This window comes from Mesoplodon densirostris, chromosome X (assembly GCF_025265405.1).
Source record: "Mesoplodon densirostris isolate mMesDen1 chromosome X, mMesDen1 primary haplotype, whole genome shotgun sequence".
Lineage (NCBI taxonomy): Eukaryota > Metazoa > Chordata > Mammalia > Artiodactyla > Ziphiidae > Mesoplodon > Mesoplodon densirostris.
In genome coordinates, this window is record NC_082681.1 from 38,495,427 (window position 1) to 38,567,515 (window position 72,089).

Here is a 72,089-nt window from a genome sequence, read left to right on the forward strand (position 1 = left end):
GTGGCAGTGATTCTCAACTTGCTGTCCGTGGATAGTGCTGACTCACCACACTTCTAGTCCTAAAGAGAATGACTAACCCATCCAAGTTTGGAACTTTCCTAGTTTCATCCTTGACAATCCCACATCCTTCAGTCCCAAGTGAACTAGCATGGTTGGACATCCTCATTCTAAATGAAGTAAGGACAATGAGTTTTTCCTGAAGTTGAAAGTATTTAAATTCTGAAGGCCAATGATTTTTTCTAAAGCTAAACTTATTTTATTTAAAAGGAATTTTGTAATTCTGCCTTCCTACCTCTTGGCTTCGAAATGCCATTTTTTAAAAATGAAATTATGGTAACAGTGGTTGGCAGTCTTGTAGTTTTTTAAACATCCTGCTTTGCCACGGATGGTGATAACCTTATGTCAGAAGCCCTCCTCCTATTTTAGTATAGTTGTAGGTACCACTCACTGATATGGTCCCTTTCTCTGCCTTAAGCTCTCTGCCCTTCTACTGGCTGTCATACTGGTACTTCTGATCTCAAGGTGATGACATTTGTGGGGGACATATGGGGTTAGTTCTGACTACAAACTTGAAACAGTGAATACCCGGGTCCTAACGGTTCCATGCTGCTTAGAGAAAGTGGCCTTCCCCCTACCTTCCCTGTCCTTCCCCTCTAATTCTTTTGCCATCCTTAAACAGTTTTGGCATCATGGGTGGGAAACCATGGAGGCTTTTCATTGAAACAGTTTTGGGGTGATGAGGAAGAATATGGGGGAAAATTGCAGGTGAAGGAGAAGTGGGAAATTATGGCTCTGCCATTGTATCACTGTGTAACCTTGGGCAAGTCACTTAGCTTTCTGACCCTCAATTTGCTCATTTGTAAACTGGGGGTACTATTCATACCTTTCTTACCAACCTAAGAAGATTGTTGGGCAGAGCACATGAAATAATGGACTTGGAAGGGAATACGATGTTACAGCCAGCAGCTGTTTATCAGCTTGTTTCCTCTCATCCTCTGGCCTGGGCTTCTTCACCAAGAAGTAAGTTCATAAAAGAGGGCTGCTTGCATTTTCCATAATCTTACATGCTCTAATATAGCAAGCAGAGGCATTACCTCATTGCGTCCAAGCGTACCTGCTTTCTAACAGCAATTACTCAAAACTAGTTCCACTTCTCCTCCTGTTGGCTTTCAATCCCTCATCACATCTTTCTCTCATTCCCTCCACTCCCAGGCACAAAGCCTCATTCCCTGGGGCCCAGCTCAGGGCACTCTCTTCCCGAAGCCCTAACATTCCAAAGTAAGCACCTGCAATTTATGATCTCTGCTCCCTTCCTGCGCGAAACACATAGCACACAATACGTATGTATCAGGAGGGGAATTGTGGTGGAGTGAAAAAAGAGCATTATACTAAGAATCAAATAACTGGGCTCTAGTCCGGCCAGTGTACTTCACTAGTTCTTTACCCTTGGGTAAATCATTTCCTCTCCATATTTCCATCTGTAAAGTGGTAGGGCAGGGGGGTGATTAGCACTGTGTAGTACAAAAGTACTGACCTAGGAATCTGCAGATTGGGTTTCTTATTCAAGTGTGGCTGCTTGCTAACTTACTCTGTGACTTGGGGAAAATTATTTCCCCCTTTACAAGGCTGTACTCCCCCATATGTAAAACAAGAAGGTTGAATTAGGTGATTCATTAAGATCCCTGCCAGCCTGGAAATTGGATGTTTCTATAAAATGGGTTTCATTAAACAAATATGGATTGCAGTGCCAGCTCTGTGCCAGGTACTGTTTGATGATGGTTATGACAGAGCTCATGGCTGGGCAAGGTCCTTGAGACCCTGAGTACAACTGCTGCTTGCTCCTGACAATGTCCCAAACTGGCAATATAGCCAGTTCCTGTAATTCCCGTGCATTCAGTCCCCCACCGATGAACCCCTCTCCCACCACCTGTAACTTTAAGCAGTGGTGATGAATCATGGAGAAGTTTCTGAAACAAACTCCACCGTCTGCTTGCTGGAGATGTTCACAGTGCTGTCAGCAAGCTTCAGTGTGGTCTCTGGCTGCCCTCATTGAGAAACAGGCCAGAAAGCAATGGCAGATTAATGGAGTTGGGAGGGAAGTGGTTGATTTTTGACAGAGGGGTCTGTGAAAACCATCTGTGAGCTGGGCTGAGGAGATTAGATCTAAAAAGACTCTCACTGTTTTGAATCTGAGATGACTTGTTCCAAAAGGCACCTTGAAAGGCCCTTACAGCTATAGATCTATGTTCCTGCTGCCAGGCAGGGGGTACCTGATCCAATTCAGAGAGATGAGATGCTTTCTTAACTTTATTCAGCAAAGGACCAGACAGGTTTTCTTGGTAGACAGCCTAGTGTTAGACAACTGTCACTGGTTGGGAAGGTGCCTCCCATTTTGATTTTGGGAAAAAGTGACTGAACAGTGCTCACTCAGTGATAAGCAAAGGATATGAGACTAGGCACCCCTTATTTTATTTACCCATTTTAACCTAGCTGATGTAGTACTGTGAAAGCCCACATTAATGCTCTCCTGGACATCCTACCAAGGTCAAATGGGCACATCCTCTAACTCCATGGTGAGCTCTCCTTCCCTCTTCTCCCTTGGAGCAGAGGCAGGCCCTGTGAGTTATCTTCCTTCTTTCTTAACTCTCTGAAAACAACTTGGTTCCTGGCCCTCCTGAGATACTGCCTCGTTCCAGGCCTTCAGGTCAACAAGGCCATCCCACCAGAAGTTGGGGTCTCTCCAGAGAGCCTTGGTTTGATTCAGACTTCCGTCCTGTCACTTGTTCCATGCTGGATGTCAAGAGCTAAAAGCTGTCTGCTCAGGCTGCCTTGGAGTGGGCAGAACAGTCACTAATTCAGTTCTACACTTCTTCCATGGCAGCCTAGAGACCATAGAACTCTGAATCAGGCGGAAGGAAGGGAAGATGGGAAAAGTGCTGCAGAGCAGAATCCCATAGGGACCCAAGTGGTCCTTGAGACAATAATCTTATCCAGAAGTAAGGGCCAAGAAGCACATGACTGAGCCCCAGGACTGGCCAGGCAGATGAAAACTAGGCCAATGAAGCCTACATGATAACTTTCTACATTTGGTGCTGTGACCCAACTCATCTCCCCATCCCCGCAGAGAAACCTGGGACCATGCGGAGCAGCCTGACCCTGGCGGGGACCCTCTGGGCCTTCCTGTCCCTTGTTACCGCTGTGGCCAGTTCTACCAGTTACTTCCTGCCTTACTGGCTCTTTGGATCCCAGCTGGGGAAGCCAGTGTCATTCAGCACATTCCGGAGGTGCAACTACCCTGTGAGGGGAGAGGGGCAGAGTCTGATCATGGTGGAAGAGTGTGGGCGCTATGCCAGCTTCAGTGCCATCCCAAGCCTGGCCTGGCAGATGTGCACAGTGGTGACAGGTGCCGGCTGTGCTCTGCTGCTCCTGGTGGCAATGGCTGCTGTCCTAGGCTGCTGCATGGAGGAACTCATCTCCAGAATGATGGGACGTTGCATGGGAGCCGCACAGTTCATGGGAGGTAAGACGGTGTTGCTGGGATTGGGTAGGTTGGGGAGCTTTGCAGGGGTGTGGGTAGTGGGGATGTTGTCTCATGGGGAAATCCACTCTCAGCTTCTCCCCTTTGTCCATCTCTAGGGCTATGAATGGGGACTCGTTTGAAACACCTAGCCTGGGACTCCCCAAAGTGCAATCTACATCAGGGTTTTATTCTCAGCAAGATTGGCTAGTAGGCAGAGTTGATATCTGGTTTTTTAGCCCTGATTTTCATCACCTTCTTCTCCCTGCAGAGTACCCATTGAAGAATATTATCCAGGTCTGCTTTCCAGGGGCAGCAACTTATACTCTAGTATTACTGCTCCAAAATAAACTTGACCTCTAAGATCCCTGCTCTCTGGTAGTTATCTCAGAGGACAGTGATCTGATAAACACATACACACAGGTGTTAATTACTAATAAGAATTTAATGTACAGTCCTCACCAAAAAATACATCTCTAATAATGAAATGCTAGGTACCAGGCAGACTTCAGGTGACTGCTTATTTGACAACATCTAAGGCTAGCCCTGTCTAGTAGCCATTAGCAGACTATCCAGGTTTCCTATGGCCCTGATGCACCCTACTTAGCTTTTCCCTCATTCAGCCTCCCTCTAAATTTAGTGCAGGAGACCTGGATGCTGGCAGTGTGTGGATGGGCTAGGAAAGAGCAAAATGCAAAAATGGCAGACTGTGGGAAAGCAATAGGAGCAGTTTAATCTGAACGGAGAAGAAAAAGCAAGTTTAAGACAGACAGGCAGGGGCCTCCCTGGTGGCACAAGTGGTTGGGAGTCCGCCTGCCGACGCAGGGGATACGGGTTCGTGCCCCGGTCTGGGAGGATCCCATATGCCGCGGAGCGGCTGGGCCCGTGAGCCATGGCCGCTGAGCCTGCGCGTCCGGAGCCTGTGCTCCGCAACGGGGGAGGCCACAACAGTGAGAGGCCTGCATACCGCAAAAAAAAAAAAAAAAAAAAGACAGACAGGCAAATGTGTGCGTGAATACGCGATCTATTTTACACCTAGTTGGGGCAGTGGAAAAATGTGCTGGTAGAACCTATTGCTGAAGTTTGTTGCTGCTGTTCCTAAAGTTTTAGAATCATTATTCATTATCACTGTCATCTCCATTAGCAGTGCAATGTGGGTGCCTGGAGCCAGGAAACTTGGATCCCACTTCTGGCTTTCACTAAGTTGCCCTGTGGCTGTAAGCAAATGACAGTGACCTCTCTCTTGTTCACTTCCTTTCTTTCCTTAAATTTGTTCATTGGCAAGATAACCCAGATCCTAATTTTCTTTCTTCTCTCCAATGACTGCATTCATGCGGCCTTGGGGTGAGATGTTAGTGATGAGCTAAGACAGTGCCTCTCAACAGGGGCTGATTCCTTACATACATCATCCCCCACCAGGGGACATTTGGTAATGTCTTTGAGATGTTTTTGGTTATCACAAATTGGGGAGGGTGCTACTGACAATCAGTGGATAAAGGTGAGGGATGCTGTTAAATATCCCACAATGCACAAGAACAAGACAGCTGCCCACTCCCCAACACAAAGAAGTATCTGGTCCCAAATGTCAGTAGTGCCAAGGTTGAGAAACACTGAGCTAAGGTATCATAATTTCCTGGTCTTCTTAGGAAAAGCACCAGATTCTCTTTGTTGTGCCAGTTAAGGTGATGTTTTCTGTTTCCCTCTTTCCTTAGACTCATTGTGCAAAGTTTTTTTTTGTTTGTTTCTTTGTTTTTTACATCTTTATTGGAGTAAAATTGCTTTACAATGGTGTGTTAGTTTCTGCTTTATAACAAAGTGAATCAGTTATACATATACATATGTTCCCATATCTCTTCCCTCTTGCATCTTCCTCCCTCCCACCCTCCCTATCCCACCCCTCTAGGTGGTCACAAAGCACGGAGCTACTAATAAAATTGTATTTATTTAAAAAAAAATAAAAGCACTTAGGTGATCTCCCTGTGCTATGTGGCTGCTTCCCACTAGCTATCTATTTTACGTTTGGTAGTGTATATATGTCCATGTCTCTCTCTCGCTTTGTCACAGCTTACCCTTCCACCTCCCCATATCCACAAGTCCATTCTCTAGTAGGTCTGTGTCTTTATTCCTGTCTTACCCCTAGGTTCTTCATGACATTGTTTTTCTTAAATTCCATATATATGTGTTAGCATACGGTATTTGTCTTTCTCTTTCTGACTTACTTCACTCTGTATCACAGACGCTAGGTCTATCCACCTCATTACAAATAGCTTTATTTCATTTCTTTTTATGGCTGAGTAATATTCCATTGTATATATGTGCCACATCTTCTTTATCCATTCATCCGATGATGGACACTTAGGTTGTTTCCATCTCTGGGCTATTGTAAATAGAGCTGCAATGAACATTTTGGTACATGACTCTTTTTGAATTATGGTTTTCTCAGGGTATATGCCCAGTAGTCGGATTGCTGGGACATATGGTAGTTTTATTTGTAGTTTTTTAAGGAACCTCCATACTGTTCTCCATAGTGACTGTACCAATTCACATTCCCACCAGCAGTTCAAGAGTGTTCCCTTTTCTCCACACCCTCTCCAGCATTTATTGTTTGTAGATTTTTTGATGATGGCCATTCTGACTGGTGTGAGATGATATCTCATTGTAGTTTTGATTTGCATTTCTCTAATGATTAAAGATGTTGAGCATTCTTTCATGTGTTTGTTGGCAATCTGTATACCTTCTTTGGAGAAATGTCTATTTAGGTCTTCTGCCCATTTTTGGATTGGGTTGTTTGGTTTTTTGTTATTGAGCTGCATGAGCTGCTTGTATATTTTGGAGATTAATCCTTTGTCAGTTGCTTCATTTGCAAATATATTCTCCCATTCTGAGGGTTGCCTTTTGGTCTTGTTTATGGTTTCCTTTGCTGTGCAAAAGCTTTGAAGTTTCATTAGGTCCCATTTGTTTATTTTTGGTTTTATTTCCATTTCTCTAGGAGGTGGGTCAAAAAGGATCTTGCTGTGATTTATGTCATAGAGTGTTCTGCCTATGTTTTCCTCTAAGAGTTTGATAGTTTATGGCCTTACATTTAGGTCTTTAATCCATTTTGAGCTTATTTTTGTGTATGGTGTTAGGGAGTGTTCTAATCTCATACTTTTACATGTACTTGTCCAGTTTTCCCAGCACCACTTATTGAAGAGGCTGTCCTTACTCCACTGTACATTCCTGCCTCCTTTATCAAAGATAAGTTGACCATATGTGCGTGGGTTTATCTCTGGGCTTTCTATCCTGTTCCATTGCTCTACATTTCTGTTTTTGTGCCAGTACCATACTGTCTTGATTACTGTAGCTTTGTAGTATAGTCTGAATTCAGGGAGCCTGATTCCTCCAGCTCCGTTTTTTGTTCTCAAGATTGTTTTGGCTATTCAGGGTCTTTTGTGTTTCAATACAAATTGTGAAATTTTTTGTTCTAGTTCTGTGAAAAATGCCAGTGGTAGTTTGATAGGGATTACATTGAATCTGTAGATTGCTTTGGGTAGGAGAGTCATTTTCACAATGTTGATTGTTCCAATCCAAGAACATGATATATCTCTCCATCCATTTGTATCATCTTTAATTTCTTTCATCAGTGTCTTATAATTTTCTGCATACAGATCTTTTGTCTCCTTAGGTAGGTTTATTCCAAGATATTTTATTCTTTTTGTTGCAATGGTAAATGGGAGTGTTTTCTTAATTTCACTTTCAGATTTTTCATCATTAGTGTACAGGAATGCCAGGGATTTCTGTGCATTAATTTTGTATCCTGCTACTTTACCAAATTCATTGATTAGCTCTAGTAGTTTTCTGGTAGCATCCTTAGGATTCTCTATGTATAGTATCATGTCATCTGCAAACAGTGACAGCCTTACTTCTTCTTTTTCGATTTGGATTCCTTTTATTTCCTTTTCTTCTCTGATTGTTGCAACTAAAACTTCCAAAACTATGTTGAAGAAGAGTGGTGAGAGTGGGCAAACTTGTCTTGTTCCTGATGTTGGTGGAAATGGTTTGAGTTTTTCACCATTGAGGACGATGTTGGCTGTGGGTTTGTCATATATGGCCTTTATTATGTTGAGGAAAGTTCCCTCAATGCCTACTTTCTACAGGGTTTTTTATCATAAATGGGTGTTGAATTTTGTCAAAAGCTTTCTCTGCATCTATTGAGATGATCATATGGTTTTTCTCCTATTTGAATTCACATTCTAACCTCCCTTATCTCTGAATTTTCCCACTCTTTAGCTACTAATGATTTTCTGGCTACATTGGAAAGTCGTTGGGTTAATTTCTCTCTTCCGCTTCAAAACCATGGTACAGAACCAGTTATTAAGGCTGGTTTAAGCCTATGACTTTATCCCCCTTTGGGGGCTCCACAGATATTACAAATGAACCTTAAGTAGGCTCACCTTTCACCTGCATTCTTTGGGCTTACTATGGCTAGCTCGGTACTTCTATGGGCACATTCTTTCAGGAAGTGACACTTAGCTGGCAAGTGAAAGGGGTGCTCCTTACAACTCATATTTATAGCCCCAGAGCCCAGTTCAGTTCCTGGCACAGAGCAGGTATTCAGTAATGGTAGAAAGAATGAACGTATAGTTAAGGCAATGTTAGTGTATTTTGGGATAAGTTGGTCATGTGAAAGCTGGGTTCATTCACATCCTTTGCTTTTTTTCCAGGCTTCCATTCAAAGGTATTAGCACCCTGAGTTCTCTTCTCTTCTGACTTGAGAGTGATAACTTAGCTTCACTTGCTTTTCTAAGAATTTCCAGCAGAGGGTGAGGAGGGACTAACTGTTAGGAATTAGAACGTCAGTAGCAACAGCCTCCATCTGACTCCAAGCATTAACACTGGCTCCTACACCCACCTTGCCTCCTATCTTAGGCTTGAGTGAGACTTTCACAAAATGTTTATGGTTCTCCATATAACACATTTTGGTTGATCTCACCTTCTAGGTCCAGAAACTCAAAGGAAATTGTTGAAGGGAGATGTGGGTAGGTAATGGAGATTTAGACACTCATGGACTGAGTGGGGGGAGCTTTAATTGAGCAGCAGATATAATACAGGGGCAATAGAAACATCAGTATCATGTTAATCTCATATGATTCTGCTATTTTATATTCCCCATCGACCATTGCTCATAGGAACATAGTCACAGTGTTTACACTTAGATGGGGGTCTTTAAAGTTCAAGAATAAAATTCCATTTGACAGTACTCATGGAAAGAATCAAGATCCAAGGTGTGCTACAAGGGTTATCCCTGGGGATATTGGACAGATTGCTAAATTTCTACAACTTCCTCATCCATAATACCAGCCAACTAAGTGTCATTCTCATTTCCTTTTTAGAAACTGGTGCCTGTCAAAGTTGCATCAGATGTGAAGGAATGGTGAAGGCTGCTTGAATGTATCATATTTTCTAGGCACCCCTTGGCATACAATCATTATTCAAAGTTCTTCAGAGATCTTGGTGTCTCACTCCTCAGAGATGGGCTTTGCTTATGGCAGAAAGCCAAGCCTGAACAGCATTTTGAGCTCCATGGATAAAAGACATAAGAGAAAGAGCTGTGAGGGTTAAGTTTAAGCTTGTTGTTCAGCGGAGGGAAATTGATTTTGTTGCTCCAGGCCTGGCTGCTTCTCGGCAGCTAGTGCATTAACCAAAATACATCAGGGGGAGGAGCCATTTTTTTCAGGTCTGGTTTATCTCTGCCAGACCCCAAACCACTGAAGAGATGGAGAATCCATTAAGAACTACTCCCTCCCCCTGCCTGACTTTTGTTCCCCCGTTTGGCGGCTGCCCACAGAGATGAGCGGTGGGAAGTGGGAGAGACAGGAAGAAATAAAGAGCTGCTGGCCTGAGTCATACTTAGCAAGGTGACCTGATGGGACCCTTGGGTCCCATTTGCTCCACCTGCAGCTGATCCAGCTGGACAAGTGTAGGGTCCAGAGAGCCTTCCACTGGGACCTTCATGCCCTCCTCTAACCGGTGAAGGAAACATCTGGCCAGGAGATTATTTCAACCCTGGGGATGCTGAGGTTTCTAACCAGCTGGCCCCCAGTCCCTGAGAACAAGGTCATTATTTACATTCCCCTGTGTATACATATGCAAGATGCTTGTGAATTATCCTCTACCTTCAGTGAGAGCTAACCAAAGAAGAAATACATGAGAAGTAAATATAAGGAACTCTTGGCAAGAAAAAGTGTAAGATCTTGGATCAGGTTCCTTGAGGGAGGCCAAGAATCTTTCTAGATCAGGGAATGTATCAGAATCACATGGAGTGCTTAAAAAATGTGGACCCAACTCTCCAGTCCTCTTTCCCATACTGATACACACAGCAACAGGTGGAAGGCTGCATGTTTTGGAAAATCTCTCCAGTGAGTCTGATGTGTTCCCTTTCCCCAACCCAAGTGAGAACTACCACTCTGGATTTTTTTTTTTTTTTTTTTTTTTTGGTTAAGCAGATAGAATTCAACACACCCAGGCAGGCACTAATGTTTTTCTCTATGGAAGGTCCTAATGCTACATGCTTCAAGCTGAATGAAAGTTGCCACTGGAGACGGATCACTGAGAACTTGATTCAAGGAAAGAGTGCTGTTTTCTAAAAACCATTATCTTCTCTGGAAACCAAGCATTTCCTGGAAAGTCTTCCAAAGTTTCATCAGGCATAATTTAACTTATTCTTACCATGCTGAACAAGGATTATAAAAGTGGCTTTCTGTTTGGGAAATGGTATTTAAAGAAGTTAACCTACTAACAAAAACATGTAGCAAATTTGAAGCAGAGCAGAGACTGTGGTCCAGGGTTTCTGACTCTCAGCCCTGGGCTTTATGCACTGATGTCATTGATTTTTTCTTTTTCCGTTTGGAGAAGAAATTCTATCACAATGTTTTTCAGAGTGGTCCATGAAGCACTTGTATAAGAAATTTCCTGGGGTGCTTGTTAAATGCAGATACCTTAGTGCCTTTCTAAGCCTACCCAATCAGAACTGATGCCTGGCACTCTTCATTTTACACGGACTCTCATGCTGATTTATTTTTGAAAGTATAGCATGAAATATTTCAGATATGTGCACCATACAGCTTAAGAAATAGAATATTACCAATGTTGTTGAAATCTCCTTCATACCCTGATAGTATTCCCTTGTTCTCAAAGCAAAGTTAACTACTGTCTTGGATTTGTTATTTATCATTTTCCAACATGATTCCAGTACACACTAACATTTGAAAACCTCTGCTCAGTTTTGTTCATAGTGTTGCTTTTTTCTGAAATTCTGTTTTCTTCCATCTCTGCCTGTAAATATCTCTCTGTCAAAGGCCAGGTCAAATGCAGCCTCTCTGTGAAGCCTCTCCTGACGTACTTTAGAAATCTCTGGCAGAGGTGAACTGTCTTATAACTCTGAGAGAGAATATTCAGTGAAATGAATAGGAGAGTTGAGTGGGAGTGTTCCCTGGGAAGGGAAAGCTGAGCTATAGCTGGACGGCAGACATAAATTTTCCACTATGTTTGAGTTGAAGTTGCTACAAGAGCAATAAATTGAACAAATTAATAACAAATTAACCCATACTAGACTTCTGCTCAGGGTAGTAAATTCAAACTACCAAATAGCCATACTTGGACAGATATCTGGGAGTGGGGTGTGAAGTGTAACAAGATGGCTGCCCACCCAACAGTTGCACTTGTGAATGGGAGGTTATGGTGGACAAAGGGGGTTGATAACACTCAGCTGAGGAGGCTTTCCCCGCCCGGAGACAAAAACTAGGCATCTACCTAATTGAGAATGTGCAGCTGGGAGGGGATTATACAGCTGTTGCGATATGGGGAAGTAGTAATTCTGGCATCAGGGGAGGATTGAGGGCAGCTGGGATGTAGCAGCAGGGAGGGTTCTGAGGTCTGTCCGAGATTGTGCGCCCAAAGGTTTGTATTGGCGTTGAGGTTGCCACAAGGGCTGAAGACGAGCAAAGTGTCTAACTCTAGGCCTCTGTTTGGTCAGAGCAATGAATGAAAACTATAGCAACCGTGTTTCGGGAGGACACTTGGTATGTTTTGTGATAGGGGATTCTTGTGGAAGGAGCAGTTGAGGAAGGGATGGAAGATGGCAGCCCACTGGTCACCTGCACATGTTCAGTGGGGGAGTAAGGGTGGTAACACACTCTAAAGGGCTTTCCCTTTCTAGAGCCAGGTGCAGTTGGGACAGACTTCTCCAAGGGGCATGTGTGTCTGGAGGGACAGTAAAACCTGTAGTTACGAATGGCATGTAGAAAAATAGGAGCCAGGGCTACAGCTCATACATGGCAGGGCTGGGATTTAAACTAATTTTCTCTGCCACCGGAGCTCCTGCTTTTAATATTTTTAGTGGTGTTTTTCTTTTCTTTTTTTTTTTTTAAATTCAGTCTATTGAATTTTAATGAAGATACAGAGGCAATTCAATGGAGAAAGGACACTCTTTTGCACAAATGATCCTGGAAAAATTAGACATCCATATGCAAAAAAAAGTGAACCTTGAACTATATCTCACACCACATAGAAAATGAATTTAAAATGGACAATAGACCTAAGTGTAAGATGTAAAACTATAAAACTCTTGGAAGAAATTATAGGAGAAAATTTTCATGACTTTGGGTGGGGCAAAAATTTCTTAATACAAAACCGAAAGCCTAATCCACAGAAGAACAAATGTATAAATTAGACTTTGTTGAAACTTAAAACTTCTTCTCCTCAAAAGACATTAAGAGAATGAAAAGACAAGCCATGGGCTGGGAGAAAAGTTTACTAATCATACATCTGACACAGAACGTTTACCTAGAATAGGTAAAGAACTCTTAAAACTTGAAAAAAATACAATTTAAAAAAAGGGGGCAAAAGATTTCAACAGACACTTCACCAGAGGAGATATATGGATGGCAAAAAACCCATGATGAACCCATTAGTCATTATGGAAATGAAAATGAAAACCAAATGGGAAACTCTTGCACACCTATTAGAATGGCTAAAATAAAAAAATAATGACAATACCCAGTGCTGGTAAAGATCTATAGCAACTGGAACTCTCCTACATTGCTTTAAGAATGCAAAATGGAATAATCATCCTGGAAAACATGTTGATAGTTTCTAATAAAGTTAAACAAGTACCTATGTGACCCAGCAATCCTACTTCTATGTATTTAGTCTAGAGAAATGAAAACACATGTCCACACAAAAACTTGTACATAAAGGTTCATAGCAGTACTATTCATAACTGTCAAAAACTGAAAACAACCCCAAATGGCCTTCAACAAACGAATAGATAAATAACTGTGGTGTATTCATACAATAGAGTGCTACTCATCAGTAAAAAGGAAGAAGCTATTAATACACAAACAACATGGATGAATCTGAAATGCATTATGCTAAGTGGAAGAAGCCAGTCTCAAAATGTAACATAATGTATATTTACATTTATATGAAATTCAGGAAAAGATAAAACTGTAGTAATGGCAAACAGATCAATGGTTTCTGGGGATTAGGGGTGGGTTGAGAGACTGATTAAGGAGTGTTAGAATTGTTCTTTATCTTGCTTGTGGTGGTGGTTATAAGGGTCTCTGCATTATTAAAACTCATAAAGCAGTAAACCAAAAAATAAAAATAGAGTGAATTTGCTGTGTGTAAACTTTAAAATGATTAACAGATAAATAAGTTGAGATATATTAGTGAAACAGAGCAAGACCCTATGGTCCTTGCCCCACCCCCTGTCCTCAGCCTGTCTTTTGTCTGTGGAAAATCTTTAGCCAAAGAATAGGTTTGATCAGAGAAGTGAGGAAATGCAGAAACCAAGGAAAACAGTCAAAGGAGACCAAATAATAATAGTTTAATCATTAAGCACAGTCAAGGACCTTTAGTTCCTCCTTAAGGGCTATAGACAATATTCTGAGCCTTGTCCTGTGAGCTGTTTTGCAGATACTGAAGCCCCCACAAGGGGAGGAGGATGACTACATTATGACCAAATTGAAGTCATGACATAAGCTGCCACAGTTCTGAGAACTGGCCTCAAAGAAATGGGAACAAACCCTGGAACTAAAGATTAACTGTACTTAAAACAACCAAGGTGACACTGATCAGACCACCACATTACCAGTTTCAAGATGACTGTCAGAGCTGACTGTGATGTTCTGCTCCCTCCCTCTGCCTATACAGTCCTGAAACTCCCCTTTAAAAGCCCCTTCCCCTGAAGAGCAGTTGGGAGTTGGTTCTCGGACAGGAGCCCACCCTCTCCCCCGGTTGCCGGGCTCTGAAATAAAGCAACCTTTCCTTTCCTACCAACACTTGTCTCTCGAGAACTGGCTTTCAAGCGGCAAGCGGTTGGACGTGCGTTCAGTAACATGAGAGTTTAGACTCATCATCTTGGGTCAAACTGAAAGTCCACATAGCCTACAATTTTATGGCTGGTAGTGCAATAAAATCAGATAGTTGCTACTTATCCTCCCTGGACCCATATATGCCAGTATATTTTAATGGTTATCTGTCATTCTGTTAGGCATTACTGACTCATTCTTACTCTGAAAACACATTTATTTTACCTTTTAAGCCATTTACTAAGGGTCACAGTAACATGCAGTAACGTTTTTTATAAGTGGAAATTTTAAAAATCTAGAAGAATCAACTGAATAACTATTTGTACTAAAAAGACAGTTCAATAAAGGGGCAGAATATAAGATCAACATACACAAATTGATGTTTTTTCCTATATACCAGTTAAAAAAGTAAGAGAATAAAAGATCCCATTAACAATAGCAGGAAAGGGGGCTTCCCCTGTGGTGCAGTGGTTAAGAATCCGCCTGCCAGTGCAGGGGACACAGGTTCAATCCCTGGTCTGGGAAGACCCCACATGCTGCAGAGCAACTAAGCCTGTGCGCCACAACTACTGAGCCTGCGCTCTAGAGCCCGTGCACCACAACTACTGAGCCCGTGTGACACAACTACTGAAGCCCGCGCACCTAGAGGCCATGCTCCACAACAAAGAGAAGCCACTGCAATGAGAAGCCCGCGCACCACAACGAAGAGTGGCCCCTGCTCGCCGCAACTAGAGAAAACCCACGCGCAACAAAAAAGACCCAACGCAGCCATAAATAAATAAATAAATCTGTGACCGTTTTAAAAAAAAAACTGGACAAAATATGGAAAAAACGTCTTCAGACATTGGACAATAGGAAGCTCTGAACTGTGACCCCTGAAAGAAAACAAACAAGGTGAATCCTACCACACCTAAGCTTTCTTCTTGCAGACAATTTCTGGAATATGGCACACGGTAGGAACGACAATAACAACAACAAAGTGCAGGAAAATTGCTGAGTTAAAGAAAATAAACACAGTTCAAGAAATCTTGGATTTTTGCACAGAGTAACTGAGGAGGGAGACACACAGAGAAGAGTTACTGAAATATACATAATGCGCCCCATGAATCAATAGCTGAATATAAATCTGTGTATGGTAGGGTAAACCTCCATGAGGCTGGGAAAGAACAGATTCCAGGCAAAGCACAGTGACTAGGAAGAAGACAAATAATTCCTAGAGATCACACTGGGCTGGAGATCATTACAGCCAGAGTGGAAAAATGGAGAAATCTCACTGAGTATACAGGGCATCCAATAGAGACATCAAAAAGGCCATGCCGTAGAAGTGGGTCCAAGTGAGCACTTGAGCAAAGACTCCTATAGACTTGCCCTGAATGAATTTTAAAACAAGCCTCAAAAGAATCATACTGAACACAAGTAACTTAACTTCTGGGGAAAATAAAGTTCAACAATCTTTAAAAACAAAATTCAGTAACCAACAATGTATAATTCACAATGTCCAGCTACTAATAAAAAGTATTATACTGGGCTTCCCTGGTGGCGCAGTGGTTGGGAGTCTGCCTGCCGATGCAGGGGACGCGCGCTCGTGCCCCGGTCCAGGAGGATCCCACATGCCGTGGAGTGGCTGGGCCCACGAGCCATGGCCGCTGAGCCTGCACGTCCGGAGCCTGTGCTCCACAACGGGAGAAGCCACAACGGTGAGAGGCCCGCATAGGACTTCCCTGGCGGTCCAGTGTTTAGACTGTGAGCTTCCACTGCAGGGGGCACGGGTTCGATCCGTGGTCGGGGAACTTGATGCCAGCCAGTCTGAGAACTGTCTGCGAGCTGATCACGCCCTGCTCCTCGAACACTGTAAGACTCCTCACTACGCCCTCCAGGGTGGGTCACACAGTCTTGAGGGCATTAACCCACTGTGGCCCCCTCTGCCTGGCAAAGCAATAAAAGCGACTCTTTTCTACTTCACCCAAAACTCTGTCTCTGCATTTCTCTTCGGCACCGGTGAACAGAGGCCAAGTTTCGGCTACAGGATCCAGTCACAAATTTCTTTGGGGGAAAATTCCTAAAAGCCATTCTTGTGTTTCACCCTTTGAAAAGTAGTTCTTCACCCTCGCTCTTCAAGCAAACAGGTCATCTTCCTATCCCTTATTCTGGTCATCAACTTCTTTTTCAGAATCGTCATTTCTTGTATTCTCGGCTCGGTGGGCTCCCGAAGTGCTAGTGGTGTTTTTCTTAAGTGTTGGTACCAGAACCTGATGCATCAGCATCACTAGGGTGCTTTTGAAAGGCATATTCCTGGGCTACAATTACTGAATCAAATATCTGTGGGTGAAGTTCAAGAATCTACATTTTAAATAAGCCCCCGGTCTTCCAGAAGGTGGCAGAGCCTGTCACTGGAAAATGACTTCTATGTTGCTATTTGAAGCACATCTTCATATCCCAAATTCATTAGAACTGTTGGGGACAAATATAATTGAGTATAAATTATCCTATGATGTCATTTTAAAATAACACGTCTTCTAGGACATCTTTCTCCGTCTATGATCAAATGTAATGAATCTTCTGTCAGTTACCGGTCCAATGTCTCCATGAAGTATGTTTACAACCTACTGTGCTCACCTGTCTAAAAGGCAGGAGGGAGGATAGGGGATGGGAGGTGTGGTAGGGCAGGCTGGGCAGAGCATGGAGCCACATGCGCTGGGGCAAAACACATACCTGGGCAGAGATTCCTGGTCTCTGGCCTGGTGCCTGTGAAAAATTACAAGATAACAACTCCAAGCAGGCAGCTTTTAAATCAAGCCCTGTCTTCGTGGGGGGGCTGAAAAAGGTGAAAGGTTCCTCCTGCCGTGTCAGGAAAGGCACTTAGCCAGCACAAGCTCCTGCTTGAGAAGTCAGAGCTCATGCCAGTCCCAGGGATCTGAATGTGGAGGTTGGAATACAGAACTGCTGTTCTTTTATAAACTTGTGTTCTTTTCTTCCTAGTCTGTGTGGGAAAGCTCACTTTTTATTAACTCTTCTCTCAAAGGGTACACACTGAAAGCAGGAAAAGGCTGAGGTTTTGTTTCCAATTTTGTCCTTAACCCATTGTACATACTCTGGGCTTACATACTCTGGCTCATACATCCTCATATCCTATGATTTCAGTTTATCTGTGGTGAGAAAAAATAGGAGTGTTGTTCCATTGCCACTGGATAAATTCCAGAGCCTAGAAAAGTCTTTTGAGGGACCAGTTTCATTTCCTTTAAGACTATCAGACAGATAAGAGTGTCTTCTAATTTTAAGCATTCCACTGAAGGGAATTTCGAACCTTAGTTGGTCATTCTTTTAGTTTCTAAACCCTCTCTCACCGTCAGAAAGTTCTCTCTGTTTTCCTATTTAAACTTTTCTTGATTTTTCTTTAGGACCTTGTCTTTTCCTCTGGCCTCACTGACTATTGAGAACAGCTGGTTGTCATGTTGCTGACAAGCTTAGCGAGTACTTTGAGCTCTTCCAAAAGGCTGCAACTGAAGGCAAAGTGGGCTTATTAGCTTCTCAGAGTGTATATGGAGTCTTCCTCGGTGAGGAAAGAGAAACGAAGGTGAGGCTGGCAGTCCCTGGAGCAGCTTGTTTTTCACTGTCTGGAACCTTTCTGGAACCTCTAAATATGCCACCCAGTCATCATTAATCAAATACCTGCTTTGTGGAGGCTCTGTGTTATGTGTTAGGTTCTGCATCCACACTCAGGGTAGGTGACCTTCCTATGAACTTTGGTGTAGTACTCAAGTATAGCGTTCTTGTAGTTAGGCTCTCTTGGCTGTAAGCAGCAGAGACTTGCTTGAGTTCTCCAATGAAAAGGGGACTTATTATAACATAAGAAAAATGGAACTAGAAAGCCATTGGGAAGGACTAGATTCTCTAGCTCTTTCAGGAGCAGTATGGAGGTTTCCCTCATGATATATCTGCTTCCTGCCACTGTATTCTCTTCTTTTACCAATCAGTTTCCTCAGCTTACCCAGAATTGATGTCTATTCATAACTTTGGACTGAACTTGGCTTTAGCTTGACACACACTTGATTTTACTTCCTGGTGTTTTTTCCTAACTTCTGCTCCATCTGCTAACTAGCTCAGCTTCTCTATGTTTCTTTTCTTTTTAAAAAATATTTATTATTTATTTGGTTGCACTGGGTCTTAGTTGCAGCAGGCTGGCTCCTTAGTTGCAGCAGGCAGGCTCCTTAGTTGTGGCATGCTGATTCTTAGTTGTGGCATGCATGTGGGATATAGTTCCCTGATCAGGGATCAAACCTGAGCCCCCTGCATTGGGAGTATGGAGTCTTAACCACTGCGCCACCAGGGAAGTCCAGTATCTGTGTTTCTTGATTAAAATTTCCAGAAACAAAAATCTGGCCCGGCTCTTCAGAGCACGATATGGTGTCATCCATTACTGGCCAGCCAATGAATTTGATTGCTTTTGTGGCGGATGCCAATGCTTAGTTCAATCTATGGTTGCAAAGGCAAGGGAGAGGTGGTCATAGGTTATGAAATGTAAACCTAGGCAGTAAACAAGAGCTGTGGATGAGGCAGTTGTCCTTAAAAGACAGTGTCAGCAAGCAGACCCCGATTTGTATCTCTGGTCAGAAGAGTAAGGTTATCACTAAGATCACACAGATTTTCCCTGTAGTAACCAAATGACCTAAACAAAATGGAGGTGAAGGCAAGGGGCACAGTGGAAGGTTTTGGAAGCCAAAGAAAGCAGGAATGCTTAGCATGACGCTGGAATGGTTTCTCAGAAGAAGGAAGTGTTTCTGGAAGAGGGAGTCTGGTGCCCTGCTCACCGGGAGAAGCCCAGATAACGTGGATGCTTTCTGTAGATCCCAGTCTGGCAGCTGAATTCAAGCTACAGAAATCATGACCTACCTTCGACTAGTAAGGACTGACTTGACTCTTAGAAAACGATGAATTGTAGGAAAGAGTAGCAGCTCCTACCTTTTTATTCTTTGTAAATCAGACCAAGATAGAAGAGGAGTCTGGTTGGAGAGGCCAATTCAGCTTTGTAAGTCATTGGCAGAAACATTTTGGCTGTGAAAAGCATACTGGCCTGTCTCAATCCCCAATACTGTCCTTTCTTTGTGAGTTGTCCCCTCTACTGTCTACTGCAACTCACCACCTATGGCACAGCAAAGAAATCCTGTTGAGTTGGTAGTGTCATAGACATTTAGGGTAAAAGGGGAATGGTAAGCTCTGAGTGGAGGAGGGAGAATTAGAGCTGAGCTAATCCAGAGGGAATGTTGGGGTGATAGAAGACCAGTTATATTTTTTCTACCTGTGTGTATGCTTTTTTTTTTTTCCAGGACTGCTGATAAGCTCAGGCTGTGCATTATACCCCTTAGGATGGAATAGCCCGGAGATAATGCAAACATGTGGGAATGTCTCCAATCAATTTCAGTTAGGTAAGGTGGCCTGTGCAGGATGGCGGTGATGGCTCAGTGGGAATCTGTTTTTCAAAGTGCTCTTGGAGGGGCCTGTGCTGGCTCGTGGTGCTTGCCTGAGTCTCTCACTATGTGAGCTTGTGGGAAGTGGTGGCTTGGTCAGACTTATGTGGCCTTGCTAATTTACAAGGGTTGAACATAAATTCTACTTCTTTAACCATGTCTCTCCACACCCTTTATGGAATTTTACCCAGAGTCCTGTGACCGATTTGGGACAACCCTATCTATAGAGGGATTCCAAATGCTTGGAGACTGCTAATCCGTCATCCTCTGAATAAATCCTAGTCCCTGTTGTATATCCTTCTAGGCACTATTTTCCAAATACAAATCAATAGTATCTCTTCTTGCTCCCCACTGAGGTTATAACAAGAGGTAATTTGTTTTACATCATGCATTAGGAACCTGGGTTAAACACTGGGAACTGTTACTGGCATTTTTACATTGTTACTGGCATGTTAATGACAAGAGGTGTTAAATATTAAAATGGGTGACAGAAGTAGCTCTGGGCTCTTCTATGGTGACCAACTTCACTGAGAATGGCTTAAGTTCATTATTGTGAATTGGGAATAGATTGGACTCTCCCTGGAAGATTTCAAAATATTTGTCCAACCTACCATGGTGGAAGAGAATAGGAGGAGAAATGTCCAGGTCTCCTTGAGTATTCTCAGTTGTAGGAGAGGATTTTGAAACAATGAGGCCACCCATTCCCCATAGCTTATGCTCCAATACTTCCCTTTTTTCTCTGTGGCCTTAGATTGTTTTTTGAGTCTCACCTGACTCATTTTTGGAGGAAGGAGCTGTTTACTGTACAAACATAACATAACGGAAGGGCTATATAGAAGACATGACAAATGTAGACCCCTGCATGTTCAGTGTTCCTGGCTCAGGGCAGGGCTGACTGGTAAATATAATAATTCTGCCATAGATGAAGGAATGAATAAATACTTGGGGGCAGGTGCTGGGTTGTTAGTCCTATAATTCTACTTTTCTAAAATAACAGCTTTATTGATATATAATTCACATGCCATAAAATTTGCCATTTTAAAGTGTACAATTAGTGGGTTTTAGTATATTCACAAGGTTGTGCAATCATCACCACTATCCAATTCCAGAATATTTTCATCACCCCAAAATGAAACCCCTTACCCATTAGCAGCCACTCCCCATTCCTCCCTGTACCCAGCCCCCAGAAACCACCATCAATTTAGATTTGCCTGTTCTGGACATTTCAGATAAATGCAATCATATTATAATATGTGGCTTTTTGTGTCTGCCTCCTTTTACTTAGCATGATGTTTTCAAAGTTCATCCATGTTGTAGCTTGTATCAGTACTTCTGCCTTTCATGGCTGAATAATTTTCCATTGTATAGATATAACATATTTTATCCACTCATCAGTTGATGGATACTTGGGTTTTTCTACTTTGGGGATATTATGAATAATACTGCTATAAAAATTTGTGTATACATTTTTGTATGAAAATATATTTTTATTTCTCTTGGGTATGTATCTAGGTAGGTGTGGAATTGCTGGGACAAATGGTGACTCTATATTTAAGACTTCTGAGGACCCTTCAGGCTGTTTTCCAAAATGAAAACATCACTTTGGAAACTGCATCATTTTACATTTCCATCAGCAATGTATAAGGGTTCCAATTTTCCAATATCTTCACCAATACTTATTTTACATTTATTAAATTATAGCCATCCCAATGTGTGTGAAATGATATCTCACTGTGATTTTAATTTATCTTTCCCTGATGATCGATTTTGTTGAGCATCTTTTCATTTACTTATTGGCCATTTCTATATATTCTTTGAAGAAATATCTATTCATATCTTTTGCTGATTTTTAACTGGATTATTTGCCCTTTTTGTTGAGTTATAAGAGTTCTTAATGTATTCTGGACACTAGACCCCTTTCAGTTCTGTGGGTTGTATTTTCACTTTCTTGATGACATCCTTTGAAATGCAAAATTATTTAATTTTGATGAAATCCACTTTTATCTAATTTTTCTCTTGTTGCTTGTGCTTTTGGTATCAGATCTAGGAATACAGTATTGTCAAATCTAAAGTCATGAAGACTGTTTTGGCTACTCTGGGTCCCTTGCATTTACATGTGGATTTTAGGTTCAGCTTGTCAATTTCTGCAAAAAAATCAGTTGGGATTTTGATAGAGGTTGGATCAGTTTGGAGTGTATTGCCTCTTTAGCAATATTAAGTTTTCCAGCCCATGAACACAAGATGATGTTCCAGTGAGTTAGGTTATCTTTAACCTCGTTTGATGATATTTTGTAGTTTTCATTATATAAGCCTTGCGATTTGTTGGGTGACATATATCCCTAAGTATTTTATTGTTTTGATTATATTGTAAATGGAATTGCTTTCTTAATTTTATTTTTGGATCACTCATTGTTAGCATATAGAAATACAAATAATTTTTCTGTATTGACCTTATATCCTGCAAACTTGCTGAACTCCTTTACTAATTCTAATGAACTTTTAGTAGATTACTTAGGATTTATTATATACAGGATCACATGATCTGAGAAGAGAGATAGTTTTACGTCTTCCTTTCCAATCTTTTCCTTGTGTAATTGCCCCGGCTAGAACCTCTAGGACAATGTTGAATAGAACTTGTCAGAGTTCTATTCAACATCCTTGTCTTATCCCTGATCTTAGGGGTAAAGCATCCAGTTCTTCACCACTAAGTAAGAAGTTGGCTAGGCTATTTTCATACATGGCTTTTATTAGGTTTGAGAAAGTTCCTTTCTATCTATTCCTAGTGTAAGTGTATTCATCATGAAAAGGTGCTGGATTTTGTCAAATGCTTTTTCTACACCTACTGAGATGATCATATGTATTTTATTGATTTTCATATGTTAAACCAACCTTGAATTTTTTGGATAAATCACAGTTGTCATGGTGTATAATCCATTTTATATGTTGCTGGATTCAGTTTGCCATATTTTGTTGAAAATTTTTGCATCTATATTTATTAGGAATATTAGTCTGTAGATTTCTTTCTTGTGATGTGTTGGTTGGATTTTGGTATGAGGATAATATTTTTCTAATAAAATGAGTTGCTACTTTGATTAATGTAAAATACCAGAGTGAAAAACTGCAGATGTCATTTGCATGTAGTCGTTTGGCAGTTTTCTGCACCAATCACCACCTCTAAGGACCTAGTTCCCAAATGGGCAATTTTGTGTTTGGCTGCCTCTGTCCCAAGTTGATGGGCTTCAGTTGTGTTTACCACAGGATCATTACTTTTCTCTTCCTTCATTTACTCAGGTTTTTTTTCCCTTTGGTTACTGTTTCCCTCTCCACTGCATTCTTCTCCTTTATTTACCCTTCTCTCCTACACCATATATTTGCCTAAGGGCTCTAGCTCCCCTCTCTTTAGTTCACTGGACACTGTGTTGTTCTGTGAATCTGTAGAGGTGAAGGAATTGAAGAATCCTGCTTGAGTAAAGCCCTCCTAGTTCCTTTTTTGAATCACTGTCACATCCTTCCAACTCCCTGTGTCTCTTATTCCTCTGAAGGAATTTGCTGCCCACATTCTCCAATTGCATGCCTGTATATTAGCACCTTTCTGGTTAGTACTGAAAAAATGAGATAACCTGTGCCATTCCTGATCCATTTCTAGTCAGCTGCCCAAACATACATGACAATGACAACTCTATTAACAGTTGTTCCCTTTCAATATAGAGGTGCTAGGAGCAGCAGTAAAACTTGTAGTAGAATTAAAAAGAAATCTTTTATGATGTGATGGGAATGCCAAGCTTGTGAATACCAAGATTTGGGGATGCCAATGCTAGAAGTACAGCCTTTCTCCTTAGACTTTTCTTTAATACCCTGGAGGTTCTGGCAGTGTGGAAGCATCCTCACACACCTTAGATATTAATAGGATATATGAATGAAATAGGAGAAAAGTACTGAGTGTCCAGTGTATAGGCCTTTGTTCCCTTTTCCTTGAGAGGCAGCATGGTATACTGAAAGATCATAGTTTGGAGTCAAAGATCTCGGTTGGTATCCAGGCTCTGCCATCTTTGTAGTTGTATGGGGTAAAGTCACTTGATATCTATGTCTCAGTTTCCTTCTCTGTAAAATGGGGGATACTAATAATACCCATATCAGTGCTGTTGTTACGGTGAAATAAGAAAAAGTATATTGAAGTAGCTAACACAGGGTTTGACTTAAAATAGATGATGGGCTTCCTTAATAGACAGTAGAGTAGAATGTGCTGGGGAGTAGACTGTCAAATGATGGCATTACTTTGATTCTGCTGTAGGCTCTGTACCCTACTATATGCTCTGTATTTTGGGAAGGGAGAGACACAGAGCCAAGAAAGACATGGACCCTACCTGAGCTTCTTACCTGGAGTGGCTTGAGAGGGGTGAAGGGGATAGGGAGGACAATAGAAGAAGGCATTGCCAGTCAGGGAAGTTGATTCTTAGAGTAAGTAGATTTCTCACTCTGATACTTTGAATGGCCTCCTGCAGCCTCCAGTATGAAAGGGTTACACTCGTGTCTTCAACTCCTCTTTCCCTAGGTTTCCCAGTCAAGTTATCCTAAACTATCCACAGTTATGATTTTTAGTCCTAGCCTGAATTATCAAAGATATGACTTGTATTAAGACAGCAATCTTGATATCTGTGTTGCATTAGAGATAGCCACAAATGCTTTGATACTCTTCCCATATAGAAGCCAAGTCAATCTCTACCCTCTATCCTCCGAATCTGGGCTGGCCTACCTACAACTGCTTTAAACAATACAGTATGGCAGAAGTAACATCAAGTTTATTCTAGGCCTAACATCTAAAGAACCTGTAGTTTCCATGTTGGTTTCTTGGAGCTCTGAGCCGTCATATAAAAAAATCTGACTACTCTGCTGGACACCACATGGAAAGTCCTAGAGATAATTGGAGACAGAGAGGCCCAGTTGAGTCCAAACTTCCAGCCAAGGCACCAGACATATGAGTGAAGCAGTCCTGGACCCTCCACACTAACCATATGAATACCACTGAATGACCCTTTTTGATGCCAATTGCACTAGAAGTATTGCTCAGCTGAGCCCTGACCAAATTGTGACTGACAGATTTATGAAATATAATAAAATGATTGTTGTTTTCAGCTGCTATGTTCTGGGAGTGGTTTGTTATACAATAATAGACAACCAGAAAAATGCCAATTCATATACATACAAATTTAAGTTTTTTTTTTTTTTTTTTGCAGTAGGCAGGCCTCTCACTGTTGCGGCCTCTCTCATTGCGGAGCAAGGCTCCGGACGTGCAGGCTCAGCAGCCATGGCTCATGGGCCCAGCCGCTCCGTGGCACGTGGGATCCTCCCAGACGGGGGCATGAACTCGTGTCCCCTGCATCGGCAGGCGGACTCTCAACCACTTGCGCCACCAGGGAGGCCCGGGACTGATTTTTTAATTTAATTTTATTAATCTAAATTTTAATAAATATTAATGTATTTAAGTTTATGAATGTAATTTATTTTATTTTATTAATTTAAATGTCATAGTCACAATGTGACCAGTGGCTACCATTTTGGACAGCAGGGCTTGAAAGTCTGTGCTCTTAGCCACTATGCTCTTCTGTAGAGAAGAGCCTATTGAGGAGACTCAAAAGGAGTAGCCAGAGGGATGTAAAGAAAATGAAGAGTGTGGTGTCACAAAAGCCAAGAGAAAGAGAGTATGTCAAAAAAAGAAAGAGGCATGGTCATTTGTGTTTAATGCTGCTGCAAGTTGCTGGATGAGGATAGAGAAGTGGCCACTGGAGTCAGCCAGACGAAGGGACCCAGAGGAGCAGTTTGGGATTTATAGATATTAGAGGTATTGTGAGATGAGGAAATGAATTCAGTACGTGATGACAATTCTTTCAAAAAGTTTTGCTATGAAGGAGAGCAGAGAAACTGTGTAGTAACTGAAGGAGAATGTGGGATGAAGAGAGGCTTTTACTAAGTTGACCAAATAGTTGAATGATGATGGTAATGATCCTATAGTGGAGAGAGATTGATGTAGAATAGCAAGGTCCTTGACAAAGTGAAGGTGCAATGAGCAGGACCCGTGAACAGAGATTTCAGTTGATTTCAACTGATTTCCTACACACATATTTCAGCTTTGCTGTGATTTTCAAAATTCTCTTAGATCTATAAAACTATTAGGGCATTCCTTCATATCCAAAGGCCTATAAGCATCGGACACACAAATGAGCCCCACTGAGAATTTAGAGAAGCTAAATACTTCTAATGGCACATAGCTGTTTTCAAGCAAGCTTATAAAACCATTGTGTTATCAGGAGCACATAATTCTAAGGTAAGGTCTCTACCTTATCAATGGATCACATTAGCAACCTGTTCTCATGAATATGATCTAATCTGATCCTTGAAAGTACATGCATAGCAGATGGTAGTGTGCCCATTTTATAATGAGGAAACCCTGAAATATGGAGAGGTACAGTGATTTGTGTAAGGTCACACAGCAAGTTAAAGGCAGAACTGTGAGTAGAGCCTTATCTCCTAATTCACTGCCGTGTGTGTGCTACAATGACTTTCTTCCTCTCTATTGGTGATGGTGTATCTTGAGTCATTTGAGAATTTTTTTCCTTAAGATATGCTTTAGCTCTATTGTTTTCAGAAACAAATGTCTGAAACATCATGGAAAGTACCCAGTATTGCATCCTGTCTCCCCCCTCCCTCACCACCTGCGCTCAGCCTGAGTTCCCTGTCAATCTTTTAGTATAATCAGAATACAAATAAATAAGGCAGTGGCTGGACGTGATGGGATTCTCAAAGAGTTCCTCAGTGGAATGAATATGTGTGGGAAATTTTAAAGTGCCTCTAGATTTGACTTGCACTAATAAAGACACCTAAATTGCCCAGCAAAATTTGATCATAGAAGAAAAATATAAAGATGTGTAGAAAAGTTTTTGTGTTCCACGTTCTAAGATCATATGCAGTCTACCTAGGACCTCTCTCTGGTCTTCTGGGATATCTACTCCTTATGTGTGTCTTATCTCAGTCTCTCTTCCTGAGAGAAGGAGACTGTGTGTGTTTTTTGGGGGGAGTGTCAGATAAACAATCTGAAGGGGATGGGGAAGATACAGATCTCAAAACAAAAACTTACAGTTATGAAAGGAATCTCAAACCCCTTGCCCTCCAAAAGTTTGAACTCTTTCTTTCCAATGCCTCTCCTGTTTCTAGGATCTCGTCTCCTGTCTCTCAGTCCATCTTCCAGGTTCCCTGCCATCCCAGTCCTCCCCCAGTGCCTGCTCTACATCCGCCCACCCCAGAAATTCACTTACCTGGCTCTTACCCACAAGAGTCATCAGTTAAGTTTAGGTAATTGACTCTCTTTCTTCTTTTTCTTCAGTTAAAGAAGAAATTAACTTGGATGGAACCACAAAATGCCCCAAATAACTAAAGTAATCTTGGGAATGAAGAACAAAGCCAGAGGCATCACACTTCCTGATTTCAAACCATATTACAAAGTTATAGTAGTCAAAACAGTATAGTATTGGGCTTAAAAACAGACACATAGATCAGTGGAAGAGAATACAGAGCTCAGAAATAAACCCACACAAATATGGTCAATTAATCTATGACAAAGGAAACAAGAATATACAATGGGAAAATGATAGTCTCTTCAATAAATGGTATTGGGGAAACTTGACGGCCACATGCAAAAGAATGAAACTGGACCACTATCTTACACCATACACAAAAATTAAAATGGGTTAAAGACTTTAACATAAAACCTGAAACCATAAACCTCCTAGCAGAAAACATAGGCAATAAGCTCCCTGACATGAATCTTGGCAATGATTTTTTTGGATTTTAAACCAAAAACCAAGGCAACATATGCAAAAATAAACAAGTGGAGCTACATCAAACTAAACAGCTTTTGCATAGCAAAGGAAACCATCAACAAAATGAAAAGGCAACCTACCAAATGGAAGAAAAGATATGCAAATCATATATCTGATAAGGTGCTAATATCCAAAATATATACAGAAGTCATATAAATCCATAGCAAAAAATCAAACAATCTGATTTAAAAATGGTGACAGGATCCAAATAGACATTTTTTCCAAAAAAAGGCATACAGATGACAGATGTCCAACAGGTACATGAAAAGGTGCTCAACATCACTAAGTATCAAAGAAATGCAAATGAAAACCATAGTGAGATATCACCTCACACCTGTCAGAATGGCCATCATCAAAAAGACTACAAACGATAAATGCTGGAGAGGATGTGGAGAAAAGGGAACCCTCTTGCACTGTTGGTGGGAATGTAAATTGATACAGCCACTATGGAGAACAGTATGGAGGTTCCTTAAAAAACTAAAAATAGAACTACCATACGACCCAGCAATCCCACTACTGGGCATATACCCTGAGAAAACCATAATTCAAAAAGAGTCATGTACCAAAATGTTCATTGCAGCTCTATTTACAAGAGCCAGGACATGGAAGCAACCTAAGTGTCCATCAACAGATGAATGGATAAAGAAGACGTGGCACATATATACAATGGAATATTACTCAGCCATAAAAAGAAACGAAATTGAGTTATTTGTAGTGAGGTGGATGGACCTAGAGTCGGTCATACAGAGTGAAGTAAGTCAGAAAGAGAAAAACAAATACTGTATGCTAACACATATATATGGAATATATATATTAAAAAAAGCTCATGAAGAACCTAGGGGCAAGACGGGAATAAAGACACAGACCTACTAGAGAATGGACTTGAGGATACAGGGAGGGGGAAGGGTAAGCTGGGACAAAGTGAGAGAGTGGCATGGACATATATACATTACCAAACGTAAAATAGATAGCTAGTGGGAAGCAGCCGCATAGCACAGAGAGATCAGCTCGGTGCTTTGTGACCACATAGAGGGGTTGGATAGGGAGGGTGGGAGGGAGGGAGATGCAAGAGGGGAGAGATATGGGGACATATGTATATGTATAAGTGATTCACTTTGTTATAAAGCAGAAACTAAAACACCATTGTAAAGCAATTATACTCCAATAAAGATGTTTAAATATATATATATATATATATGTAAGGAATAAGAAGTGTTGGCAAGGATGTGGAGAAAAGGGAACACTTGTGCACTGCTCGTGGGAACGTAAATTGGTGCAGCCACTATGGAAAACAGTATGGAGGTTCCTCAAAAAATTAAAAATAGAACTACCAGATGATCTAGCAATTCCACTTCTGGGTATTTATCCAAAGAAAACAAAAGCATTAACTCGAAAAGATATATGCACCCCTATATTCATTGCAGAATTATTTGCAGTAGCCAAGACATAGAAACAACCTACATGTCCATTGATGAATGAATGGATAAAGAAACTGTGGATATATAGACAATGGAACATTATTCTTCCACAGAAAACAAGGAAATATTGCCATTTGCAGCAACATGGATGGACCTTGAGGGCATTATGCTAAGTGAAATAAGTCAGACAGACAAAGACAAATACTGTATGATCTGAAAAAAACAACCAACAGCAAAAGAAAAAAACAAACTCACAGATACAGAGAATAGGTTGGTGGTTGCCAGAGGCAGAGAGTGGGGATTAAGTGAAATGGGTAAAAGGCGTCAAAAGGCACAAACTTCTGGTTATAATATATATAAGTACTGGGGATGTAATGTACAGCATGGTGACTATAGTTAATAATACTGTATTGTATATTTGAAAGTTGCTAAAAGAGTAGATCTTAAAAGCTCTCATCGTAAGAAAAAAAATGTATAACTATGTGTGGTGATGGATATTAACTAGATTTATTTTCATGATCATTTCACAATATATGCATATAGTGAATCATTACATATTGTACACCTGAAATTAATATATGTCATATGTCAATTATATCTCAATAAAAATAAGAAATTAACAAATATTTTAAAGAGAAAAATAAACAATAATCATGAACTTGAACTGAAACCTACAATGGGAGGGATGTTGTAGTTCAATCAGTGGTCTCATTTATAGCTACTGAGACCCAATAAGCACAGTGACTATCTCAATTCCCCACTAGGGACTTGGGCCTAGCTCACTGACTCTCACGCACACTGAGATGTTGCTCAATGGCAATCCAATATCTGTTTGTTGAATGAATCACCTATTCAGTAACAAGGGGAAAGTCAGACAAAGGCTCCCAGCAATAGCCTAGTGCCAACTTTCCCACACTTTAATTTGATTAAGTAAATGAAAGATTTAAGCTGAGAAAGTTGTTTTGATGGTTGTTATTTGAACTCTAGACATCAAATGAAGATTTCATGGACTTGATCCCACACAAATGAATCTATCTCGGTTCAACATTAAACTGATGCATTTAACTCCACGTTCTAGTTACTTCACCAAGCCTTTAATTGGCCTCACCAAGAATGGGAAGAACCCATGGGAGGATTGCCTAGTGGTAAGAGTGGGCTTTATCATAGCTACACCCTTAGTTCTGTGACCTTGGGCAAGTTTTTCAGCATTTGGAGCTTATTGCTACTTCCTGGGGTGGTTGTGTGGATCAAATGACATCACACATGCAAAACCCCCAGTACAGTGTTTGGTATATAGTAACCAGTCAACATTTGTTGTCTGGTATCATCATCATTATAATGATACCGATTGTTGAAATGAAAAGGTCCCCAGTACTTTAGTTTTCAGAAAAAAGCAAGGAGCCACTTGTACATAGCATGATGAATAACAACACAGGCTAATAGTAGAAAGACCTGGGTTCAAATGTGAGCCCAGCCACTTACTATTTGTGCATCTTTGGGCACACTACTCAACCTCTCTGCATTTCCATTAATGGGGTGGATAAAATTATTTTTCTCCCTAAGGTTACTGAGAAGATTAAGTGAAGTAAAACACACCTAAAAATATTTAGCACACTAGGTTGCACTAAATGTAACCTGTTGTTAGTAGGTAATGAGCCCAGTTCTCAAGAGCCTCTTTGGAGAGTATGCCCCAGGCTTGACTTCTGGGAGGGAGGGAGGGAGGGACCCACTCAACTTGACAAAGGCCCACAACAGAGGCTACCTAAAGGCCTTGTGTATGTGCCCTGTGTTTCCTCTCTCAGAGGCCCATTTCCTTTTTTCTCCCATCATTTCCTTTCATTCTTGCCAGTTCAAAGCCTTTTATGGTGACTCGGGGTTTGGCCTTTATGGGTTCAGTTTACAGGCGTTTCCTGTTACCTTTCCTCTCTGTCAGTTTCCTTCTTTATGGACAACGTTTTCTTGTGCTCACCAGAGCATAATAAAACAGCTTAATACATTCTCATGTCCACAGAGGGGCAGCAGAGTGTGGTAGAAACAGCCCTCTCCTGGGTATCAGAACAGCTGGGTTTTAATTTTCCTAAGCTTGCTTGGGCATGTCACTTTCCCACTCTGAACCTTGGTTTCCCTGTTTTTACATAGAGAGCATTGGACTAGACTGATGAACAACTAGAGGCCACAGATACCTACCTAACTCCCTGTCGTGAGCTACCTACCTTTGTGGTGAGGCCCTGGATCTAATTTCATATTTATTTTGTTCTTAAAAACCAGAAGGATAGTGAAGAAATAAACCAGTCTTCTTAAGGCAACCCTCCTAGAGGAGAGGAGCCTTTTAGTATCACTCACCCATGGGGTGGGGCTAGGGATTGGCCAAAGGGCTTGCCAGAAGCAACTCATTCATTGGGCAACATCAGCTAGAAAGCCCTGAGCAGCCAATCCTTCTGGAAAACTTATGGCTCAGGTGTTGCTTAAGGTTTTCAGTTGCCCTCCTAGCCTAAACAGAGAGAAGTCTCCACCCAGAGGAGAAGCTGGGCTAAGCTGGAGGAGGGAATCAGTGAGTGAGAGAGTAACTTAATTCAACTGCAGATCCCTGGTGCCGGGCACACTTTTGGCACTCTCTAAATGTTGCATTGAGTGGAATGAACAAATTGTAGGGTGGCTCTGTTGCCATCTTACTGTGTGACCATAGACAAGTCATTTCAGTTCTTTATTTTTTGTGTGTTTTAATTGAAATACATTTGGTATATAACATTGTATAAATATAAGCTCTACAACATGTTAGTTTGATACATTTATATATTGTAATATGATTGCCATTGTAGTGATCATTAGCACCTATATTACATTACGTAATTATAATTTCTTTGTAGTGGTTGGAATAATTATGTTCTAGTCTCTTAGCAAGTTTGGTGATTATCATATAATATTGTTTTCTGTATTTACTGTACTGTGCATTAGATCTCTAGGGCTTATCTAGTACTTGTTGCAATGTTTGTATCCTTAAACATCTATTCTCTCACCCCCAGCCCCTGATAACCACCATTTTATTCTCTGTTTTTTACAAGTTTGGCTTTTGTAGATTCTACATACAGATTTCAGCTCTTTAGACATATTTCCCCATGACTAAAGTGAGGATGATTTTATCTACCTTCAGAGATTGTTTTGGCCATGAAATGACAAAGTTTACATGAATGTGCTTGATGAAAAAAATGCCCAATAGGTGTAAGGGGTAAAAAATGAGAAAGCTGATCTACCATTAACTTCCTCCTCCCTGTCATTTCAGTAGCTAAAATTCAGTGCTAGTTTTCTCACTGACCATCTCCTTTTAAAAAGAGAGAAGAACTTAGGGTTTCCCTGGTGGCGCAGTGGTTGCGAGTCTGCCTGCCCATGCAGGGGACGTGGGTTCGTGCCCCGGTCCGTGATAGATCCCACATGCCGCGGAGCAGCTGGGCCCGTGAGCCATGGCCGCTGAGCCTGCGCGTCCGGAGCCTGTGCTCCACAGTGGGAGAGGCCGCGACAGTGAGAGGCCCACGTACCGCAAAAAAAAAAAAAAAAAAAAGAGAGAACTTAAAGTAATGAGACTCTATACATCACATGGAATGCTAAACTATTTTTATTTTGAATAGAAAAAATAATGGTGCTTATAAACATTTCAGTCTTTCCTGAAATTCCCCATATGAGAGGAGGGTGCATACCCCTGGAGTAGTGGATCCCTAAGGTGACTTCCAGCTTGGTGACTCCAGAGGGAGGCAAGGCTCTAAAAAGGCCTCAAGGGCAGGTCCTCAGCTTTACTTGGCCTTATTTTCCCACCCAGTGTCCCACAGAGGGTCTAGTGGGTTCACTGACTGAAACAGTGAAGGCAGAATTGTGAACCAGTGGTTTATACATCAGACCACCACGCGATGGCAGTAAAGTCAGGCGGATTCATTCTGTTCTGTTTCTTTCTCGATCCTGCCTGGTCCTCAGGTCAAAGAACATGATTCACGCTTAATTTCCTTGCTTCCATTTCCTCCACACAATTTCCTTCTATAAACTTCATCACCAGCTTTCTTTGTTCCCCTCACCTTTAGTGAGTGAGTGTCTTTCCCTGTCTATTCTGGGATGATACTATCTCCTAAGCCTCTGTTTTAAAATCAGAAATCATTTTTTATTAATTTATTTTTTAAAATTTTTGCTGTGTTGGGTCTTCGTTTCTGTGCGAGGGCTTTCTCTAGTTGTGGCAAGCGGGGGCCACTCTTCATCACGGTGCACGGGCCTCTCACTATCACGGCCTCTCTTGTTGCGGAGCACAGGCTCCAGATGCACAGGCTCAGTGGTTGTGGCTCACGGGCCCAGTTGCTCCGCGGCATGTGGGATCCTCCCAGACCAGGGCTCGAACCCGTGTCCCCTGCATTAGCAGGCAGGTTCTCAACCACTGTGCCACCAGGGAAGCCCAGAAATCATTTTTTAATTGGAGGTGTTAATACTGCAGCAACCATTTCACAGGGCTCTTGTGAGGATAAAATGAAATTATATATACCTAAAACATTTAGTACAGGGTCTGTACTCAATAAATGTTAACAATAACTGCTATTATAATTACTGTTATTATTTTTATAGTTTAGACTGACCCAGAAGTTTCTTTTTTTAAGTAAAACGAAATGGGTTTCAAAGTCAGGAGCCAGAAAGAAAACCAGGAACAACTCCTTCACATCCTAGGAGCAATTCTCTGGCTAAATTAATGTTACAGGGGTGAAAATATATGTCTCTGTGTTGTTTCATATGACTTTTTCAAATCATCTTCACCAAGCACCACCCAGTTGAATTGAGAAAAATTGCATCAGACATACCTTTCAAGCACTGCATTGAGCTAGGTAGGTCCCAATAAATGTTGATTCCCTTCTACTTTTCATCTAAAAGCTAGACCAGTTTGGGCTCATGATACGGTCTGATTCAGGTGGTTCCCCACTGTGCTCTGCATCAAAATCATTTGGGCCCCCTCCTCAGAGATAGTGATTCTGTAGATATGGAGTAGGGCCTAGGAATCCGAATTGTAAAGTTCTCCCCAGACATTTTTGGGAACTTGTGGACTAGTTGAAAAGTGTTTAGCTGAGAGAAAAAGGAGCTGAGAAGTACTGATCATTCTAGGTGCCATGCTAAGTGCTTTATATGTGTCATCTCATTTGATCTTCACAGCTACCCTGAGAGGTAGGTGGTGTCACTTCTATTTTACCCATGGGGGACCTGAAACTCAGAAAGGTTAAATGACTTGCCTAGAGCTTTAGTCTATAAATGACAGAGCATGGTTTCAAACGCAGTTCCTTATAACCCTCATCCCAGGCCCTTCTCCCTGCACCACATGACTTACCGAGCACACATGTGCCTGGTCCTGTCTCTACCCTCTGACTAAGTGGGAACCTTGGTCAAACACTTCATCTGGCTGCTCATTTGCTTCCTAATAACAATATTTCTGTCTCTGGCTGGGAGGTGATAAATGAATAAAATAACTGAAAAAGGACTAAATGAAATAATGGATGGAAAAATTACCTTGTAAAATAGTAAAGTGCTACACACATATTGTATTATTTGTGGCATTGGTTATTGTTCAGGGAACTTGGGTCCCAGGAAAGTCTCTATGATCTAAACACGTGTTGACCAATGGAGCATGGATAGAAACAGCTGATGTTCAAGGCTGGCATTGCTGATACGGGGTAAAGTCAATGGCTGGAATGAGGGGTCAGGTCTGGCCTTTTAACACTCGTAAGTTTTTGAATAGTATGTCAAAAATAGATAACAGTCACTCAATAAGCATATTCTGGACACTTACTATATACAAGATGCTAAATGGACAACTGTACATAATTCATAGAATTCAAGAATACAGTCTTCAAGGAGCTTGTAGTTTATTTGAGGAGACATGATATATATATACATATACATACATATATATATATATATATATATGTATATATATATAAAACAATGGACATCTAACAAATACAACCATAATGTCAGTCATCAGAAGGAATAAATACTGCCAGCAAAGGCATACAATGAGAACTGTATAATCTGTCTTCTTTCCCTTAGTATCAGTTATCTGGATAACAGAAAACAGTTCCTGACTCTCTCTCTCTCTCTCTGTTCCTCAAGTTACTGCACACTGCTGCCTTGCTCTGTGGCCTAAGTGGCTTTTCAAAAGGGCAAATCTGATGTCACTCTCATTTTTTAGCAATGGTTCCCCATGGCCTTCAGGATAAACTCCAGACTCCTTAGCATGGTCTATGGGGACCCTGGCCATCATTTCCATCACCACTCAAGCTTGTCTTGCCCAGTCACCCTGAAAATACCATGTTCCTTCAAACTTTGCAACCTTGCATGTGTTCTTCCCTTATTAGAAATACCCTTCTCCCCTTCCTCACCTACCTAACTTTTTACTTTTTCTTGAAAACTCCCTGCTCCCTTGAAAGGGTTTGATGTCCCTCATCTGTATCCTTATATCACTCTATGCTATAACACTTGTCACACTAATACTCTGTTTAGTTGTTCCACGTCTGTCTCTGGTGCCCTTTCACTCATCTGGTTTGTTGATCTTACATATCTGAGAACAACATGTTTAAAGTACTTAACACAGTGCCTGGCACATAGATGCATTTGACCAATATTGGCTATTTCTATTCCAGTTACAGACTTAATTAGCTGAGAAAGTTCAAGTGGATGCAAGAAGAGGTCTATTGAGCAGATGTTAGAAAAGAGGGGCCAGTTTTCTGGTTTTTTCTTTTTTCTTTTTTGCGGTACGTGGGCCTCTCACCGTTGTGACCTCTCCCGTTGCGGAGCACAGGCTCCGGATGCACAGCCTCAGCGGCCATGGCTCACGGGCCCAGACACTCCGCGGCATGTGGGATCTTCCCAGACCGGGGCACGAACCCGTGTCCTCTGCATCGGCAGGCGGGCTCTCAACCACTGCGCCACCAGGGAAGCCCTATAGGCCAGTTTTTTAGAGGTCTAGTATCCTAGAGAGCTCATGCTGAGTCAGAGAGGTCCAATATTTGATTAGATTTTTTTTTAAACCTGTCTCTTTGGGGAGAGTATGTGACAGTCTGTTTGGGCTCCTATAGAGACACCAAAGACTGGGTAGCTTATAAACAACAGAATGTTTATCTCACAGTTCTGGATGCTGGGCAGTCCGAGATCAATGTGTCAGCAGATTCAGTGTCTGGTGAGGAAATGCTTCCTGATTTCATACAGGGCCATCTTCTCTCTGTGTCTTCACACAGCAGAAGGGGGCAAGGGAGCTCTCTGAGGTCTCTTTTATAAGGGAACTAATCCCATTCATTAAGGCTCTGCCCTCATGACCTAATCACCTCCCAAAGCCTCCACCTCCAAATACTGTCACACTGGGCATTAGCATTTCACATATGAATTGGGGGGGGACACGGACTTTTAGTCTATGGCAGTTCCCAAAGCTCTTCTGAAAAGCTGCTCCAAGTGTAGTTGATGGGCAGTATGAAGGACAAAACAGAGTGACATGGAGGTTTTTTTCAGGGGCAAGTAGGAGTCAATCTTGGAAAGACCCAGTAGCATAATTTCAATTGGCCGGAGACATAATTCCTCCCCCTCACCCCCAGTGGAATAAAAAGATGAGCAGAGTAGCTAAACCTCAGGCTAGTTATGCAAGAAATGATATAAGTAGGAAAGGCAGGCTGGCAAAGTATGAAGTTAAGTCAGAAACAAATGCTCAGTAGTGGTGAGGAAGAGTTCAGTCAAAGGATTCAATTTGTTTAGCAGAAGTTTGTGTAAGAGAGAGAACAAAATCGACCAAATTAGGGCATCTCTGTCACCATGAGGATTTGACACTTTACTGAGTGCTACCCTGACTTTCTAGCAAGTGCCCTGGTCTGCCCTTACCCTTTAGAACATTGGGTTTGACCAAGACAGAGTTGGCAACTCACAATGTCCTACCTCCCTAGCAGACCCGACTGAACCAGTGGTTACCTGAACCACTGAAGTTTTCAGAGGATTTTGTTTGTTTGGTTGGTTGGTTTGTGGTTTGTTTGTTTGTTACCTTCTTCTCTGGCAAGGGAGCCTGATAGGCTCCTGGAATCTTCAGTAGGCTCTGCGCCTCCAATCTGGGCTCTTCCTGACACTCATATCCAGCCTAGAGAGTGAGAAGAGACCCCATTCTCATGGTTTTGGCTATCTTTTTACTGGGGTCTGTGGTGGGTGTGGAGGGAAGGGTATTTGGCAATTACCTTTGAATTCATTGGCTTTGCTTTATCATTAACAATTATTCATCCGTATTGAATATAGCAGAGAAAGTTCTCTGCTCATTTAGCTTGGCCTTGGCTGCATTGAAAATGTTTTTGTGCTGCTACCTATGTAGACCTTAAAGTCAGCAGGATTTCTCAGAACAGATGGGACCACCAGCCTCTTCCAAAACCCTGCTGTCTGCTTAGCACTAAATTCAGGTCCCTGTGGCAAAAAATATGTTGAATAAGCAAATAGCAACCTGCCCTCTTCCTCACCACACACCCCCCCGCACCAACCATGCACACTAAACAGCAAGGGGTGGTGGGTTGGAGCTCTGGTTTCATAAGCTTAGATGGTGCCACAGTAATGGGAGCAGCACCTGGTTTTTCTGAGCTGGGTCTGCTTTGGAAAAAATAGGACTCTCATTAGGAAGAGCTCTGTTGAAGATCTCAATCTCTTCAATCTCTTCACTCCTCAGTGTTCTCAAGTGTTCTAATCTTCTAATATTATCTCCACAAACTCCCCCTGCCTTTATTCTCATCCTCTTCCACCTACTGCATTGACCCTCCTTTAGTCTCTTTCTCTCTTTTGATCTCTCTCTAGTCCTTCCCCTCTTGATCTACTATGTAGAATTCCAGAGGAACCTTGCGTGTCTTTCTGTAGCTGAGTATCTTGCCCTCAGGGCCAGTGTGGGCAGCCTGATTTGATATGATGAAGGCTGTGAAGGCCCCCCAGGTGGCTCCCAGACAGACATCCGGCATATCTCGTATCTATCCTGTCCCTCTGCTCTGGGTGCTGAGGTTGAGGGCAATATGCTGGTTCCCACTGCAAGTCCTCCTCTGTTCATGTAGTCACTCCTTCCCTTATCTTGCCTCTAAGGCTACAGTAGTGTCTCTCAAATTCCCTGATTATTGGAGTACCTTAGATGAAAAAACCAGATGTTAATATGGTACTCTCTGCATTCTACTTCAACCACTTCCCAACATCCTGACTCCATGAGTTCCTAGAATTTGTATCTCATCTTTATATAGGAATTCAGTCTTCTCTCTACACTCCTTAAAACAGCTTTATTCCTTCTTGCCCTACCCTAAGGCTTGCCTCTATCAGCCTCTCCCCTACCACACTAATATCTGTGGCTTTTACCACTGATCCCAAGTCACAAATAAGCCTTTTTCTGGAGTATTAGCTCTCAGAACTTGACTTTTGGCAACTCTTGCATCAAATCAAAACTTCATGTATCTGAAAATTCCATTACATTTAATCTAGCCATAGTCAGTTTTCAAGGTGTTAGTGGTTATTATTATTTCTATATCCCTGCTTCTCTGTCTCCTCCTCCAACCTTTCAGGAGCCTAGAATTCCATCAGATGATTCTCTAAAATGGAAGACTTGAGAAACCCCAAAGACAGACTTACCTCATTCTTGTTTTTAATTAAGACTTTAATAAAACAGTTTAAGGTTCACAGCAAAATTGAGGGGAAAGTACAGAGATTTCCCATATGCCCCCTGCTCCCACATATGTACAATCTCCCGCATTATCGACATCCCCCACCAGAATGGTACAACTGATGAAGCTACACTGACACATCATAGTCACTCAAAGTCGATAGTCTACATTATGGCTCATTCTTGGTGTTGTACATTCTATAGGTTTGGGAAAATGTACAATGACATGCATCCATCATTACAGTATTTATCATACAGCGTATTTTCAGTGCTCTAACAATCCTCTGTGCTCTGCCTATTCATTCCTCCCTACATACCTCCAACCACTGATCTTTTCACTCTCTACATAGTTTTTCCTTTTCCAGAATGTCATATAGTTGGAGTTGTACAGTATGTAGTCTTTTGGGAATGGCTTCTTTCCCTTAGTAATATGCATTTAAGGTTCCCCCATGTCTTTTCATGGCTTGAGAGCTCATTTCAGCACTGAATAATATTCCATTGTCTGGATGTACCACTGTTTATGTATCCATTTACCTAATGAAGGACATCTTGGTTGCTTCCAAGTCTTGGCAATGATGGATAAAGTTGCTGTAAACATCTGTGTGCAGGTTTTTGTGTGGGCATAAGTTTTCAACTCATTTGGGTAAATACCAAGTAGCATGATTGCTGGATCATATGGTATGAATATGTTTAGTTTTGTAAGAGACAGTCAAACTGTCTTCCAAAATGGGCGCACTCTCTTTTTATGCCTTTCCCCTCTTCCTCCAAGGAGGACTCTTTTCTTTGGATTACTTCTCTGGCACATATGGCTTCTGAGCTAGAACTATGACCATGCCTCCTGCAGAGAAATATTCTCTGTTGGACTCATTCTTACTCTAATTCCCAACTCTGACACCCACACCAATGTTGGACCCCACAAAAAGCATTGGCTAGTGGCTAACCCTTCGCACTAATGAACCATTGACAGTTGGCCAGACACCAAGTCCCTGAAGAGCATAGGACTGGGGCTCTAGGGGGAGGGTCAGTTTAAGTAGCAGACAGTGATAATTTGTTCTCTAAACAGCAGAGCTATAATAACATAACTTAATGCTAAATCAAAGGAAATAGAGTCAAACTCCAAGCCAATTTGATTTGCAACTTGGAATAAAAGCAACGTGTCTTGATTTAAATGTCAGGCCCACTGCTGAGTGATGATTTAATAACTTTTATGAGGGATCTTGTCACAGCAAATTCAACACTGGAATAGAATGACTCACAGATAGGGTGTTAGAAATGATACAGAAGAGCACAAAAAGGAACAGACTTATTTCAGGGCTTATCCAAAAGCTTTGCGTAAAGCTAATCTGCAGTTAGGACCTTTACTCTCTCCCTATCCTGCCACCCAATCTTTCTCTTCACAGATACCTATGCATGTATGTAGACACAATCCCCAGGTGTGATGTCAGCTCACTGAAGTATTTTCTGGGGACACAGGTTCTTGAACAATTCTAGCATGGGATTGCATTCAGTGCATTCTATCTAAAAGGCAAGGCAGCAGTGAGCCTGGCTATTTCTGAAGAGGATATCAAAACCTCATCTGGTCCTATTGCTCTATCTTTACACAGGTACTTAATTATTTTCTCTCATTTTAAGGGCAAGAGAGCTGAGATCCAGTAGGGTTAAGAGATCTCTTCAAAGAAAGAAATGTCATATATCTCTTGACTCCCAGGGAATTTGTAGTTCCTTCCCAATATCTTATGAGATCTCTCTCCTTGACCTTCTCCAGCTTCCCTGGGCTAGAACACTAGAATGCTCAAGGCTGACCAGGCCCCACTTTCATCCAGCTTCCCAGGTCAGTAAGGAAACATGCACAGCTGTTCTTAAGGGAGAAAGATCCATTCTGCTCTGGTAATCTTTCAGTCACTAAGATTCGTTTTGGAGGTAATTCAAAGTATAAACATGTGGTGTTTGCCTAAATGATGGTTGATAAACCTTGAAAATATTAACATTTTTGGCCAGATCATTTTTTGTTGTGGGAGGCTGCTTTGTATATTGTTGGATGTGTCAACAGCATCCCTGGCCTCTGGTTAACTGGTCCCTGCCTGTAGCATAAAACTACCTCCAATCCCTTTTACACAGAGCTTTTAGGTTAATCTTCCCAAACTGTACCTCCAACTCAGTGGTTCTTAATGAAAAGCAATCCACCCCCTACCCTGACCCGGCACCTCCACCCCCAGGGACATCTGTTTGGTAATGTCTGTCAATATTTTTGGTTTCCACAGTTCAGTGGTGGAGGGGTAATTTGCAGACATCTAGTAGGTGGAGGTCAGGGTGTTACAATGCACAAAACAACACTCCCCACCCCACCCCATTACAACAAAGATTTTTTTGGCCTAAAATATCAATAGTGCCAAGGTTGAGAAGCCTTGCTGTATCATATCATTCTCTGATCAGAAACTTTCCATTGTTCTCCACTCCTTGTGGGAAAGATAACAGATTTCATGGTCCTTCCTGGTCTAGATTCAGCTTATTATTTGCCATCTACAGCTTCTTTTCTGAAACATGTGATCTGCTTTCTTGCTTATATAACTTTGCTCACACCAACCTCTCCCCCTGCACAGAATGCCCACGTCCCACTATTAAAGTCTGGTTGAAATGCTGTCTCCTCTATAAAGCCCTATCTGAGCCTGAATCCTCCCAGCTACAAATAATTCTTTCCTTGGATGTTACTGGACTATTTTACTCATATGTCTCTTAAAGCATTTATCACATTCATAGTACAATGGAAAATTTGAATTAAAAGGTGCTTTTAGAAATCTCTCCAGTAAAATTCCCTTCACTTTAAGAAAAGGAAATTGAGACCAAGAAAGGTGAAGTGATTAGTTGAAGGCATCATACTGTCTCATAAAACTTGGACCATAGTAATTTGTATCCTTGACTCCACTCTCCCGGCATGGTTGAAACGGATGACCATGGACTTAATCTTGGCATTCAAATCTCAACTCTGACATTTGTAAGTTGGTAAAGTAATTTACCTTTCTGAGATTTGGTTTCCTCAGCTCTGAATGGAAATAATCATGGCTGTTGTGAGAATCAAATGAGATGTTGTATTCAAAATGTATGGCACATAGTAGGTACCTGATACATATTTGTCTGATGAATAGAAGGATCAACTATACTTCAAAGAATAGAATTTAGGGATTGGTGATTGTCCATGGGACTTCACTAAAAGGTGATTGGAGGTAAAGTGTGGTAGTTCATTGCCACTACTGCCTACATTTGCATCCTTCCATAGAAAACCTGAGTTCCTCTGTAGGCCATCAGACCAGTGTCCAAGCTTTCTGTGGAGTAGGTGAGTAATGACAGCAGCTCTCAACTTGGAAATGTAGTTCTTAAAAGGTTTGCTTTTTTTCCCCTTTTGCAATGCTAGTCATGTAACGTCTCTGTTCCCTTAAGCAGATAACAGGTAGGGTTGTAAGGAGAGGACTGGATAGAAGATGTATTTCCTCTGTTTCTCTTTGGTTTCCTGTTTGACAGCAGCCTTGGGCTTAGATGCTGTTCAGTGGCCTAATAGACATCTCTGTGAGAGGAAACTCTGCACTTGGGGTGGCAAAGGGGACACTTTGGTGTTGGTTCCTAGCCCAGTGATACCTGGTTCTGACTTGACTTCAATAAGGTTTATTAAGGCCTTTCTAGCTAGCTCTTCACTCTGGAGCTGCCCACTGTGTCAGCTTTCTTCCTGCTTAGGGCTTTGGAGCAATGGCATGCTAAGCATTTATTCCTTTCATTTACAGAAACAACTCTTTCTCTGGTCCCAGGGTGCATGTACCTAATAGAAAAAGCCCTGCTACTCCAGTGGGGGGATGAACTGACAGGCAACTGAGGAAACAGATTGAGACTACTGATGCCTCTCTAGACTAGACTGGGAGCATGCCAGAGAGGAGGAAGCTTCCCAACAGTGGGCCCACCCCAAGAGCTAGCTCCTGTCTACTCTGCTATGTGAGCACAGTAGAATTTTGTTGGAGGAGGCTAGGAGGGAAGCTCAGGTGAGTCTATTGCAAATTGATTTAGGAGCTCCCTCTTTAGAGCTTACAGGTTAAGTGTCCTGTAAGAGGAAAATGGCTTTTGGGAGTTTGAGGAAAACAGTAGAGGGCAGAGAACCAGATTGAAAGTAAAGATACTTGGTCTGGATCCCTGCCTCTAACCTTTGCTTCTGAGAGGGTTCCTAGGGCTTTTGACTGAGCCTCACATTCTTGTCTGTGAAGTGGGTGCAATACAGCTTGTAGCCTTCCTTCCAAGGATGGTAAAAGTTGAAGGTTTGCCCATCTCTAGAATTTTCACTCTGTGATACACAAAGCATTATATAAAACCTCCTACTTTTACTGAGTGAGTGAGTCAGTGTCTAAAAGGAGGTATGACAAGGTTGGAGGGGGGGAGATCCAGATCTATTGGCTGCTTGCTTCAACATCTTATTTTTCAGTTCACTCTTCCCAGAGTTCCAATATTATTATTCACGTTGAGGTTACTTTTTAGATAGTTGGATTCCTTTCTTTAAGAAGGCTTCTCTTTCAGATTTACCCCCTCTCTCTGAAGATTGCATTGTTTCAATAGCTACTGTTGTTGCTTTCACCATGAGTTTGGGTGGGGCTATGGGACTTCAGGAAATCATATGACTGCCTAAGTCTATTGGTAAAGTACCATCTCCTCTGAAGAACTAAGATTTGACACTTGCCATGGGAGAGTATAAGGAATTCATTAATTCATTCAGGTACAGAAGGAAAGGTACACTGTACTAATGAAGACTTTTGATGGAATTTGACTTAGGGATGTCAGGCAAGGCTTCACTAAGGAATTAATGATTGAGTTGAGCTCTGAAGAATGGTTGAACTTTCACTAGGCAAAGAGAGTGGTGGGAAGTGTATGTGTACATGTGTACATGCACTAAGCATTTTAGGCAAAGGGAACAGAATGCGCATAGGCCTTATAGCACATTCCAGAAACAAATAGAATAGCTGATTTTGTAATTTTAATTCAAAATTTAAGTCATAAGTTTGGGTGCTAAGGGTTAAAAATGCAAGTGTATCCATCTTTGAAGTATTGTTAGGCTAAATCATACTGAGCACCCAGTGTTGACAGAGCATGGGAGCATTATCAAGAAAGAAACAAATGCATTCACTCTGTTGAGTCAACAATCTGGAAGGGGGTAAAGAGTAGGTGAAAAATACATGATATAAAAATCTTCCTTCCAACATTTTGCCTAACAAGTACGCCTACATAAGGGGTATATAGATGAATTCCTGGAGGGCTACTTGGTTGAGGTGACTGGAGCCCACTGGGGTTAGTCAGGGAAGACTTCCTGGAGGTGCTGAGTCCTGAAGAGTATTTTGAGGAAGATATGAATTGGTGAAAAAGAGGAAAGAAGCTGTTTATGGCAGGAGAGACAGCATGAGTGGTGACTTGGTGGTAGAAATATTATTTCTGAAGTAGGAAATTTGGGATAAATTAGCCTGGCCCTAATGAAAAATCAAAGCAGCCTGACTTGGGGGCATCTTAGACTCTTTATATAACATGGCAACCAGACAATTAAAAGAAGGAAAATTAAGGTTCCCTGGGAACCCTGTGAAGAGAAATAATTGGTTATTGAAAAGTAAGTTGTCATGAGGGGAAATCAATCAAGATGGTGGAGTGAGAGGACATGAGGCTCACCTCCCCCCATACAAACATCAAAAATGCATCCATATGTGGAAAAATTCTCACTGAAAATCATCTGGAAACTGGCAGAAGGACTCCTGCACAACAAAGTCTGTACGAAAGATACACATGTAATTGGGTAGGAAGGGAAGAAAAGTGATCGGATCAGGACTTACATCCCTGGGAAGGGACTCAGAGGAAAAGGGAGAATGCAAAGATGGAGACCCAACTTGAAGATTGACCAGTGAGAGCCACAGATTGTGTGCCCCAGTCCCAGGATCCTATGCATAGGAGACAAGCCACCTTGGCTGGTTGGAAAACCAAAGGGACTAACAGGAGGGCTAGTGGGAAGCGTGGACTCTGCTTTTGAGGAGCATGTGCTTGTGTATGCACACTTGCTTGCCCCCTAAGCAGGGCAGAGAGAGGTCTGCTCTGGTGGCTGCCGAGTTTCCCACAACTGCCCCTCTGCTTCCCAGCCCAAGCTAAGCAAACACTCCAGCCCCACCCACTCCACATCATAGTGCAGCACTGGATCTGGGGCAGCCACAACTGAGGAGAAGACTTGACCATGGGATACAGAGGTGATCAGGTCTCAGGGCAGAACCTCGGTGGAACAGCAGTGGCTGGAACAGGAGTGGCTACCATTGGCGCTTACTCAAGCAGTGCATCAGAAGCAGCCTAGACCTCTGATGGTGGCCATTCCACTATAGCTCACCCCCCAGTATATGCTGACAGTTCACATGGGCCCTGCCTGTCTTGTGGTGTGGCTCCACAACAGGGTATGGGTGGCAGCTATGAGAGACAAAGGGGACTTGCACCTGAGGCTGTGTCTGAGGAGAGAGAGGAAACAGTTGCAGGCGCCTGTACAGGCAGCACATCGGAGACAGCTTGGATCTCTGTCTGTGGCTGACTTGAGCAGAGAGCCTGCACAGGGCCCCTTTGCTTCAGCACTCCCCATCTCTGGGGCGAGGGTCCTAGTTTGGGGAGAGGGGAAAACACACACATAAAGGCAACAGAGCCAGCTTGGGCTCAAACTTCAGGGCTTCTGCTCCAGCAACATGGGATCAGATCTCACCCTTGATAGGGTGGTGACAGCCACTGAGCAGAGGGGAAGTCCCACCTCACACTGGCTCCAGCTCTAGCCCCTCCATCTCCAGCCCAAACACATGGAGATGAAGCAACATGCTACTAAAAAACAATGGGTTGGGACTTCCCTGGTGGTCCAGTAGTTAAGACTCTGAACTCCCAATGGAGGGGGCACAGGTTCGATCTGTGGTCAGGGAACTAAGATCCCACATGCCACACAGCTCAGCAAAAAAAAAAAAAAAAAAAAAAAAGGTCAACGAAGAAATCAAAGAGTAAATCAGAAAATACCTTGAGACAAATGAAAATGGAAACACAACACTCCAAAGTCTATGAGATGCAGCAAAAGCAGTTCTAAGAGGGAAGTTTATAGCAACAAAGGCCTTCCTCAAGAAAAAAGAGAAATCTCAATTAAACAACCCAACCTACCACCTAAAGGAATTAGAAAAAGAACAAACAAACAAACAAAGCCCAAAGTCAGCAGAGGAAGGAAATAATAAAGATCAGAGAGGAAATAAATAAAGATTAAAAAATAGAAAAGATCAATGAAACCAAGATCTGTTTTTTGAAAAGATAAACAAAACTGATAAAATTTGTTTACCAAGAATAAAAGAGAGAAGGCCCAGGTAAACAAAATAAGAAATGAAAGAGGAGAAATAAAAACTGATACCACAGAGATACAAAAAGTAATAAGAATATTATGAATAGTTATATGCCAACAAATTAGACAGCCTAGAAGAAAGAAAATTTCTAGAAACATACAACCTGCCAAGATTGAATCAAGAAAAAACAGATAATTTGAACAGACTGATCACTAGTAGTCAAATTGAATTTGTAATTTAAAAACTCCCTGCAAACAGAAGTCCAGGACTTGATGGCTTCACATGGGAATTCTATTGTATCAAACATATAAAGAAAAGATGATACCTATCCTTCTCAAACTATTCAAAAAATTGAAGAGGAGGGAACACTCCCTGATTCATTCTATGAGGCCACCATTACCCTGATACCAAAAGCAAACAAAGATACTAAAAAAAAAAAGAAAATTACAGGCCAATATCTTTATGAACATAGATGCAAAAATCCTCAACAAAATATCAGCAAACCAAATTCAACAATATATAAAAAGTATCATACACCATGATCAAGTGGGATTTATTCTAGGGATGCAAGAACGCTTCAATATTCACAAATCAATCAATGTGATACATGAATTAATAAAAGAAAGGATATATCACATGATCTTCTCAAAAGATGCAGAAAAAACGTTTGACAAAATTCAATAACCATTCATGATAAAAATTCTCATCAAAGTGGGCATAGAGTGAACGTATCTCAGTATAATAAAGATCATTTATAGCAATCCCACAATTAACGTCATACTCAACAGTGAAAAGCTGAAATCCTTCCCTTTAAATTCAGGAACAAGCCAAGGATGCCCACTCTTGTCAGTTCTATTTAACATAGTATTGGAAGTCCTAGCCACAGCAATCAGACAAGAAAAAGAAATTAAAAGCATCCAAATTGGAATGAAGAAGTAAAACTGTCACTACTTACAGATGACATGATACAACGTAGAGATAACCCTAAAGTCTCCACCAGAAAACGATTAGAACTAATAAGTGAATTCTATAAAGTTGCAGGATATGAGATTAATATATAGAAATATGTTGCTTTTCTATACATTGTTAATGAACTATCATAAAAAGAATGTAAAGAAAATCAGTTTTAAAATTGCATCAAAAAGAGTAAAATACTTAGGAATAGACTTAACCAAAGAGGTTAAAGACCTATACTCTGAAAGCTATAAAACATTGATGAAGGAAATTGAAGATGAAACAAAGAAATGGAAACCTATTTCATGCTCTTGAATTAGAAGAATTAATATTGCTAAAATGGCCATACCACAGAAAGAAAGAAATCTACAGATTTAATGCAATTCCTATTAAAATACCCATGATATTTTTCACCGAGCTAGAACACATAATACTAAAATTCATATGGAACTACAAAAGACTCCAAATTGCCAAAGCAATCTTGAGAAAAAAGAACAAACCTGGAGGTATAACCCTCCCAGATTTCAGACTATACTATAAAGCTACAATAATCAAAACAGCATGGTACTGGCACAAAAACAGACACATAGATCAATGGAAGAGAATAGAGTGCCCAGAAATAAACCCACACACTTATGGTCAATTAATTCATGACAAAGGAGGCAAGAATATACAACAGTTTCTTTAATAAGTGGTGCTGGGCTCTATTTACAATAGCCAGGACATGGAAGCAACCTAAGTGTCCATCAACAGATGAGTGGATAAAGAAGATGTGGCACATGTATACAATGGAATATTACTCAGCCATAAAAAGAAACGAAATTGAGTCATTTGTAGTGAGGTGGATGGACCTAGAGTCTGTCATACAGAGTGAAGTAAGTCAGAAAGAGAAAAACAAATACCGTATGCTAACACATATATATGGAATCTAAGGGGGAAAAAAGGGTCATGAAGAACCTAGGGGCAAGATGGGAATAAAGACGCAGACCTACCAGAGAATGGACTTGAGGATACAGGGAGGGGGAAGGGTAAGCTGGGACAAAGTGAGAGAGTGGCATGGACATATATACACTACCAAATGTAAAATAGGTAGCTAGTGGGAAGCAGCCACATAGCACAGGGAGATCAGCTCGGTGCTTTGTGACCACTTAGAAGGGTGGGATAGGGAGGGTGGGAGGGAGGGAGATGCAAGAGGGAAGAGATATGGGGATATATGTATATGTATAACTGATTCACTTTGTTATAAAGCAGAAACTAACACACCATTGTAAAGCAATTATACTCCAATAAAGATGTTTAAAAAAACTAATCTACTCAGTAACTTATAACAAATGTCTTCTGATCTTGTTTTGAGAATAAAGAGATGTAAACTGTTAAAAAAAAAAAAAAACTGGTGCTGGGAAAACTGGACCACTACATGTAAAACAATAAGATTTCCTCATACCATATACAAAAGTAAACTCAAAATGGGTTAAAGAGCTAAATGTAAGACCTGAAACCATAAAATTCATAGGAGAGAACATAGGCAGAACACTCTTTGACATAAATTGTAGCGATGTCTTTTTTGTATCTGTCTCCCAAGGTGAAAGAAATAAAAGCAAAATTAAGCAAATGGGACCTAATTAAATTTAAAAGCTTTTGCCCAACAAAGGAAACTATCAACAAAATAAAAAGACAACCTATGAAATGGAGGAAAATATTTGTAAATGATATGGCCTACATGTGGTTAATATCCAAGATATACAAATAGCTCATATAACGTAATATCATAAAAAGAAACAACCCAGTCAAAATTGTACAGATCTGAATAGACGTTTTCCCAAAGAAGACATACAGATGGCCAACAGGCACATGAAAAGATACTCAATATTGCTAATTATCAGAGAAATTAAAGTCAAACAAACAATGAGACATCACCTCACACCTGTCAGAATAGCTATCATCAAAAAGTCTACAATTAACAAATGTTTGTGAGGATATAGAGGAAAAGGAACACTTGTACTCTGTTGGTGGGAATATAAATTGCTGTAGACACTATGGAAAACAGTTTGGAGAGTCCTCAAAAAACTTCTATATGACCCAGCAATTCCACTCCTGGGTATATATCAGGGAAAAACAAAAACACTAGTTCAAAAAGATACGTGCACCCCAATGTTCATAGCAGCACTATTTAAAATAGACAACATATGGAAGAAACCCAAATGTCCATCAACAGATAAATGGATAAAGAAGATGTGGTGTATATATATATATATAATATATATATATATATTATATATATATATATATATATATATATATATATATACACACACACACAGTGGAATATTACTCCATCATAAAAAAGAATGAAATTCTGCCATTTGCAGATACATGGATGGACCTAGAGAATATTATGCTTAGTGGTTTGTCAGACAGAGAAAGACAAATACTGTATGGGTATCACTTATATGTGGAATCTAAAAAAAATAATACAAGTGAACATACATGCAAAACAGACTCACAGATGTGGAATACCAACTCCGTTACCAGTGGGGAGAGGAAAGGGGGGAGAGACAAGTCAGGGGTATGGGATTAAGAGATACACACTATTGTGTATAAAATAGAGAAGCAACAAGGATATATTCTACAGCACAGGGGATTATAGCCATTATCTTATAATAACTTTTAATGGAGTATAATCTGTAAAAATACTGTCACTATGCTGTACACCTGAAACTAATATAATCTTGTAAATCCACTATACTTCAATTAAAAAAAGTAAATTGTCATGAAGATCAGTCTTGACATCCCCACCTGACTGACTATAGTCAGGACTCACTTTCTGCAAGACTGTGAGGTAGGTGAAAGTCACTGCCCACCTTATTTTCTCAGAATTCCTCTGCAATTTTGTATCACTGGACATCTACTCCAATTTCTGGAGTCCTATTTGCTTAAGCACTTGATTTTAACAGTTATTTATTACTCTGATCCCTTGTAATATAATAGCTCTCTTTCTTTGGGCATTGACCTTTTCTGACCGATCTCTGAAAAAACTCAAACACTTCAAAGGAAAGAATCTACCTCTGGTAGAATGAATGATAAGTTGTACGGTGGATATTTTTGAGCAGGTGACCTTTCCCATTATCCTTCAAATTGAAACTACCCCTTAGAAGCTTGGCCTTGATTCCAATGCATATTTCCTCCGCGGATGTTGAAAAATTAGGTTAGGATAGAGACACATGGTATGGAGCAACAGATTTGATTTTGCCTGCAAATTTCCTGATGATACAGGATATAGTTCTTTGAAAACAGTCCATGAACTGTAATATATCAGTGTGGTTAAAACTGTGTAGCTTCAGAGTCAAGATGAGCCAGGGTTTATATCCCGACCCTACCACTTTCTGTGTGATTTTTCACAATTAATTTAACCTGTGCCTTGCTTGCCTCATCTTGTATAAAACAGGGATAATAAGAGTAGCTAACTCATATAGTTACTATGATGATCAATGAAATATCTGTCTGAAGAGCTTAGCCTAGTACCTGACACTTGATCAAGTTGTTCTTGTCATCACTGTCATTAGCACCACCACCACCGCCACCACCAACACCACCCCCAGGTTCCTACTGTAACAGAATAAAATTTTATAACCTCTTTTTTTTTTTTTTTTTGCGGTACGCGGGCCTCTCACTGTTGTGGCCTCTCCCATTGTGGAGCACAGGCTCCGGACGCACAGGCTCAACGGCCATGGCTCACGGGCCCAGCCGCTCTGCGGCATGTAGGATCTTCCCGGACCGGGGCACGAACCCGTGTCCCCTGCATCGGCAGGCGGACTCTCAACCACTGCGCCACCAGGGAAGCCCTATAACCTCTTGCTAAAGCTAATACCAGCCATCAGCAAGGGAGGAAAGAGTAAGCCCACTCGCATTCACTGTTTCCTACTCTCACTTTAACCCTAACATCTCAAAGAGAATGTATGAGAAGACACTCTAACCCTCATGTCTCTGTCCCTGTTTCCACAGGTACCTGTCGGCTTGGCTGGGCATATTACTGTGCTGGAGGTGGAGCAGCTGCAGCTATGTTGATCTGCACCTGGCTCTCTTGCTTTGCTGGAAGACACCCAAAGCCTGTCATGTTGGTGGAGAGCATCATAAGGAACACCAATTCTTATGCCATGGAGCTTGACCACTGCCTCAAACCTTGAGCTTTAGCAGAAGATTGGAGAGGGTGGGAAAGAGGAGGAAAGGGAGCCTTGAAAAGAGGTGCTAAGACTAGGCCAGTTTCTACCCACTTGCCAGTAGTGTAACCCAGTGTTTGCATGCTTTTTAACTCCCCAGTCATTCATTTTCAGTTTCCCTTAAACCAGTGGGTCAGTGGCTATTTACAAAATTCATCAAGAACAATAATTCTCAGACTTCCCTGGCGGTCCAGTGGTTACGACTTCGTGCTTCCAAGGCAGGGGGCGCAGATTCGATGCCTGGTTGGGGAACTAAGATCCTACGGTGTGGCCAAAAAAAAGAACAATAATTCTCTCTAACGTTTACCTAGCTGGTGAGTGCCCACTAGCCCCCAACTCCCAAAGTGCTCCTTCATACAAAATAATAAGAAAGATCCTCAGTTGAAAGGTAACTGCACAGTCAAACAGCTCTTCAGAGTTCTACAGCTCCTATCACTTACCCCAAAGCTTAAAGTTTGGGTAAAAACACTTGTGCGTGAAGGGGCCATGAGATAGACAGGGATGGTTCCTACCACTCCATTCCTTTGGTCATCCCCTGATACTTATTACCATCTCCAAACATCTATGGAGTGCTACTGCCCAAATTTTTGTGATTTTCTCAGGACTATACCTTGACTCATCCTCTTTTTTCCTGTTTTTCTTCCTTGCCGGTTGTGAGCAAGCTTATGGGGAGGGTGACTCCCAATGGGGAAAACACTAATCAAGGATGCTTGCATATAGTCTAAGACCCCTTCCTCATTATGCTTTAGAATATTCATAAAAGTTCATTTTGTGTTCTGGCTGGGCGACTGGCATCAAAATAGTGGCAAGTATTCCCTAGTCCCTTATAGATACAGCAATGGTGTTCATCAAATGTTCTGAGCAGAGACTAGCATTTGTTGTGTGCTCAATAAACACAAATTCATAATGATGATGACAAGGATGTTTCTGCTGGTTCCTTATTGAAATTCCTATTAGAGTTCATTTTTACTGACAAGGAAATCCACAGTGGCCTTTTGCCCCTATAGTCATTCCTAGCATGATACACATTTCTCCACTTGTTTCAAAGACTATTCATCAAGTGCTTTCCCTTCCATCTGGGGTGAATTAGACATAAAAGAACAGAGTCCTGATGTCACCTAAGGCTGATGTATTTTTAGGTTTGGCCTCCATCCCATCTGTGCTCAAGGCTGATGGATGGTGTAGAAGAACTTGGTGTCTCTCAGGGACAGAATTTGTCTCCCCCACTACTCCCTAATTAATTCAGGCTAGCTCTATTGCTCCATAACTATAGCTTTAGGGACTAGGGAGGGCCTGTGACACAAAAGGCCAGCTCATCTCTTTCTATTCTTAATCACCCCAGAGTGGTTTCGGTACAGCCCGGTACAGCCCTACCTAGAAGGAGAGAAATGGCAAAAAATGTTCTCATTAGTTATATGCCATCCCAAGAAGGGTCAGGGTCCATATATAGGCCTTATGCAGGTAAGTGAATTCAAGCATACTCTCCATTCATGAGCTCATTCATTCATTTAATCACTCATTCAGGACACACTTTTTGAATATCCTACTGTATGCCACATTCTATGCTAAGTACTGGGCAAAAAAAGGATACTGTTTCTCACCCTAAAAGTGACAGGATATTGACAGACATGTAGATAAATAATTGCCAAACAGTGTGTTACATGCTACCAAGTGAAGGGCTGGGGGCTAAAGGATCACATAGAGGGGCTATTAAAACCAACTTGGGGTGAAGGGGTTCATGGGAAAGATTTCTGGAAAAGATGATGCCTAAGATGAGTCTGAGAGATGAATAGGGGGAGTTAGTCAGCAAAGGCTAAGTGTGTACCATACAAGGGAACGTGGAAAGCAGGGCATGGAGACATGAGAAAACATGGCCCCATCACAAGAATGATGAACAGAGGTGTGAAAAGGGAGGAGGCAGAAGCTGAAGCTGAAAAGGGAAATACCAATGGGATCTTCTACACTAGGGTAAGGAGTTTGGATTTTACCCTAAAGGAGGGCCATTGAAAGGGAAGTGATGTGAACATATTTGTATTTTTCAAAGATCAGTTTGACTAATGTGAGGAGAATGGATGAAAAAAGGGAGAGACTATAGATATTTCAAAAATCTAGGTATAAGAAAATCAAGTCCTGAACTAAGATGGTGACTGTGGAGCTGGAGCAAATGGATGAATTTGAAAGAAGATATTTAGAATATTTTGTTACATACCAGAATTAAAATATCTTATTAATAATTTTATACTGAGTAAATGTTGAAATGGTAATATTTTGGGTATATTGGGTTAAATAGAGCATATTAAAATTTCAAAAAGATATCTAGGAAGTAGATCCCATGGCACTTGATGTCTAATGGATATGGTAGGTGAGGACAAGTAAAAATTTTGGTATGATCGCTCTGAGACGTGGGCTATCACCGAGATGGGGAATACCATAGGAATAACAGATAGTAAGGAACTGATGATCAGATTCATGTCAAGTATTATCTTCCCCATGGAACTGGATTAAGTGTTTAAGGTAAAGCAAGTTGAACATATCTCACTGGGAGGAAAGCAATGTAATTAGGTTTGCAGCATCCTCCCTCCCCAAGACAGATGACTAAGAACAGGTAAAACAAAAATGGAACTGGCTCAAACTTCATTTTTATTGTGTAGGCACAATAATGCAACCGTAATTTAGGAGAGCTCGATGTATGGAGAATATGTCAAGTGTTTGAGGAAATGCAGATCAGTCTCTTTCGAAAAGGCAGTTGGATCAGGTGATCTTTCTACTCAGGCTAGGGAACCTTCTGGAATTCTGCGGGATAGGATTTTTGAAAGTGATATAAGCGTTTAAGTCAGGGTATTGGCAGGAAAGAGATGGTATACTCAAGGAGTTTACCTAACTGAGCTTAATGAAGGGGCTATTTATGGTGGTGTGGGTAAAATTCAGGGAATCTACAGTGATGGTGAGGCATACAGAGGCGATGCATGGCAGGGAGCTGTTATCACCCCAAAGACTGAAGGGACAAAGGGAAGTAACTGTGTTATTGGAATCCAGCAAGAACTGTAGCCATGCAAGAAGGGCTGCCTGATAGGAGCTGTGTCTTTAGGTAGCACAGTGTGAACTCTGCCCAAATGTAACACAGCTAGGAGGCAGACAGGGGCACAAAATCTTTATCTTCCTCTCTTCCCGCTCTCTGGTCTCCTCCCAATGCCCACCATTAGCCAGACCCAGCCAGATGCCAGCTGGCAAAAAAGGCTGTTGCTACAGTCCCTTGAGGTCAGCCTCCTTTGTCACAGAGCATGAAGTAGAAGGGCAGAGAATGGACCTTGCGGGTCTGAGAAGCAAATGGAAAATAACAGCTCAGTGAGTTCTCTCAGCTCCCGTTGCTACCATTCCCTTACACATCGCTTCCCGGGAAGTCAATGCTTTGCTGCCCTCCATGGCCCAGATACCTGAACACACTGTAAAGTAGTTATACCCTAGAGAGGAGACTGAGCAGGAAGGGGTTAATTCAAAAGAACCATTTTAAATGACTGTCACCTTGTATAAGGTATTAGTTGGCATGTTTCCTCTCCTCTTCCAGGGAAAGGGGAGAGGATTTAAAAGGGATTTTTTTTTCCTGTGAAGAAACCAGGCCTGCAGGGGCTTATATTCAAAGATGGGATCCAGCCCCTTGTTCAACTTGAATTTAAATTCCTCCCTGCCTGTGTCTGGTTTCTTTCCTGCCAAGCATTGTTTTTGCATAGATGTCTGACTAGCCTATTTTTTTCCCCTGTGGCCTAGAGCAGACTCTTGGAAGCTAAGCCAGCCTCCTCTGGCTGCTGTTAAGCAGAGAGGAAGGAGAGCCCATGGGTCGGGGAGGGCTGAAGGAGCAAAGTGAGGATCTCAGAGACGGTGGTCTGTCCCATGCCTGGCTGGCTGGCCTGCTCCCCGCCTGTGCACACAGATCGGGTGCTTAACCATGGGTCCTTTCTGACTCTTGGAACCACTTAGATCTTGTGTGTAGAGGGGTGAGAGGTGGGAGGCTATTCACCCAGGCTAGCTCAAAACCAACTGATTATTTCTTAAGAGTCTACTTAGCAGGATATTCCTTCAGGAAAGAATGTCAGATGGACAGTAGTCACCCATTTGGCATGTCTCTGTGTCTGTAGGGTTACAATTTCTCCACCTTCAGTGGCCCTTGGTATACTGCAAGTGTCAAGTCACTCAGGTCTGTCTTGAGTGATGCCTTTTCCCTAATGTCACCTCTCATTATCCCTGTTCCCAAGGCAGTAGCTGCCTCCATTGATTTTCACATGCTGATGACTTCCAGGCAGTGGGTTCCCGCCTTGCAGGGACATGTGCCCTGAACCAATATGGACAGGCTCTGGCCTCTGAGCTTCTGCAAGAGTAGGTGGTAATATGATGTTTGGGTTGGATGAGGGGAAACCCTAGGAGGATGAGGGGATGAAGAAGCTGCTGGCAAGGAGAAACTTTATAAATTGTCCAAAAAGTTGGACTAAGAGGGAGGTCTGGCCCCTTCATAATGTGCTAAGGACACTTTCTTCAATCTGGCATTCACTCTTGGTAGAAATACTAATGTGGAGAAGCTTCAGGATTGTATTTAGTCCCAAGGCAGTCTGTCGGTGAGAAAAAAAATGGAAGTCTCAAGAAAACTAATAGTGAATGCATTTTGCAAAAGATGGCAGGCAACAAACTTTGTGGCTTGAGGGGAAAGCTGTGCTATTTCTAGAACTCACCATCAATCTCTAACGAGACCTAGTAAAGCTTTCTTAGCAGACAGAAGGCAGCACCCTTACAAGGAGTCATCTCTGCTCTGTGTCCCTGGTTTAAAAGCATTTTCTGATCTGGAGGGGGGCTGCAGTTGAAGGATATTTATTACTGGCCTCTCTTTCAGATATAGAGAGATGTATTTTCAGCTTCAATTTTCATTTCGTCTACTTACGAGATTAGACTCTCCCAGTGCTGATCTCTTCTCTAAAGGCATCGAACCCCCACTGAGTCTTCAAAGCTAACAGCAAATAAACAGTTGCTATGTGTGCACACAAGTGATTTAGATTTTCATTATACAGGGCTGCTGATTTGTCAGGAGGCAGAAGTATGGGGAGACAAAATGCTTGGTTTTGACTGCAGCACTGTATCCTGGTTCTTCCTCCCTCTCCAGAAAGGAGGCTCCAGAGAACAGTACTTGGGAGAGGAGGGCATCAAGGCCACCTGGCATCCATGAGGGCAGCCCATGATGTTGGCTCCTTTTCATGTAGTGCCTCTACTTCCTGAAGAGGTGGTGGCAACTACAGAAAGGAAACAAAGCTGGTAGAAAGATCAAGGGGAATAAAGAGGGGTAGATGAAGAGGTAAACATGGGAATCATTCCAGAGACACATTGCCTCCCTCCACTGTGGCCTATTAGAATCCCATTTGGGGAAACTTTGCAAATTTTTTCCGAGATATCTCTTTGTATATTGAGCTAAAATACTGCCCCCCTTCCCCGCCCCAGACAACATGGTAAAGTGAAAACGGTTCAGGTTTGGTTTTGGAGTCAGACAGATCAAGGTCTGAATCCCAGCCCAGACATTTCCAAGCTATGTGTCCTTGGGCAAGTTACTTCTCTGAGTTTACAAGACTTTCTAAGACAGCATCTCCTATCTGCTGTTGGCCTTTGCACACGCCAGGATCTACAGAAGGCATGTACCATCCAGTGGCCCAATACATTTCATTTCTCACTGATTATTCTAACACAGTAATTTTGAATCTTGGTTCACATTAGATTGCTCCGAGAAGACTTTTTTTTTAAGTTTGATGCTTATGTCCCACCCCAGTCCAACTGAGTCAGACTCTGGGGGCTGCTAGACCATAGTATCCCATCTTCATTGTTGACATCATCTGCTGACCCCCTTATCATCTCTCATTCATTGAAGACTTCAGCACCTGGCTTATTTTCTTTCTTTTTTTTCATTCCTATTTCTGTCATCCTTTTGGAAACTTTAACATCCACATGAACCACTCTGCCAACTTCTTGTCTCTCATTTCTTTGACTTCCTTAGCTCCGATGATATTTTTCTTCCATTCAAGCTCTGCTGCTCCCACTTTTGACATTGGCAATAAGTGCACCATCACCAAAATCCAGATTTCCAGCCTCCCATTCCTGACCACACTTCTTATTCTTTCAGCTCATGTTTTTTAATATCCCCACTCTATCAACTCTTTGATCCCATCCTACTTACCCAATCCAAAGGCCATAGTTCATCAATGTAATCACCTCTTGAATAAATGTGCCACTCTTTTGCCCCCTGCTCACCCTGTAATATATTTGTCTGACAAAATCTTAATTAATCCTTGTTAAATTTAATAATCTGCCTGGTCCCAACTGTTGACAAAGAAAAATAATAACTGTTCTTGCATTTTCTCTGTCTATACCCACTCCCTTGATGAGTTCATCCAATTTCATGGCTTTAAATATTATCTATACGCTTGCTACTCAAAGTGTGAGCTATAGTCTAAAAACATGGGAGTGCATTAGAGATTTAGAATCTTGGGCCCTACCCCAGGTGTACTGAATCATAATCTGCCTTTTAGCAAAATCCCCAGGTGATTCATATTCATTAAAGTTTGAGAAGCACTGATCTATGCCAGTGGCTCTCAACGGTGATTGCAAATTGGAATTAGCTGGAGAGTTAAAACTGCTAATGCCTAGGCCCACTTTCAGAGGTTCTAATTTAATTGGTTTAGGGTAAGGCCTGGACATATATAAATTTTATAGGTCACTATGTGATTTTGATGTGCAGCTGTGATTGAGAACCACTGACTTAAATATTGATGACTCCCAAAGTAATAACTATAGGCTAGTGCTGGCTTACTAGTGGGCAGAGTCAGTGTCCAGAAGACTCTGGGGCTGTTGCCCACCCACTGGTGGGTGAAGCCAGGTCCTTGGGTTAGTGCTGGACTACTGGCAGGCAGAATTGTGTCCTAAAGTCTGGTTGCAGGGCCTGGGGTAACCAGAGTAGGTGTCAAATCACTGGTGGTGGGGAGGGGGAACTTCTTGACACAGTTGGGTATGGGGTCTGGAGTGTCCTGAAGCTTGTACTGGCCTGCTAGTTGGCCTGCTAGTTGGCCAAAATGAAAGGTATCCGGGCCCAGCTGGTCTGGCCTACTGATAATCAGGATGGGTCCATAGGCTGTAGGACTGTGGTTTTCTTGCGTCTGGTGTCTGCCCCCTAGTGGGTGAGGCTGGTCCAGAGGCTAGAACAAGCTTCCTGGGGGGCGGGGCCAGGGCCCAGGGGATTCTGGCCTGGTGGGTGGAGCTGGGTCCTGGGCCCTCTGGTGGGCAGGGCCATGTCCAGAGTTGGCAGCTGTGGGCTCAGGGGGTCTAGGTAGCTTGTCTGCTGCTGGCTGGGGATGTGTCCCTGCCCAGCTAGTTAGTTGGCCTGAGGCATCACAGCACTGGTGCCTGCAGGCTGTTGGGCCAGGGTAGGGATTGGTCCTGGGGCTAACAAGCTAGAGGGAGGAGCACCAGTATCCCCGTGGTAGAAGGAGCTCCCGAAAATGGTTGCTGCCAGTGTCTATGTTCCCAGGGTGAGCTTCAGTTGCCTTCTACCTCTCCGGGAGACCCTCCAAGACCAGCAGGTAGGTCTGACCCAGGTTCCTATCCAATTACTGCTTTTGCCCTGGGTCCTGGAGCATGTGAAATTTTGTGTGCGCCCTTTAAGAGTAAAGTCTCTATTTCCCCGTCTAATGCCACATTTCTGTCTCAGCTTCCTTGCTCCCTGTGCCCAAATGCAAAGCTCTTTTTGGCTGAACTTTATACACTTCATCTCTCTTTTCTAGGTCAGACAGGCTCTCATTATTTATACAAAATTCTGACTCAGTAGCATTCCAGGATTCTGAACCAAACTCTAAACTCTTTGGAATACAACCTAGGAAAAAGGACCTATCTCATTGTTATGCAAGCTTTCCTTTTTCTGACAGTATACTTCCCCACAGATCTCTAAGCTCTTTCACAGTTTTGCTCTCTCAGCCAGGACGAGCACATCTCCACAGCATACTTTTAGGTCTGAGTCAACGGTAGTGTAGAACATTAACTCATTAACAACAAAATTGTCTTTCCTAACTCTAAACTCTTGCCAGACTAAGGTTGTTTTCAATTAGCACATTTAGAAAGAGGTTTTTTTTTTTCCTTTTTTTACATAGCCATTCCTTTTACAGGGTAGTTGGGAAGCTCAAAAGAATCCATGTAAATATCCATGGTATATATGCATAAGTATAAAGAATAACTCAGATATAGGCTGAAGGTATATATGAGGGCCATCCTCAGTAATTGATCTTTCCCTGGTTGCTTTTAGGCTAGAATCCTCTCACACCTTAAGTTTCAAGGACTATTATCATTTGCAAGGCTGGCATACTACCATTCAAACATAATCATATTTCTATTGGGTTGGGTTCTGAAGAATGATGCACGTCCTTTTCTTCTGGAAATCACAGCAATGCATGGGCAGTAGCCCTCTGTTCAACCTGATTCCCAGCTGCACCATAACTGTAACATATCCTGCTTTCACGTCTTCACTTGTGCACAATTTTCTCTTTGAATTTGTATTTTAGGCTATCAAATGTGACAATATCCAGAAACCTATTTTATTTCTAAATAATAGAAAACTCATGAGCATTTAGATAAATGGAAGTACTTTCAAAATCATCAGCTCAAAGAAATTTGGGGTTTCAGGGAACTTGTGAAATGTAAACGGTTACCACCCACAGCTACACACCATTGAGCACTTCTGTAAAACCACCACCAACAAAAGTTTCCATTCTTCTGACCAACCATGAGGGAGAATTTGCTCTCAAGGCAGTGCTCTACCATAACTGTAAATTCACCCATTTGTGGTCTAAAGTCAAGGACTGCACTAGTATCTGAAGTGATGGGAACAGTAGGATCTATTTCCAAAATCATACCAAAAAAAAAAAGGAGAGGTTGGGGAAAATTCTGACTATTGCTAGATCCTGGAAGTGTATTGATTTATGGACTTACAGGTCTGCAAAACTGTGAATGGTGAAGAGGGAGGGGAAAAGAGTGTATGTGGGTGCACACACATATACAAGTGTCCTTTTATTACTTGTGGTAGGAAGAATTCTAAAAACACATCCAGTTTGAGCTTCTAGTATAATGAGATATCACTCCTGTGATTATATTATTATATGGCACAGCTGACCTTCAGTTAGGGCGATCAGCCAAGTGAGCCTCATCTACTCACATGAGCCCATAAAAGCAGAAAACTCTTTTCAGCTGGTGGCAGAAAGGAAAGGCAGAAGGGGAAGTTAAGAGATATTCGAAGTATGAGAAGGATGTGAAATGCTGTTGCCGGTTTGAATATGGAAGGGGTCTCTGGGAGCAGAGAGTGGCCCCCTGGCTGACAGTCAGCACAGAGCTAGGGACCTCAGTCCTGTAACTGCAAGGAACTCAACTCTGGAAGAGAGCCCGGGGCTTCCAGATGAGAATGCAGCTCAGCTGTCAGCATGTAAGACCCTGAGCAGAGGTTCCCGTCACACCATGCTGCACTAATGACCTGCCGAATTGTGAACTAATAAATGGGTATTATTTTAAGCCACAAAGTTGATGGTAATTTGTTAGGCAGCAATAAAAACTAATATATTAATGAATTAATTTTGTCCCAGGATCATGGAGCTCCTGAAGGCATAGATCATGTCATCTCCATGGAAAAGGCCCACTGTCTCTAATGCAAAGTCTCGTGTCCAGTAAGTACTCCAGACCTGTTAACTGGTGACAGATCAGCTCACTGGGCGAGGCACATTTACTCAATGTGCTCACCGGACTTGGAGTGTCACTGAGCCTCTTCTCTGGTTCAGTGCTACTATTAAACTACTGGCTGGAAGACAAGGGCCAGACAGCCAAGGTTCAGCTTTGGTTCTCTCTTCCCCTACAGCAGATAGGAAGGGTCCCTCAGGCACACAGGAGTTTAATAGCAACATTGTGTGATCTTAAATAAGCCAGGCTGGGCTCCCTCTGGGATCTGGGCTGTGATATCAGAGATAAAAATAAACCACTAGGCACTTGCTGCCCTCATTCTTGGGTTGATGAGGAGCCAGATGATGAAGTTACACTTTTAACATGATCATGAGAATGGAAAAGGGCTCACTCCTCTTTCAGGTCTCATTAGGGTCTTTGTCCAGACAAAGGCTCTATTTACAGGTGCTTTGTAAAAGGTAGCTCCCTTCCTGTTCTCAGCAGGCAGGGCAGCATGGCGCTGTAATGTTGGCTTGGCTTTCCCTTCTACCTCCATTCCTTTCCTTTCTTCCTCCTTCCTTCCCTTCCCCTTCCCCCTATTCCTAATTTCATTTGTTTTGTTATTTAGCTGTTTGGTTTGGGAGGGTAAGAGCCCCAGAGCTGCAGTAGCAGCAGCAAAAAAAAAAAAAAAAAAAAAAACCCTCAGCCTCTCAGAGTGAGATAAATGCCCTTTATTCTTATTTGAGTTTCTCACTGCCTAGAGCGTAAGGGCAGAAAATAGAACTGTCTAACAGAAGCAGAGAGCAAGACCTTTTCCATGGTGTTTGGAAAAGACTAAAAAAGGGAGCAGAAAGGAGGATGAGGTGACCCTGTTCCTGTCCCTTGGCAGTCACTTAGTCAACATTTCTGGAGTGCTGTGACATTTACTGTCATTTCATGTAATGTCATTAAACAGGGCACAATGTGGTTTTAGTATATGTGCCCTCTGTGTGCCCAGATATTTGCTACCTGTTCTTGGGCTCCAAAAGAAACAGGACATTTGGGCTATGCCCTTAAGGAGCTAATAGGGTTTCTGGGGAGCACAGGACCCATATATGAAAAATACATGCAGAAGACATAGCCCCAGGACCAGACAGAAGAACTGGGGCCAGGGTGATTTGGGGCTGGAGAAGAGTGGAAGGAATGTGACATGTGGAAGCAGCAGTGATGGTTATAGAGGTGTGGAGGAAGGTTCTTTGTGGCATGGGGTTGGGAAGGAAGATTGAAATGCAGTTGCATAGATGCAGGGTGAGTGGTGATATTCTTTGTACCCGGTTGTCACAGAGTTTTCATGTTGTTTTGGACTGACCTTGTGTCTCCCCAAAATTCATATGTTTAAGCCCTAACTCCCAATTTGACTCTATCTGGAGATAGGGCCTTTAGAGAGGTAATTAAGGATAAATAAGATCATGGGGTAGGGCCCTAGTCCAATAGGACTAGTGTCCTTACAAAAAAAGGAAGAGACACCAGGAGGCACGTGCATAAAAGAATAGGCCACGTAAGCAGAGCAAGAAGGTGGACATCTGCAAGCTAAGGAAAGGGGCCTCAGGAGAAATCAATCCTGCTGACACCTTAATCTTGGACTTCTAGCCTCCATAACTGTGAGAAAATAAATTTCTATTGTTTAAGCCACCCAGTCTGTGGTATTTTGTTATGGTAGCCTGAGCTGATTAATACTCATGTCAAGGAAGATTGCTTGCAAGCCCTGGTTCTCAGGGCTGGATGATGGTTGCTCTAAGTCACTTATTCTCATGGTCAAAGGTTTAAGTGGGTCAGTAGTGATGGGTACGTAAGAACTTGAGAATACAGGCAGGTTCTGGCACGGCTCTCAGCTAGGTGACCTTTTGTGGGTCATGTTACTTATCTGGACCATTTTTGTCTCTTCAGTGAATTAGGAAATTAATAAGAGTAACTTGCTAATGCATGGATATAAAGTTAAAGGTGAGGATCATAATAACCTTGGCATATTTTTCATAATATTCATGCTCTACTGCTTTGCTCCCTGTTCTTATTGAGAATCCCTGGTTTTGATATCACAGGTCATTTAAGGTCAGTAAGGTCTGCTGTCTTACCCATACATCCCTACCCATACATCCCTACTTCTTGTTATTGATAAGTCTTCTAATCCTAGAAGAACCAGTAACAACTTCCTTTTAGTTGGATAGAGTCAAGTACTTAATCCATCCTATGGTACCACCATTAGGTGCTACGAGAGAGGAAAATACCTCTTCTGAAGTGAAAGTTGAGGGGAACCATGAGAGTGGTGAGTCGGGGCCCTGGGAGCTCTCAGCTGTCAGATTGTTCAATAGGTGGGACTCAGATTAGGAAACACCAAAGCCTTCACCGCCTGCTTTATGTTCACTCTTAGAAAAGGTACCCTCAGATCTGAAGGAGGTGGTATAGAGTAGTGTGACTTCTCATGGGCAGAGAGGTGCCCACATCCTTAGCAACCTTTGCTTCCCACTAACCAGGCACGTCTTAGCTGTAGTTGTCATTCAGACAGCCTGAATATAGGTATATTCACAGAGACCAGGGGCCTGAGTACAAGAATGCAGCTCTGAGCTCGTGGGCACAGACCTCCTGGTTCTCCCCTGCCACTAAGCCTATTACCTCTCCCACCCTGTTCGAACCTCCACTACACACATCCACACACCACCCATCTGAACTGGGGAGGTCCAAACTCTGAAGCCCATACTAGAAATCCTGACTGCAGCTGAGAAAGTGCCAGAATGATTGAACATCTTTTCCTTCAGCTTTGATGAGCCTCTAACCCAGGCAGGAGATTTATCTCTGTTGTCAATGTTATTTCAGGGCTCAGGAACTAGTTGTCTACCTGGCTCTTCAGCCAATCGTAGGCAGTGATAAAGAGGAGGCTGGCAGGCAACAAGGTCCGCTGGGGATAGTGCAGGTTATTTTGAGCTTATCTTATTCTTAGCCAGCAGCCTGGGGCGTTGGTGTCTGCACATGATTCAGTTTTGCCTGGTGGTGGTGGCAGCAGGACACTTTGCTTCAGGTGCCTGGCGTGCAGTATTACAGAAATGAATTATGGGTAAAGCAGTTTGCTGATGCCAACTCAGTCTCCCAGTAGACCTGGAGGGTCAAGAGGCAGCCTGCTATGTGAGCAGACACAAAAATGCCAGTGCCCACAGGGGAGCCTGGTGCTTAAAACAGAAAACAACCAACTTGGCACCACAATATGTCTGGCTTGATTCGGAGATGCAAGAAAGTAAAGCCCCCATCATTCTGATGCGGCAAAACTGGCAAGGGACTGGGCAATGGGAGAGGGGCTGGTAAAATGCACTAGGGAAGGGATGCCCTACTTTTTATGCTCCTCCTTCTGAGAGAACAGGGATGGACAGCCAACACCTGCACCTTCTCAGTACATCAAACACTAGGTAATGAGTTACTCTGGTTCCCAGAAAGCCCTTCCCCATTGCCTCTACATTTCCAAATCCTTGGTGTGTAGAATTCATTAATAACTCCAACCCTTTCCTAGCTGCACATAGGAATGCTTAGCACAGTGCTGGCCACATTTGCATTCATTCAACACATTCAATGAATGGTCTATATTGGTGGTTTTCATACTTAAAAAATTGACAGAACCCTTTTTTTCAAATAAAATCTTACTCTGAAACTCAATATACAGAATGGATAAAAGGAGAACCACGCTAATTATACTGGCACTGGGGGAGGGGGGCAGAGCTATGCCCCTGTCTTCCCTTCACTATTTCCTATGGGAAAGAGTCAAGAATGCTAAGATTCCCACAGTGAGGATTCATTAAGTATCTGTGGCTTGCCCAGCCTCATATGCATTCTGGAAGAGTTAAAAGGAGTAGAAAGCTTTATTATGGGTAGATCAGAGTTTAAGATGGGCAATAAAATGTATACATGAAAGATATATGAGAGAACCAGGGAACTATGAGGAAGGAAAATGGGCTAGATTCCACAGAAAAGGTTGGCTTTAATGTAAGTCTTAAAAGAAATGCAAGATTTCAGTTGACACAAAGAGGAGAAAGTGCTCCAGATTGAGGCTACAGGGTAAGCAAAGTCACAGAAGTGGGAATGAGCGTAGCATTGGCACCAGGATGGAGGAAAGGGACTGATAGTGGAGCAGCCTGACTATGTAAACAGAAGAGGTATATGAGTGTGTGTGTGTGTGTGTGTGTGTGTGTGTGTGTGTGTGTGTGTGTGATGGTGGTGTTGGGAGGGATAGGATTTTACTAGGCAGCAGGGTGGAGTCAGATGATGCTTGTCTTGAAAGGTTGTCAGAGGAATTCAGGAGCTGATAGGCTGTGGGGAAGCCACTAGAGGTTTTTATGCATGTGAATAGCCCAGTAAGAAATTTATCTGACAGTGACCTAGAGAATACACACATGGAAGATATGAGAGTCCACAAGTCCATATAAGAAGTTATTGCATTAACCCAGGTCAGAGGCATGTCTCTCTTTCTTTTTCTATTTAATGTGACTTAATCCCTGTTGAGTTGGATCGGACCAAGCAATCTAGAAAATGACTATTTGCACTCCACTGCAGGCTGTATGGCCTCTTAAACTGCTATCCATTTTTAAAGCAAATAACGTTCTTAGTCCACAGTAAAACCAGCCATCTGACTGTTTTAGGTTGTTCAGTGAGTTTCTTATAAAGAGAAATAGCCCAGGGAAGGCAGCTTCTAACAGCACTGTCACTGAGTACTGTCTTGAACCAACATAAGCCTGCTTTGAAGCATTCTTAATGTCGCATCATGCTTGGTGGCACTCAGATTGGACATGCAATGAGGATTCGTTTTTAAAGTATCTGAAGAAAATTATACAGTGCAATTGGATTTCAAGGATTCTGGGAATATTTACTGGAGTTACAAGTTCTAGATAATAAATTTAAGCAGCCCAGTCTATGCACAAGCAGCAAGCTAGATTTGCCTAGAGGAGTGTGATAAAATCAAGCATTAGTGCATTTATCCTATTTTGCCTCTCCAGGCAGACTTTGCCAATTCTCAACCTGACCTCGATTCAGATAGCCCCGTGAGGAGTTCAATTTTACAAGTTCCCTCTACGTTTGGGTAATAGGGCAAAGAATTGGGAGTGGTGGCAAATAAAAAAGTCACAAGGCCTAGGCAAAGGAAACTCACAGAGAAGAACACATCACGAGAGGCAGATGTGAGCAGGCAATAACTTTCCCTGAAACTTGGAGATGTGATGGCTGTTATTATCATGACTGAATATGACTCCTTATGAGAGAAACAAGAAAGAATAAAGAAACATACTGAGTGGGAGAAGATATTTGCAAATCATATACTTGATAAGGAGTTAATATCCAAAATATATAAAGAACTCATACAACTCAACAACAAAGAAATCAAACTACCTGATTAAAAAATGGGCAGAGGACCTGAATAGACATTTTCCCAAAGAAGACATGCAGATGGCCAACAGGTACATGAAAAGATGCTCAACATTGTTAATTATCAGGGAAATGCAAATCAAAACCACAAAGAGATATCACCTCACCCCTGTCAGAATGGCTATTATCAAAAAGACAAGAAATAACAAATGTTGGAAACGATGTGGAGAAAAGGGAACCCTGTGCACTTTTTGTAGGAATGTAAATTGCTGTGGCCACTATGGAAAACAGTATGGAGATTCCTTTAAAAAGTAAGACTAGAACTGTCATATGACCCTGCTATTCTACTTCTGGGTATTTACCCAAAGAACACAAAAACACTAATTCGAAAATATATGTACCCCTATGTTCATTGCAGCATTATTCACAATAGCCAAGATATGGAAACAATCTAAGTGTCCATCAATGGATGAATGGATAAAGAAGATGCAGTATAAATACACAGTGAAGTACTACTTGGTCATAAAAAAGAATCAATTCCTGCCATTTCTGACAACATGGATGGGCCTTGAAGGTATTATGCTAAGTGAAATAAGTCAAATGAAGAAACACAAATACTGTATGATTTCACACATATGTGGAATCTAAAACAAAACAAATAAAATAAAACAAAAACAAACTCAAAACAGATTAGTGTATGCAGATGTCAAATTATAGTGTTGTTATCTGAAATTTATATAGTAAAAAAAATAAGAAACAAAAGATAGGAGGCTAGGGTGGGCCCAAGTGCCATCTATTGAGAGGTATTTAATGAGAAACTTAAAATCATTCAATGAACTTTTAATAAGTGAACAAATATGGGCACTAAAGAATTGCCAGTAAATAGAAATACCTGCCCTCATGGAGTTTACATTCCAGTGTGGGGCTGGAGCAGGCAAAAGACAAAATTAACAGACTCTTTTCCTAAATGATCTCATCCAGCTCCATGGTTTTATTTACCATCTATATTCTGACTCCTAAATGTACATATCCAGTCCTGATGTCTCCCTGGGACTCCAGATTCATTTACCTGATTGCCAATTCAATGTCTCCACTTAGGTCTTATGGGACCCTCAAGTAGAACATGACCAAAACAGAACTCTTGATATTTTCCCCCAAAATATGTTCCTCCCACAGCATACCCCATCTTGATAAATGGTGCCACCATTCCTCCAGTTGTTCAGATCAAGACCCAAGAGTCATTCTTGATTTGCTCTCTTTTCTTCAGCTTCCATTCTGTCAGCAAATCTTGTAAATTCCACCATCAAGATACATGTTGGATCTGTCCATTTCTCACCACCTCCATGATTATCACCCCAATCAAAGCTGTCGTCAACTCTCATGTGAAAAACTGCAAGCAACTACTAATTGGTCACCCTGCCTCCACTTTTTCCTTCATACAATTCATTTTCCACACAGTAGTCAAAATGATCTTACATACTAAGAATTACATCATATCACTCTGGCACTTAGAAACTAATGACTTCTCATGAATATAAGAAGTAAACAAAAATACTTTTTCAAGGCCTCCAACAGAGTCTGGTCAAGATCTGGCCCCAGTGTCTTTCTATAGCCTGATGTAACAGTCTCTCTTGCTCTCTTGATTAATAAGCTCAAAGTAGACTGGTAGCCTTTCTTTTTTTTAATTGAGGTATAGTTGATTTACAATATTGTGTTAGTTTCAGGTATACAGAAAAATGATTCCATTCATGAATACACATATATACATATATATATATGTATATTTCAGATTATTTTCCATTATAGGTTATTACAAGATATTGGGTATAATTCGCTGTGCTGTACAGTAATTCCTTGATGCTTATCTATTTTATGTGTAGTAGTTTGTATCTGTTACTCTCATACCCCTAATTTATCCCTTCCCCCTGGTTCCTTTACCCTTCTATGTCCAGAGTCTGTTTCTGCTTTGTATGTAGATTCATTCGTATTATTTTTTATATTCCACACATAACTGATATCATATAATATTTGTCTTTTTCTGTCTGACTTCACTGAGTATGATCATCTCTAGGTTCATCCATGTTGCTGAAAATGGCAATATTTCATTTTTTATGGCTGAGTAATATTCCATTGTATATATATACCATATTTTCATAAGCCAATCATCTGTTGTTGGGCACTGGGGTTGTTTCCATGTCTTGGCTATTGTAAATAGTGCTGCTATGAGAATTGGGGTGTGTGTATCTTACCAAATTAGATTTTTCATCTTTTCTGGATATATGCTCAGGAGTGAGATTGCTGGATCTTATGATAACTCAATTTTTAGTTTTTTTTTAAGGAACGTCTAGATTTTTTTTCCCTAGTGGCTCTACCAATTTACATTCCTACCAACAGTGTAGGAGGTTTCACTTTTTCCACAACCTCTCCAGCATTTATTATCTGTAGACATTTTGATGATGGCCATTCTGACCAGTGTGAAGTGATACCTCATTGTGATTTTGATTTGCATTTCTCTGATAATTAGCAATGTTGAGCATCTTTTCATGTGCCTTTTGGCCACCTGTATGTCTTCTTTGGAGAAATGTCTATTTCAGTCTTCTGCACATATTTTGATTGGGTTGTTTGTTTTTTTGATATTTAGTTGTATGAGCTGTTTGTATATTTTGGATATTAAACCCTTGTCAGTTACATTGTTTGCAAATATTTTCTTCCATTCTGTAGGTTGTCTTTTTGTTTTGCTGATGGTTTCCTTTGCTGTGCAAAAGCTTATAAGTTTGATTAGGTCCCATTTTTTTATTTTTGCTTTAATTTCTTTTGCCTTGGGAGACTGATGTAAGAAAATACTGCTATGATTTACATACAGGAATGTTTTGCCTATGTTCTCTTCTAGGGGTTTTATTTTTTATTTTATTTTATTTATTTATTATTTCTTCTAGGGGTTTTATAGTGTTATGTCTTATATTTAGGTCTCTTTTTTCTTTTTATTTATTTATTTGGCTGTGTTGGGTCTTCATTACTGTGCAAGGGCTTTTCTCTAGTTGTGGCGAGTGGGGGGTATGCTTCATTGTGGTTCACGGGCTTCTCATTGCAGTGGTTTCTCTTGTTGCAGAGCACAGGCTCTAGGGCCATGGGCTTCAGTAGTTGTGGCACACGGGCTCAGTAGTTGTGGCTCACGGGCTCTAGAGAGCAGCCTCAGTAGTTGTGGCACGCAGGCTTAGTTGCTTTGCGGCATGCGAGATCCTCCCGGACCAGAGCTTGAACACACGTCCCAGGACCAGAGCTTGAACCCACGTCCCCTGGATTGGCAGGAGGACTCTTAACAACTGTGCCACCAGGGAAGCCCATATTTAGGTCTTAAAACCATTTTGAGTTTATTTTTGTATTTGGTGTGAGGGAGTGTTCTAATTTCATTGATATACATGTAGCTGTGCAGCTTTCCCTACACTACTTGTTGAAGAGACTGTCTTTTCTCCATTGTATATCCTTGCCTCCTTTGTCATAGATTATTTGACCTTAGGTATGTTAGTTTATTTCTGGGCTCTCTATTCTGTTCCATTGATCTATATGTCTATTTTTGTGCCAATACCATGCTGTTCTGATTACTGTAGCTTTGTAGTATAGTCTGAAGTTTGGAAGAGTTATGCCTCCAACTTTGTTCTTCTTCCTCAGGATTGCCTTGAAAATTCTGTTTTTTTTCATGTTTCCATATACATTTTAGGATTATTTGGTCTAGTTCTGATTAAAATGTCATGGATATTTTGATAGGGATGACATTAACTCTGTAGATTCCTTTGTAGATTCCTTCCTTTAACAGTATTAATTCTTCCACTCCAAGAGCATGAGATGTCTTTCCATTTCTTTGAATCATCTTCAGTTTTATCAACGTTTTATAGGTTTCAGCATATAGGTCTTTCACTTCCTTGGTTAAGTTTATTCCTAGGTTTTTTTGTTTTGTTTTGTTTTTGACTCAATTTAAAATGGCACTTTTTCTTTTTATTTTCTGATATTGTATTATTAGTGTAAATAAATGCAACAGATTTCTATATATTAACCTTGTATCCTGCTACATTGCTAAATTAATTTATTAGTACTAATAATTTTGTGTGGAGACTTTAGGGTTCTCTAGAGTCATCTGCAAATAGTGACAGTTTAACATCTCCCTTTCCAATTTGGATACCTTTCTTTTTCTTCTCTGATTGCTGTGGCTAGGACTTCCAATACTATGTTGAAGAGAAATGGTGAGAGTGGGCATCCTTGTCTTGTTCCTGAATTTAGCAAGAAGGCGTTCAGCTTTTCACTGTCAAGTATTATGTGGGCTATGGGTTTGTTGTAAATGTCTTTTATTATGTTGAGATATGTTCCCTCTATACCCACTTTGGTGAGAGTCTTTATCATGAATGAATATTGAATTTTGTCAAATGCTTCTTCTGCATCTTTTGAGATGACCATGTTTCTTTTTTTTTGTCTTTCCCTTTGTTCATGTGATGTATCACGTTAATTGATTTCTGTATGTTGAACTATCCTTGTGACCCTGGAATTGATTCAACCTGACCATGGTGCATGATCCTTTTTATATATTGTTGGATTTTGTTTGCTAATATTTGGTTAAGGGTTTTTGCATCTATATTCATCAAAGATAATTGTCCTGTAATTTGCTTTTTTTGAGTGTATTTGGTTTAGGTATCAAGGTGATGGTGGCTTTATAGAATGAATTTGGCAGTGTTTCCTCATCTTCAATCTTTTGGAATATTTTGAGAAGGATAGGTACAAGTTCTTCTTTGTATGTTGGGTAGAATTCCCCAGAACATCTCTCTGGTCCTGGACTTTTGTTTGCAGGGAGTCTTTTTTTTTTTTTTTTTTTTTTAAAAAACAGATTCTATTTCACTTTTGGTGATCTGTCTGTTCAAATTATCTGTTTCTTTTTGACTCAATTTTGGCAGGCTGTGTGTTTCTAGAAACTTGTCCATTTCTTCTGGGTTGTCCAATTTGTTGGCATATAACTGTACACAGTATTCTTTTATGAATTTTTGTATTTCTGAGTAACAGTTGTTATTTCTCCTCTTTCATTTCTTTTTTTTTTTTTTTAATTTTGGTCCTCTCTCTTTTCTTCTTCGTGAACCTGGCTAGAGGTTTGTCAATTTTGTTTATCTTTTCAAAAAAACCAGATCTTGGTTTCATTGATCTTTTCTATTGTTTTTTATTTTTTAATTTCCATTTTATTTGTTTCCTCTCTGATCTTTATTATTTCCTTCCTTCTGCTGAGTTTGGGTTTTGTTTTTTTTTTTTTCAGACTCCTTTAGGTGGTAGGTTAGATTGTTTATTTCAGGTCTCTTTTGTTTGTTTGTTTGTTTTGCTTTTTTTTGGTGGAAGGCCTGTATTTCTGTGAACTTCCCTCTTAGAACTACTTTTGATGCATCCAATAGATTTTGTAAGGTTGCGTTTTCATTGTCATTTGGCTTGAGGTATTTTCTGACTTCTTCATTTTCATCATTTTCCTATTGGTTTTTTAAATAGGATGTTTTTCAGTCTCCATTTGTTCTTTTCCCATTTTTATTTCTGTGTTTGATTTCTAGTTTCACACCATTGTGGTCAGAATAGGTGCTTGAAATAACTTCTATCCTCTTAAATTTGTTGAGGCTTGTTTTGTGACCTAGTGTGTACTTTTTAAAAAATTTTTTGGATGCAGTGTCCTATAGATGTCAGTTAAATCCCACTGATCTATTGTGTCATTTAGGACCTCCATTGCCTTATTGATTTTCTGTTTGGAAGATTTGTCCATTGATGTCAGTGGGGTGTTAAAGCCTCCTACTATTTTTGTATTTCTGTAAGTTTCTCCCTTTATGTCCCTTAGTATTTGTTTTTTCATGTTTAGGTGCTCCTATGTTGGGTGCATATATGTTAACGAGTGTAGTATCCTCTTCTTGTATTGATCCCTTTATCATTATATAATGCCCTTATTTGTCTGTCTTTACAGGCTTTGTTTTAAAGTCTATTTTGTCTGATATGACTGTTTCTACCCCTGCTTTCTTGCCATTTCACTTGCATAAAATATCTTCTTCCAAACCCTAACTTTCAGTCTGTGTGGGTCTTTGATCCTGAAGTGAATCTCTTGTAGGCAGCATACTGCAGGTTCGTGTTTTTTTTTTTAAATCCAGTCTGCCTATGTATTTTCATCAG

The 72,089-nt window shown here is 41.5% G+C and overlaps 1 protein-coding gene across 1 annotated transcript; it reads left to right on the forward strand.

Annotated features, from left to right (window-relative positions):
- Positions 1–3,069: 3,069 nt before the first annotated feature.
- LHFPL1 (LHFPL tetraspan subfamily member 1) lies at positions 3,070–50,786 on the forward strand. Its single transcript, XM_060087929.1, has 3 exons — positions 3,070–3,520; positions 19,194–19,292; positions 50,605–50,786. Exons 1-3 carry the CDS (start codon positions 3,070–3,072, stop codon positions 50,784–50,786), a joined length of 732 nt encoding a protein of 243 aa, XP_059943912.1.
- Positions 50,787–72,089: the final 21,303 nt, after the last annotated feature.

Excerpts from the sequence above, each read along its gene's own strand:
- LHFPL1 (XM_060087929.1), top strand. The coding sequence starts at position 3,070 with ATGATAACTTTCTACATTTGGTGCTGTGACCCAACTCATCTCCCCATC. Across the intron at positions 3,521-19,193 it reads AGCCGCACAGTTCATGGGAG|GACTGCTGATAAGCTCAGGC; the intron begins GTAAGACGGTGT and ends TTTTTTTTCCAG. Across the intron at positions 19,293-50,604 it reads CTCCAATCAATTTCAGTTAG|GTACCTGTCGGCTTGGCTGG; the intron begins GTAAGGTGGCCT and ends CTGTTTCCACAG.